The following is a 72,089-nucleotide window of genomic DNA, read 5'->3' on the forward strand; positions in this document are numbered from 1 at the left end:
ACATATTACTATTTAACTATTTATGGTTTTATTACTATTTATTATTTATGGTGCAACTGTAATGAAAACCAATTTCCCCTGGGATCAATAAAGTATGACTATGACTATGTTAGAGGCTAAGCAACATGAGAAGGCCAGGAGTTGGACTTGGTTGTCAGAGGCTATTTGAGTCGCATGCTGTGAGGAGTACTTCTTAGGTAGTGAGCTTGTCCGCATCACCACTCCTCGGCTTGACAATCTTGCAACCGTAGAAGCTTCCATAGGATTTGCCTAACCTGCTGAGTTCCTCCAGTTTTTTGTGTGCATTGTTCTGGATTTCCAGCATCTGCAGGATCTCTTGTGTTTGCAATTTAAACAATGCTAGCTGGAAGTATCTTCTCCTTGGCAGGGAGAGGGGAACCAGCTAACAAATAGTGGGTATTGGCAACTAAACTCACTCTGGAGAAAAAATGGGAAAATGAACTTGTCTTTGAAGATTGGGTAGTTACAACAAAATCCCCCTTTAATGAGAGTGCTCATGGATATTTATATCACATAGGTCTTAATGTTTTCGTTTTAGTTTAGAACTTCACAGTCAGCAAACCCAATGCCATCACACATAGCATGCCTAAAACTTACAAACTCTAACCGCAGATCTTTGGAATGTGGGTGGAAACTGGTGCATGCAGAGGACCCACGTGGTTATAGGAGAACATACAAATTAACAGCTAACAGCTGCACTAGTATGCCAGCCAGTATGTGTTATACGTTTCAATTTCAAGTTTAAATATTACTCAGCTATACATGAACATAGTTAAATGAAACATCATTCCTCTGGGGCCAAGGTGGAAAACACAATACCAACTGCAGACAGCACACAGCACATATGACACAGTACAAATAGCCCATATGGTTAGGATTGTAGAAAAAAAGTGCAGTCACAAAGAGAAAAAATTATATAGCTCAAGTCGCTGAGATGTCATGGTCCTTCCAACTCGTTCTGTCACTGAACAGACAGTGGAGGGCAGCACCACGTGAGCACCAAAGGGTAGAAGTGACAGGAGGGGCCAGTCCCTAACATGGTATGAAATCCGGTGGCACAAAACCAGGCCACCGCAACAGTTACCTCTGAGACACGAGTGCCTTGTCCAAGCAGCAACATATTATAGCCGGGGGTTGCAAAGGGAATAAGCTCCCACTACCTATTAAATGCTCCTGATGGTGTGCACCTCAATTAACCCCTAACAGCCAAGTCCAGCTCCAGGCCTTCACGTGTGGCTTAGCTAGTAAGCACAGTGGAACTGTTTCTGCTGACAGGAGAAGGGGCAAATGCAGGTTACTGGCATCTTAAATCCAGTTGCTTTGGTCAGATGGGTTTTGCAGCCATAGCTAGTAGCTCATCTTGGAGAAGGAAAACTCTGATCCCAAATGTTGTGGCTATACACACTCATGGGGAAGAATACTCTCTGAAGCAGGAGTCCCTAAGGCAGTCCCACATTGAGTTCAACGTTGACTGGCCACTCCAGCGAAGACACTGGTGCCAATTATATCAATCTCTGCCATTCCTTTGGATTCATCAGCTGTGTGGAGAGGAGAAGCCTGTTACATGAGCTTTGGCTTGGGTATCATGTGGATACCTGGCACACAACATTCATTGTCCACCCCGACCAATGGAGGGCTTCAAAAATGAGGGAAAGTGAAAATCCACTTCCTTGAATCAAAGGGAGGGGCAAAACCCAGGACTGTCTGACTTCAGGGAGAACGTTACTGTTACGAGAATACACATAAAATTAAGATGTTTGCTGGCCTGGGCTAGCATCAGTGGCATCAGCAGTTGGTCTGCCACCTGCCCTCAGGGGAAGGAGAGATAAGGAACAATGGAGCAGCGTCTGGAGATGTGTAATGAAGGAATGTGGGAGAGAGAGCTGTCTGGAGCGGCTCCCCCCCTTTGAACCCTGAACTGTTTGAAGTGATGGACAGGCGATACCCCAGCAGGGGGATAAAAAGGGACAGGTTTGCTAAGACAGGGACACACGCCACCCGAGGTAACGAGACCCTGGAAGCGGTGCGCCTCTCACGAGTGGGTGAGAAGTATCAGACAACGACAAGGGTGGAAAGGTACGATCAGCGGGAACCCGGTGTGTGTCCGCTCTTGCCTGGGTGCCGGGTTCGCTGCAGAGGATCGACCGCATCTGGAGGAGGGGTCACAGTCGGTGACCTCAGGTGACATCACCAAGGACCCGCCCAAAAGTTGCTCGTGAGCATCTCGCCGGTCTGTGAGTGAAGCTGTGCTGAATGATGAGTTGTTCCTGTTCTCTCTGTCTCTCTTCCCGCACGTTGTCCATCGCCATGGCAACGATTACTGCGAACTGAACTACTAACTGGACTGAACTTCGAGTCATTTTGAAATTTGGTCATTTACACCTAGACAACGATAGAGCTTGATTGATGCTGTTATCTTAATGCTGTGCACATGTGTGTTTATCATCACTGAACTGTTGCATTTATTATCCTTTCGATTACTGTGTTGCTTGTCTCTTTAATAAAACTTTCTTAGTTCTAGTACTCCAGACTCCAACTGAGTGATCCATTTCTGCTGGTTTGGCAACCCAGTTACGGGGTACGTAACAGTTACTGAGCCAAATTCAACTTTACCTCATAAGCCCAGGTATTATCTTTAGCCACTGGTGCCATTTCCTATGGATATGTGGAGAAATGAGACCACAGATGTAGAAGTGTGCCTTTAAACAAGTAAGCTTGACTGGACAGAGTAGCAATGTGTGCAACAATCTTGGCTGACCAGGGGTTATTTCCTGACACCTTCTATAGACAGATGACACCATGAAATAGACATTATTGATTCCACATAGTCTGAAATTAATGTCAGATATGAATTTTCATCCTGTTGTTTTCCTTTTGGAATGAGAAAGCACAACACAGGTAGCACATTGTATAATATGTCAGCATTCATAGAAGAGTGATGGATGGGTCTGTCATAAAGAGAATATATATTTATTTTCTAAAATCCCAGCAGCAATAGCTATGATATCTTTGAATTTTTAAGTTGAATGCTAATTTTCTTTGACTTATTGTTGACAGTGCAATTGTGTAAACTGGTCTCCACTACACCCCTAATCTTGGTGTCATCCAGTGTTTTTTTTCCTTAGAAGATGGTACCCACCAACTTTCCTTCGTCAACCAACCCTGTAACCTCCTCAAAAACATATAAAATTGATTATCCTTAATCTACCATACTCAAAGTCATTTTGACAATCTCTAATCAGCTCCTAGTTATTCAAATACTTATATATTCCGTCCCTTCCAAAACCTTCCTATAATTTACCCTTAACTGACGTTAGGCTCACTGGCTTAAAATTTTCTGTCTTACTCTTAAAGCATTTCTTTAACAATGAAACATATTACCTATCCTCCAATCGTCTGGCACCTCACCTGGCTATGGACATTTCATATATATCTCTGCATTATTCCATGCAGTCACCTTACCATAATTTTATGCCTTTTATGAAGTGACTTTGTGATCTTTCTCAGTTGAAAGGACAATCCTGTGATGATTTATTATCCTTTCTTTAGATTTGCAGCTCCTGTTCAGTAACAAAGTAGCTGCCTCATTTTCAATGTGGATTAGTGTCACTGGACCCAGAATACATTCTGGCCTGCAGTGAGATGCATCAATCTTGCCATTGTAATTTAATAACAGGTGAACCCGAAGATCAGGTACCACTCTGTACAGCCATCACAGCTACATGTCACTTTGTATTAAGTCAGAACACTTGAATTACCCCAGCAATATTCAGAAGCATATTTCCTTGAATACGGGCTTAAATTTCAGCTAAAATATGCCCCTAAAAAGTACTGATAAAAACCATAGGATATGGATTTCCTTTTCTTATGGCATACATTTCGGTCATATCAGAGAGAAGTTGAAAGTAAATTGATATTAATATACATTTTTACATTGAATTTAATATTCCTCAATTATCATGGCCAGTTTCAAATACTTTGTCTTTTGATAACAATCCATGTTTCAGTATAAGAGTGTAGTATTTAAACCATCTTATAATGGAATAAGTGAATGTACTGGAAACCCTCTGTGACTTGAGACACAGATTTGACTGATGCAGTTCATAGATTGATGTCCTGGATTTATGGATTTTTAATCAAGATTTCAGGCCATCGAAACATAATTCCTGTCAGCAGAAACAGCTGCCAGAATGATGGTATTTTATTGAGCATCCAAGAAGTAATAGAATAGAGTTCATACTCACAGTGATCTCAACTACAAAGGCAACAGTGCTCATTGGCTGAACATCCTTTGCAAGTGGAAATATAGTTCTACCGAACTTCCCTGTAGAAAATTGCTTTGAAAACTGAAGTCAATTTATATCAATGTCATTTTATTCGTGAAAACTGTCAATATGCACTAATGCAGTCCAAACCCAAATCAAATGGTCACATTTTTTTCAACCCAGTGAATATATTCCAGCAAATACTGTCTGCGGGGCTCTTCTGGTTAATTTAAAAAGCTGAAAACCACAGAGCGAAGTAAATGATCTGAAAAGCAAGAATATTGTCTTGACTTTCTGTGAAATTGTTTAGAAATAATTCAAGAAAATCTTTCATCAATATGCTCATTATTAAGGCTTTGGAACTAATATCTAGATGTGTTTACACAAATGTCAAGGTCAAAGTAAAATGTATTATCAAAATATGTGTATGTTACCATATATTACTTTGAGATTCGTTTTATTGTAGGCATTTACAGGAAAATACAGAAATGCAACAGAATTTATAAAGAACTATATATAAGCAAAGACTGACAAATAACCAGTGTGCAAAAGAAGACAAATTGTGCAATAAAAACTAAATAATATTGAGAACAGAAGTTGTAGAGATGCGAATGTTATCTATTCTGGTATCCAAGATGATATAAGACATATTGCCCTTATTCTGCTGATCATTATATCAATTTTAGGTCTGGTGTAGCTCCATACCTGGAGCAAACATGTAAAATAGTAAGTCTACGACTTGTTAAGGTCTGTTAAAAAGCACAATTGATCTCAATATGGGTTATTCACAGTCAGTCACTTTCTTTAGGCACTAAGCAGTTGTTATTTTGACCTGGATGTTACCTTATTTTGAAGTTAGGGAGCAGATTCTATGCGGCCACATGTTGTCTTTGGTTATCGTCTGCCACCAGTTGACATTTTATTGCTCCATATTTTGATTCACCATCCCTCAGTCCTTTCTGAGCCCTCTAGATTATACTGAGGACATTATGAATATGGTGAAGTTAAACTTGTTCTTGCTTCGACACCTGTGAACAGCTAATGAAGCTACAACAATAACCCAAAACAATTAAAGTTCAATGCATATTTTGTCATGCTTCATCCATTGAACCTTTTTAGAGAAGTGTACACCGCCAGCACTGGAATAGTGTTCAACTTTGGAAATGATACAATTTGTGAACTGGACACAAAACAAACTGTTGGAGGAAGTCAAATCATTTTATTCTTACATTTATTAAAGGGGGATAAAGAAGGAGTGCGTAGGTCCACTCAAGGATAAAGCAGGGAATTTGTGCTTGGAGTCGGAACAAGTCACTGTGGTACGAATGAGTACGTTGCATCAACATTTACTAAAAAGAAGGATTTGGAGGATAGTGAAAACAGAAATGGCATACTAATGTGCTGAGATTCTTTGAGATTAAGGAAGAGGTAGTTCTGGGTCTTCTGAAAAGTGTTAATGCGGATGGGTGCCTTGGGTCTGATGCAATACAGAGTCAGAGAGTCAGAGAACAGAACAGCACAGAAGTAGGCCCTTCTGCCCAACTAGTCCATGCTGAACTATTAATTTGCCTTGCCCCTTCGACCGGCACTTAGACTACCCTCAATACCCCTCCCATTCATGTACCTATCAAAATTTCTTTTAACTTTTGAAATCAAACCTGAATCTACAACTTCCGCTGGCAGCTCGTTGCAAACTCTCACCATCCTCTCAGTTAAAAAGTTCCCCCTCATGTTCCCCCTAAACATTTCACCTTACACCTTTAACCCTGACCTCTAGTTCTAGTCGCACCCAACCTCAGTGGCAAAAGCCTGCTTGCATTTACCCTACCTATACCCGTCACGATTCTGTATATCTCTATTAAATCTTCCCTCATTCTTCTACACTCTAGGGGAATAAGGTCCTAACCTATTCAACCCTTCCCTATAACTCAGGTCCTAAAGTCCTGGCAACATCCTTGTAAATTTTCTCTGCACTCTTTCAATCTGATTGACGTATTTCCTGTAGGTAGCTGATCAAAACTGCACACAGTACTCCAATTAAGGTATCAATTTTATTTGAATGCTTGTAACGGTTTGGCTAATAAAGCCTGTTGGTGGCAGGTCTGGAAACATGATGATTATAGTGCTATTGGATTTCAGTGCAGTCTATATGAACACTTTCACTTTCACATGTCCAATAACAAAACAAAATGTTTAAATGAACTGGGGTACTTTAGAGACCCGTCGTAAATTGGAGGACTGCTTTATTGAGTACCTCATATCCACCCGCAAAAGTGGAACTTCCTGGTGGCCAAAAATTTAAATTCTGATTCCCATTCCCATTCTGACATGTCAGTCCAAGTTCTCTTCTTGTGCCAATATGAAGCCACCTTTAGGGTGGAGAAGTAACACCTTATGTCCGTTTGGGTAGCCCACAACCTGATAACATGAATATTGATGTCTCCTTCTAGTTAAAAAAAATTCCCTCTCCTTCCCCTGTTTTTCTATTCTCTACTCTGGCCTCTTACCTCTTCTCACCTACCTATCACTTCTCCCTAGGTTCCACCCTCCACTTCTCTTTCTCCTATGTCCACTCTCCTCTTCTATCAAGTTCCTTTCTCTCCAGCCCCTTAACTTCCCTATCCAGCGTGCTTCACCTATCACTTTCTAGCTATCCTCCTTCCCCTCCCCCTATCTTCATATTCCTTGCCTTCCCCATTCGTTTCCAGTCCTGAAGATGGGTCTCAACCTGAAGCATCAACTGTTTATTCATTTTCAAAGATGTTGCCTGACTTGCTGAATTCCTCCAGCATTTTGTGTGTTGTTTTGGGGTACTTGATGCCCAGCATGGAAAGGTTGGATTAAAGGGTTTGTTTCAGTGCTCCATCATTCCTTTCTTAGTTTTTGGAAGATGTCTTCAACTAGTAACTCCACATATATAGGAATATTTACTAGATTATGGAAATGTATTTAAGGATCTTTTGAACTGCATTACTTCTCATTAACAGGAGATTTCACTTTACGTAAGACAGAAAGTTTTCTGCAATCAAAGTATGTAACATTCATCCATGTTGTAGAAAAAATAGAGGATCTAAAATCCATCATATAGAATTGATTTTCTATCACCATTTGATACTCCACTTTATAAGCAAACTCAGATCTGCAAACAACTAAGCAGAAGATATATTTTCTCACAAAAATCTTGGAAGGGTGCCTTGACTATGTTTATTTTTGAATGACATGGTCATTCTGTCTGAAAGCATATGACATTGATACAAGTCAAGCTTTTAAGTTAATAGCAATTTTATGTTGAACTTTAAAATTTTCTTTTTAACAGGAGAGGAAATGTCAATTGAAATAAATGACCACTAAATCATTATTAAATATACTCTTGTTTTGTTGCAAATGGGCAGTGACAATATAAAATAAAATCAGATGTTCTTTCCTGTTAAGATTAAGGAGACCTATGGAAGTTCAATTATGGGTGAGACCAGACATCTGAATTTTTATATGAGGAGTCTTTGTGTTGTAGATTGAGAGGAGAGCTCCAGAAGGTCATTGGGTAATTGGATTTGATAACCCTATCAATTGGCTGAGGTGAGATGGAGATGGATAATAAAAATTGGTGATATGTGCAATGAAACAAAGGATTAGGGAAGGAAGTAAAAGAAAGTCTATCAAGATTGCAGTATGTCTGATTCCAGTTCTTACAATTAATAGGAAGGAAAATTGAGCCATTATGGAGAGTGAAGAGTTTGTAGCACAGACTAAAGATAATGGATTCAGTTTTGTCTCTGTTCAGGTAGAAGCTGTTATTGGTAATCAAGACTGAAACCAGATGAAGAGGTCATGGATAGTGCGAAGGTTATTGTTGTAAATCAATTCATTACAATAGTGCATTGTGGTAGTCCAAAGTAAAATAATAACAGAGAGCAGAATAAAGTGCTGCAGTGAGGTTAAGAGTCCATTTTATCATATTAAGGAACCCTTCAATAGTCTTACAACAGCAGAACAGAAGCTGTCCTTGAGCCTAGTGGTATGTTCTTTCAGGCATTTGTATCTTCTGCCTGATGAAGAAGCGAAGAGGGAATGTCTGGTGTGGGCAGTACCTTTGATTATGCTGACTGCAGCAAGAAGTGTAAATAGAGGCCATGGAGGGGAGGCTGGTTTACAAAATGTGCTGAGCTGTGTCCACAACTCTCTGCAAGTTTTCTGTGTCCACAGACATAGCAGTTGCCATGATGCATCCAGATCGAATGCTTTCCATGGTACATCAAAAAAAAATGATGAGGGACCAAGGGAAAATGCAAATTTCTTTAGCCTCCTGAAGAAAGAGAGGTACTGGTGAACTTTCTTAGTTGTGATATTAACAATCTGTTCAATTCTAGGAGTTTGAAACTCGATGCTTTTGACTTCAGCACCAATTATGTAACCAGGAGCATGCCTGCATCCCCTTTTTGAAATTAGGGACCAGCTCTTTCGTTTTACTGACATCGAGGGAAAGTTTTTTGTAAAGACATCCTATCTCCATCCTGTACTTTGATTCATCATTAATTGAAAAACGACTGACTACAGTAGTATTATCTACAAACTTATAGATGCAGGTAGAGCAGAATCTCACCATGCGGTCATGAGTGGAAGGGGATAGAGTAGGGAGCTGTGGATTCAACCTTTGGGGATGTCAATGTTGAGAATAATCATGATGGATGTGTAGCTGCCTATCCTTACTGATTGCTGCCTGCTGATCAGGATTGAAGGATCCAGTTGCAACTATACAAAATAATGTCAAGCTAATTTTCAAGGTTTTGTGGCAATTTGTTTCCAAGTGGTTTTTGGGAGAGGAAGGTCATTTTAACTTTTCTCACTGAGTATACTTGGTTAGCTAGCATCCTCTTTTACAAGCAACATACATCAAAGTTGCTGGTGAACGCAGCAGGCCAGGCAGCATCTATAGGAAGAAGCGCAGTCGACGTTTCAGGCCGAGACCCTTCGTCAGGACTAACTGAAGGAAGAGTGAGTAAGGGATTTGAAAGCTGGAGGGGGAGGGGGAGATGCAAAATGATAGGAGAAGACAGGAGGGGGAGGGATGGAGCCGAGAGCTGGACAGGTGATAGGCAGAAGGGGATACGAGAGGATCATGGGACAGGAGGTCCGGGAAGAAAGACGGGGGGGGGGGTGACCCAGAGGATGGGCAAGAGGTATATTCAGAGGGACAGAGGGAGAAAAAGGAGAGTGAGAGAAAGAATGTGTGCATTAAAAAGAGTAATAGATGGGGTACGAGGGGGAGGTGCGTTTAAGAGCAGAGTTGATAGTGGAGGAAGGGAAGCCCCTTTCTTTAATCCTTTTCTAGGACGAGGGAGATGTCTTCATTTTTTAAAGAAAGGGGCTTCCCTTCCTCCACTATCAACTCTGCTCTTAAACGCATCTCCCCCATTTCACGTACATCTGCTCTCACTCCATCCTCCCACCACCCCACTAGGAATAGGGTTCCCCTGGTCCTCACCTACCACCCCACCAGCCTCCGGGTCCAACATATTATTCTCCGTAACTTCCGCCACCTCCAACGGGATCCCACCACTAAGCATATCTTTCCCTCCCCCCCCTCTCTGCATTCCGCAGGGATCGCTCCCTACACAACTCCCTTGTCCATTCGTCCCCCCCATCCCTCCCCACTGATCTCCCTCCTGGCACTTATCCGTGTAAGCGGAACAAGTGCTACACATGCCCTTACACTTCCTCCCTTACCACCATTCAGGGCCCCAAACAGTCCTTCCAGGTGAGGCATCACTTCACCTGTGAGTCGACTGGGGTGATATACTGCGTCCGGTGCTCCCGATGTGGCCTTTTATATATTGGTGAGACCCGACGCAGACTGGGAGACCGCTTTGCTGAACATCTACGCTCTGTCCGCCAGAGAAAGCAGGATCTCCCAGTGGCCACACATTTTAATTCCACATCCCATTCCCATTCTGACATGTCTATCCACGGCCTCCTCTACTGTAAAGATGAAGCCACACTCAGGTTGGAGGAACAACACCTTATATTCCGTATGGGTAGCCTCCAACCTGATGGCATGAACATTGACTTCTCTAACTTCCGCTAGGCCCCATCTCCCCCTCGTACCCCATCTGTTACTCTTTTTAATGCACACATTCTTTCTCTCACTCTCCTTTTTCTCCCTCTGTCCCTCTGAATATACCTCTTGCCCATCCTCTGGGTCACCCCCCCCCCGTCTTTCTTCCCGGACCTCCTGTCCCATGATCCTCTCGTATCCCCTTCTGCCTATCACCTGTCCAGCTCTCGGCTCCATCCCTCCCCCTCCTGTCTTCTCCTATCATTTTGCATCTCCCCCTCCCCCTCCAGCTTTCAAATCCCTTACTCACTCTTCCTTCAGTTAGTCCTGACGAAGGGTCTCGGCCTGAAACGTCGACTGCGCTTCTTCCTATAGATGCTGCCTGGCCTGCTGCGTTCACCAGCAACTTTGATGTATGTTGCTTGAATTTCCAGCATCTGCAGAATTCCTGTTGTTTGCGTTTAAAAATCCTCTTTTACACTTGGTTTAAGTAAATAGGATAAGAATTGTTGACTTGTAACTTCAGTATTTTGTCTGGTAATTAAAGTTAAACTTTTAAGTTTATTGCTGATACAGCCGAAAAATGGAAACAAGATGAGGAGGAAATTGAAAACAAATAAAATTCAACATTGTTCAAAGTGTTGGTATTTTCAAGAAAGCACCGAGAGAAGGATCAGAAAGTGCATTGAGAGCTATCGTTGTTACCGAAAAAAGATCTACTGATTTCCCGGCATATACAGTTGAAGTCAGAAGTTTACATACACCTTAACCAAATACATTTAAACTCAGTTTTTCACAATTCCTGACATTTAATCCTAGAAAGCATTCCCTGTCTTAGGTCAGTTAGGATCACTACTTTATTTTAAGAATGTGAAATGTCAGAATATAATAGAGAGAATGATTTATTTCAGTTTTATTTCTTTCACCACTTTCCCAGAGGGTCAGAAGTTTACATACAGTTTGTTAATATTTGATAGCATTGCCTTTAAATTGTTTAACTTGGGTCAAACATTTTGGTTAGTCTTCCACATGCTTCTCACAGTAAGTTGCTGGAAATTTGTTCCATTCCTCCAGACAGAATTGGTGTAACTGAGTCAGGTTTGTAGGCCTCCTTGCTCGCACACGCTTTTTCAGTTCTGCCCACAAATTTTCTATTGGATTGAGGTCAGAAAATGATGTCAAGTTTGGTTCATCCTTGGAAGCAATTTCCAAATGCCTGAAGGTACCATGTACAAACAATAGTACACAAGTATAAACACCATGGGACCACGCAGTCGTCCTACCGCTCAGGAAGGAGACACATTCTGTCTCCTAGAGATGAACGTACTTTGGCGCAAAAAGTGCAAATCAATCCCAGAGCAACAGCAAAGAACCATGTGAAGATGCTGGAGGAAACAGGTAGACAGATATCTATATCCACAGTAAAACGAGTCCTATATCGACATAACCTGAAAGGCTGCTCAGCAAGGAAGAAGCCACTGCTCCAAAACTGCCATAAAAAAGCTAGACTACAGTTTGCAAGTGCACATAGGGACAAAGATCTTACCTTTTGGAGAAACGTCCTCTGGTCTGATGAAACAAAAATTGAACTGTTTGGCCATAATAACCATCGTTATGTTTGGAGGAAAAAGGGTGAGGCTTGCAAGCCGAAGAACACCATCCCAACCGTGAAGCATAGGGGTGGCAGCATCATATTGTGGGGGTGCTTTGCTGCAGGAGGGACTGGTGCACTGCACAAAATAGATGGCATCTTGAGGAAGGAAAATTATGTGGATATATTGAAGCAACATCTCAAGACATCAGCCATACAGTTAAAGCTCGGTCACAACTGGGACTTCCAAATGGACAATGACCCCAAGCATACCTCCAAAGTTGTGGCAAAATTGCATAACGACAACAAGCTCAAGGTATTGGAGTGGCCATCACAAAGCCATGAGCTCAATCCGATAGAAAATTTGTGGGCAGAACTGAAAAAGCGTGTGCGAGCAAGGCGGCCTACAAACCTGACTCAGTTACACCAGCTCTTTCTGGAGGAATGGAAAAAAATTCCAGCAACTTACTGTGAGAATCTTGTGGAAGGGTACCCAAAACACTTGACCTAAGTTAAACAATTTACAGGCAATGCTACCAAATACTAACAAAGTATATGTAAAGTTCTGACCCACTGGGAAAGTGATGAAAGAAAATAAAAAATAAATAAATAAATCATTCTGTCTACTATTATTCTGACATTTCACATTCTAAAAATAAGGTAGTGATCCTAACTGACCTAAGATAGGGAATGTTTTCTCGGATTAAATATCAGGAATTGTGAAGAACTGAGTTTAAATGTATTTGGCTAAGGCGTATGTAAACTTCTCACTTCAAATGTATGACAAAGATACTCTTCTCCAGCTTCCAGCTATATACTGGTATCAATTATAACTGACATTTTGATGACAAACTTCGTCATCTTCATCAGGAATGAAGTGTTTAGCATATTTAGTCTGGTGGTATTTATACCCCCGTAATCCTTTCCTCCTGATTGGTTAATCCTCATCCAATCAGGTTTCCGCTCTCCCAATCTTGTTTTCAATTGAACACCAATTCTTACTTGGAGTGAGTCCTTCGTCTCAGTTAAAATTCTTTTCCTCTAGTTTTATTTCAATGGTTTCTTTACCTGGCAGTCCCAAAATCCATTGGTGCAGCACAGTAGTTCCATGTGATTGAAGTCAATCCTATCACCATTGCGAATACAATGTTCTGCTACTGCCGATTTGTCCGGGTAACCTAAACGGATACATCTCCTATGCTCCTTGATGCAGGTTTCCACCATGCATCCCATCTGGTTAATATACTTTGCTCCGCATTCACAGGGAATCCTGTAAACACCAGCCAATTTGAATCCCAAGTCATTTTTGAACCACATAAGCTGTGATTTGAGCTTCTTTATGGGTTTGTGGATGATATTAATCCAGTATTTCTTCAGGATCTTGGTGATCCTTCCAGAAACCGTGGAAATATTGGCATAGTTACCACCAAGACTTCAAGGGGTCCCTCAGAAACACAAGGAGGGACTCCCCCCCCCCCGATGCCTAGATTCTCCAACTTACTACCTTGCTCAGCATTTAACAGCCATGCTGTCCACCTTTGTTGGAGGCTATGAGCATCACATCACAAATTCAACCAAATTTGTTAAAATGATAACCAAAATCCAGCTGAACCTGGAGTACATAATGGTTATTTCTGATGTACTGTCCCTGTGAGTCCCCATTTAGAACAGCTTGATCCTCCTGCGGTGAAGGTTTGATATGGGTACCAATGACCTTTTGAATATATCCTTACATCGACATACTTCCTCTATGAGTGGAGCTACTATGAATAAACGGACAGAGTGGCCATGGGATCACCCTTGACACCAGCTATTGATAATTTCTACATTGAGGACTTTGAGGAGAGGGTTCTGCATTCATCGCCCTTACGTTCCAAAACCTTCTTCAGATATGTCGATGACGCCTTTGTAGTGTGGCCTCATGGACTCCAAGAAATAAGACTTCAGGCACTCCAGCTTCCAAGACCATCTGAACAGTATACATCCAAACATTCATTTTACAATGGAGATCGAGAAGAGTTGCTGCCTTCTGTTCCTAGATATTGTAATATGATGGTAGCCTCTGACATGATGTCTATTGGAAATCCACTCACATGACTTATACTTCAACAATAACAGCCGCCATCACATCTCCCAACGTAGAGCAGTTCTTTCTACTTTGAGAAAACGTGTGAAAACTATTTCAGAGCTGAAGAGTCTCCCCGAGGAAATAAGATGATTCAGCACAACCTTCCTACAGAATGGCTAAAAGGTGAAGGAAATCAATCAGGCCCTTAAAAAGGCCGACAGAAAAAAACAGGAAACCTAACAGTGAGGAGGAACACGTTGCTACCACCTGTCCTCCCCATATTTCCTTGGTTTCTGGAAGGATCTCCAGGATCTTGAAGAAATACCAGATTAATACCATCCACAAACCCGTAAGGAAGCTCACAGCTTATGAGTGTCAAAGATGACCCGGGACTCAGGTCAGCTGGCGTTTACCAGATTCCCTGTGAATTCGGAGCAGCGTATATTGGCCAGACGAGATACACGTTATAAACTCGCATCGAGGAGCACAAGAGGTTATATACGTTTGGTTTACCCAGAGAAATCTGTGGTAGCAGAACACTGTGTTTGCAATGGTCATAGGATTGACTTTGATGGCACAAAACTAATGTGCTGTGCCAGTGGCTTTTCAGACCACCTGGTAAAGGAAACCATTGAAATAAAATGGGAAGAAAAGAATTTTAACAATGACAAAGGTGTCGGTCTAAGTAAGAACTGGAATTTGATTGTAAACATGGTGGGAGAGCGGAAATCTGATTGGATGAGGACTAACCAATCAGGAAGGATGGGCTATGGGGGAATAAATACCACCGGACTAGGCAAACCCAGCAATCATCCCTGATGAAGACGGTGGATTCTGTCATCAAAACATCAGTTTTAATTGATACCTGTACCCAGCTGGAAACACAAGAAGAGTTTATCTTTGTTATCCTCTATTTCAGGAGCATTAAAAATGTTATGTTCAGCTGTGGAATTTCAAAAGTTATTGTTTGAGAATAAACATTCTGGTTGTTTCAAAAATATTGGGAATAATTTGGCAGATAACGTGAAGATTACAGTTTGTTACAAGCCTTGAAAATGAGAGTTTATGCATATTTCTTTGTCTAAAATAATCAATTTATGTGGAGTAGACTAGGCTCATATGTCCATATGTCCAAAAAGACTTTGAGAGACATGACTAGGGTAATTTCATGACAAGAATGATTCTAATATAGAATAAGTTAGTGAATGCACTGCTAGGACTGCCTTACCAAATAGAGGAGATGATAGAAACAGTTCACAAGCATCAGTAGAGCATTAGCTCTAACCTGGGTATGATGTGTTCTCCCTTACAACAGAATAATGTAATGCTGAGACTTTATAAGGCATTGATCATATCGCATTTGGAGTATTATTGGGCCCCATATCTAACAAAAGTTGTGCTAGCATTGGAGCAGACACAACAGGCTGAATGGCTAAATTCTCCTCCAGTGTCTTATGGTCTTATGGGTGAAGTTCAATGGTGTCAAAGTAGATTATGAATAGAAATTTGTGGCCCAGTTTTATGATGGTTGTCATTTATTCTAGAATTTATCTGCTATATACAAAATTGAATTTTCTGTGATTAGCACCTAAAGAATAGGTGCTATTCAATCCAAGATTAAACTTAAGCTTGCGTTGTTTGATATGTCAGAGAATACTAACCACATATCACTCAAGAGTTCATTCCAGCAGACCTTTGGGGAATATAAAGAAAGAGAAAAGAAAATCTTTAATACTCCCAAGATTAGCCTTGATCTGGTTACTAGGATGGGCAGAGGCCAGACTGTTAGCCAGCATCAGATCTGTTACATTTCTTAGTCAGTCAATACAGTACATTTTTTATAACAGATTCTGAAAATGTTTTAACTAGTACCAGCCACAAAGGTATTCTCTGATAAGTGAATAAATTGTACAGTGGAATCATTCAGAAATAAATGAATGATGAAGAAATGAAAATGATCATTTGTTTAAATTAGGGTTGAGGTCTTTGAGACAGTACGCAGATTGTCTGCAAATGGCCACTGAAAGTGCACATTTTGACTGGAATAATGACACTCCTGACCTCCAACCACAGTTTATTGCATGGGAGCCAAGCTCCCTGGCATTGATTAATTATTTCTGAACCAAAAAGTCATTTCTTTCAAATTTCACTTTTCACATCCAATTATTTCAAATAGCTAACCAGCTGTAGAAAATATAGTCCACTTCAGGATAAAAGATGTAGAATGGGATATATTCAGTTTGTCACTGACATATGGACTAATCGTGCCTAATGAATACTCATTCTTAACTGTGCACAGGGTCACCTTCAGATCATGGTCCATTGGGCACTACGGTGATGAATATCATTTCTCTATAGTGTTGAAAGTTACCCTGTTATAGGGTAAGAATAAAACTGTGAACATCCATCATTATTTTACAGCCTTGTTGGATAAGTGGAATGATCCTATTAACAACTAGATTGACTATTATAGACAATGAGCATAGCACGTTGAAAGTCACAGAGAAAGATGGTTACAATAACAGGCATTGCTTTATACATTCGCTAACTCTTGTGATAAAACAACTCAAGACAATCAGTCATCTACAGCAGAAACATTATTTTAAGCTACAGTTCAGGCGGAAGTATTCTAATAAAAGTACAATAAAAAGATTCTGTAACCCATCTTCTGGGCAGCATAGAAGTTAGCACTAAGATTTACAGCAGCCAGCTATAAGATCGGAGTTTGATTCCCACCACTGTATGGAGTTTGTAAATTCTCTACGTGATCACGTGGGTCTCCTCTGGGTGCTTCAGTTTCCTCCTACGTTCCAAAGACATACAGGTTGGGGTTAGTGAGTTGCAGGCATGCTATATTGGTGCAAAAATGTGGAAACACTTGTGGACTGCCCAGCACAATGCTCACTGATTTGATTTGACACAAACAATGCTTTTCACCCCACCCCTTTATTTTTCTCCTTACTGGTTTTTCACCTGGAACCTACCAGCCTTCTCCTTCCCACCCCCTCCACCTTCTTTATAGGGCCTCTGCCCCTTCCCTCTTCAGTCCTGTTGAAGGGTTCTGGCCCGAAACGTTGACTGATTATTTCCACGGATGCGGCCCGACCTGCTGGTTCCTCTAACGTGTTGTGAGTAATGCTTTTCACTGCATGCTTTGATGTACATGTGACAAACTAAGACAAGCTTTATCTGTCTTCCATGAATGATAAAAGATATTAACATGAGGTGAATTTCTATTAATCCTATGATAAAGCAGTCATCATGATAAAATAAATTACAGGCTGCAGAGTGAATTGTTAACATAGAACATAGAACATAGAAATCTACAGCACATTACAGGCCTTTCAGCCCACTATGTTGTGCCGACCATGTAACCTACTCTAGAAACTGCCTAGAATTTCCCTAATGCATAGCCCTCGATTTGTCTAAGTTCCATGTCTCTTAAAAGAACCTTTTGTATCCACCTCTACCACTGTCGTTGGCAGTGCAATCCATGAGCCCACCACTCTCTATGTAAAAAAACTTAGCTTTGACATCCCCTCTGTACCTACTTCCAAGCAACTTAAAACCATGCCCCCTGGTTGTTAGCCATTTCAGACCTGGGAAAAAGCCTCTGGCTATCCACACGATCAATGCCTTTCTTCATCTTTTACACCATTATCAGGTCACCTCTCATCGTCCATCTCTCCAAGGAGAAAAAGCCAAGTTCACTCAAGCTATTCTCATAAGGCACGCTTTCCAATTCAGGTAACAGCCTTCTAAATCTCCTCTGCACTCTCTTTATAGTATTCATATCCTTCCTGTAGTGAGGGGACCAGAAATGAACACAGTACTCCAAGTGTTAAGTGTTGGGAAAACAGGCAGTAAACTCAAAAGAACTCTCTCAGGAAAAAGTCAGGAGGAAAATTATAATCACACCACAGCAAAGATGATGCTGGTGAGACACAACAATATTTTACTGACAGGAAACAAAACTACTAACTACTCCATTACACATTTCTGTACTATGATCACTGCAACCAATAGCCTGCGACTTCCCTTTGGGGTTTGTGCTTTTGAACTGCCTGTAGGGCCTGGCATTTTTGTGATTCGGCAAACTGGAGTCTCAGAGGTGAAGTATGTTTGTGGCAGTGCAGCGGGTATGCACCGGATCACGGCAGCAGTGCCCGGACGCAAGAACAAGGAACCAGCCAATGATTGGCCATTGCTGAAGTGGACATGGTACTGGATCGAAGCGGCAGGGCTCGGGCCCGAGAGTGAGGGACAAGTCAATGTTTGGCCAATTTTAAGTGCTTGAAGAGTTCGCGGTGTCAGGACTGGAGGTGAGGGATGGGCCAGTGTTCATTTCACTGCTCCACAAGATTGCTGTGTCTTGCAACCAACCAGCTGCAGCGATGAACTGGCTTTGTGACCGTGGACTTGTGGACTCTGCGGTTTACATTATTGTGTCTGTGCACAACTGCCTAACAATTAAATAAAACCACGCACATGGGAGATGGCTTTAACAGGTGTATTCATATTGCAGCGAGAGGGAGGGCAATGTACATGCGTAGACAGCAGTGCACATGCAGACAACAGATCAATATGTAGAGGAAAGGGGGGGTCATTGCTCTAAAAGAAATATATCCATACATTACATTTCCTCCATCTTTAGATTAATGCAACATTAAACTGTATATGTACAAAACATTTAATTTATCTTTCAAGTTATGGTATTGTTACACTGTTTGTAACTATATTTATAATTATGTGGTTTTGTCAGTTTTTTCAGTCTTGGTTTGTCCTGTGTTTTGTGATATCACACCGGAGGAAACAATGTATCATTTCTTAATGCATGCATTACTAAATGACAATAAAAGGGGACTACGTGTCTTCATAATCTAATAAACCCATTCCAAAAAAACATGCTTTCACAATAACAGTCCATAACTAATTTCACATTTCTAAAGGCTCAGTCTTTTGGGTGGTGTTCTGTTTCATTCAGGATAGTGCCCCTGGTCCTGTGGAGTGGCATCAGATTTGGCAGGTGCCTTGTCAACAACAACGTTCTCGTCACCACTCTAGACCTGTGGACTGGCATTAGATTTGGTAGGCGTGTTGTTGAATACAGTGCTTTCAGTTTCCCGTGTCACATTGCTGTCAGTGACATGATTATCACCGAGAGGTAATCCAGTGACTGTAATGTGTCTGTCTTGTTGATGCAATCCACTCAGGTGTGTTCTTCAGTCGAGCATCCTGTATCTGGTCCACATAACGCTAGCCCTCGAGCTGCCCCATCCACACCATCCCACTACCATCCTCTCTCAGTTCTCTGTGTGACCTTTTCTTTGTCTCTTACTTCTCCCATTCTGTGAATATCGATGGTTCTGCAAATCTGCTGCAGGACCTTTCCTCAGTTGGACCCTTCACGTAGTCCCATGAGGTCCATGGGTATTCATTGGGAACTTCTGATAGAAGACCTTCATTTTTTGTTGTTTATAAAGCTACTTCTGAGAACTAAGTTGATAAATATTTCTACTGGAATGCATGGAATGCACTTGGGATATTGTGTTTGGTTCTGGTCACCTCGTTATAGGAAGGAGGTGAAAGGTTTAGAGAGGATTCAGAGGAGATATACCAGGATGCAGCCTGGATTAGACAGCATGTCCTGGATAGATAAGTTAGGTGAGCTGGGGCTTATCTCTTTGGAGCGGAGAAGGATGAGAGGTGACTTGATAGAGGTGTACAAGATGATAAGAGGCATGAAGTGAACAGCCAGAGACTTTTTCCAAGGGTGGAAATGGCGAATATAAGGGGCACTGTTTAAGATGATTAGTGGAAAGTATAGCGGTGGGGGAGGGGGAGGGGGCGATGTCAGAGGTAAGTTCTTTATGTGTTCGTCCATCGTCAACGTCGATGAGGACCTTGACACCATTATGATGGTGTCGAGACTAGCGTGTGATTTGGATTTAAGTGAGGGAGAGTTGCACAGCGTCAGCCTCACTCTCTCTTCCCAATTCCCATCTGGATCCAGTGGCAAGACAAGAGTCGAGACAGCTAGAGATGGAAATCGGTGCACTGGATAACCAGGATGTCTTCTGTGTCTTGTCTTGCTCTGCACATTCCACGACGCTTGCAGGGACCGCCACTTGACCATTGGGCCTTCCATTGGTCTCGTCCGCTCAGTCCACCGGAGTCTGTCTTCACATGCTGGCATAGACAACTTCCTATCTCATCGAGGGTTTGAGACCCATCAGCTACCCTCATCTGATTTAGCTGGCTTGTCGAAGCCGTTGCCCGGGGTGTGGCCGCTGTCTCATGCAAACAGCTACGGGGAGCCACAGATGAGAGCTGAGTGCCAGGTGGGGACCAAAGGTAGACTAACCGCCTTGAAAAGGATGTGACATGTTTCCACTCCAGAGGTGCTACCCCTCCCTGACATCCCATACACCCTTTTATACAGAGAGTGGAAGATATGTGGATCACCCTGCCAGGGCTAGTAGTAGAGGCTGATACATTAGAGACATTTAAGAGATTCTTAGATGGGCACATGGATGATAGAAAAATTGAGTTTTTTAAATTCATTTATGGGATGTGGGTGTTGCCAGCTAAGCCAGCATTTATTGACCATCCCTAGTTGACCTTGAGAAGGTGGTGATGATCTATCTTCTTGAACTGCTGCAGTCCCTGAGGTGTAGTTATGGAGGGAATTCCATGATTTTGACCCAGCAACAATGAAGGAATGGCAATATGTTTCCAAGTTTGGATAATGAGTGACTTGGAGGGGGATTTCCAAGTGGTGGTGTTCCCAGGTATCTGCTGCTCTTGTTCTTCTAGATGGTAGTGGTCATGGGTTTGGAAGATGCTGCCTTAGGAACTTTGGTGTATTGTTCCAGTGCGTCTTGTAGATAGTACAGACTGCTGCAAATGTTCATTGATAATGGAGGAATTGGATGCTTGTGGAAGGGGTACCAATCAAGTGGGTTGCCTTTTACTGGATGGTATCAAGCTTCTTGAGTGTTGTTGGAGCTGCACTCATCCAGGTGAATGGCGAGTATTCCATTACATTCCTGACCTGTGCCTTGTAGAAAGTCAGCAGGTGAGTTAGACACTGCAGGATTCCTAGCCTTTGACCTGCTCTGGTAGCCATGGTGTTTATATGGCTAGACCAGTTCAGTTTCCTGTCAATGGTAACTCTCAGGATGTTGATAGTAGGGGATTCATGATGATGATGCCACTGAATGTCAAGGGACGATGGTTAGAGCTTCTCTTCTAAGAAATGGTCAATACCTGGCACTTGAGTTCAAATGTTACTTGCCATTTGCCAGCCCCAGCCTGGATATTGTCCAGGTCCTGCTGCATTTGGGTATGAACTGCTTCACTAGCTGAGGATTCACGGATGGTGCAGAACATCGTGCAGTCATCTTCGAACATCCCCACTTCTGACCTCATGACGGAAGGAAGGTCTTTGATGAAGCAGCTGAAGATGCTGGGTCCTAGGATATTTCCCTGAGGAACTCCTGCAGTGATGTCCTGAGGATGAGATGATTGACCTCCAACCATCACAACTATCTTCCTTTGTGCCAGGTATGATTCCAGCCAGCAGAGGATTTCCCCCTAATTCCCATTGACTCCATTTTAACTAGTGCACCTTGATGCCATACTTGGTCAAATGCTGCCTTGATGTCAAGAGCTATCACTCTCACCTCACCTCACCTCTGGCATTTAGCTCTTTTGTCCATGGTTGGACCAAGGAGGTGATGAGGTCAGGATCTGAGTAGCCTTGATGGAACACAAGCTGGGCATCTGTAAGCAGGTTATTGCAGGTAGGTGCTGCATGATATCACTGTTGATAACCCCTTCCATTACTTTGCTGCTGATTGAAAGTAAGCTGACAAGGCCGTAATTCGCTGGATTGGAAAATTTTCCACATCGTCAGGTAGATGCCGGTGCTGTAGCTGTACTGGAACGACCGGCTAGTGGTGCGGCAAGTTCTGGAGCACAAGTCTTCAGGAATATTGCCAGGATTTTGTCTGGACCCATAGCCTTCACAGTATCCTGTGCTTTCAGCCGTTTCTTGATATCACAGGGAGTGAATCAGATTGACTGCATACTGACACCTGGGGTGCTGGGAACTTCTGGAGGAGGCCGAGCTGGAACATCGACTTGGCACTTCTAACTGAAGATTGTCGCAGATGCCTCAGCCTTATCTTTTGCACTGAGGTTGGGGATATTAGTGGAACCACCTCCTCCAGTGAATTGTTTGATTGTCCATCACCATTCATGGCTGGATGTGGCAGGACTACAGAGCTTAGATCTGATCTGTTGGTTATGAGACCACCTAGCTCGGTCTATTGCTTGCTGTTTATGGTGTCTGGCATGCAAGTAGTCCAGTGCTGTGACTTCATCAGGGTGACACCTCATATTGAAGTACGCCTGGTTTTGTTCTCGGCGTGCCCTCCTGTGATTTTCATTGAACCAGGGTTAATGCCTGACATGGTGGTAATGTTAGAGTGGGGGATTTGTTGGGCCATGAGGTTGCAGATTGTAGTTGAGCACAATTCTGCTGCTGCTGATGGCCCACAGCACCTCATGGATGCGAGTTCTGTAGGAAGGAAAATCAAGATTGTTAGAGTAGGTTAAAAGGCCAGCACAACATTGTGGGCCAAAAGGCCTGTACTGTGCTGCAATGTTCTATGTTCTTTGTATTGGGAAATAACATCTCCACATCTGATCTCCAACATCCATTGTGTACATCAGTTGTCCAGTTCTAGTAGCTATCCTATGGTATGTCCATCTGTCTTCTCGGTAATTCAGTAACTCCGTTACTATTGATGGTGAGGACATGGATGAGGTGAGAACCTACAAGTACCTGGGGGTGCACCTGGATTAGAAATTTGAGTGCAGTACCAGCACAGCGGCTGTGAGTACGAGAAGGGCCAGAGTCGCCTCTACTGTCTGAGGAGACTGAGGTCCTTTGGAGTATGCTGGCCTCTCCTTCACATATTCTGCCAGTCTGTTGTCACCAATACATTCTACTATGTGGTGGTGTGCTGGGACAACAGCATCAACATGGGTGATGCTAACAGGCTCAATAAACTGATTAGGAAGGCTGGCTCTGTTATAGGAGTCAAACTAGACATGCTGGAGATTGTGGTAGAACAAAGGACCCTATGGAAAACCCTGGCAATTTTGGATAATGTTTCTCACTTTCTGCATTTCACCTTGGCTGAACACAGTAGCACTTTCAGTAATAGGCTAAGACAACTGTGCTGCTCCAAAGAGCACTATATGAGGTCATTCTTACCCTTGACTATTTGGGTCTATAATGAATCAACCTATAGCCAGGGAAGTGATGACACCCTCCTGTTATGGACATTGAACCCATGAACACTACCTTACTTTTTAAATTTGTATTATTTCCATTTTTGCATGATTTTAATCCATTATATATTCATATACTGTAATTGATTTACTTATTATTTAAATGTATTTATTTATTTATCTTTCTTCTATGTTATGTATTGCATTGAGCTGCTGCTGCTAAGTTAACAAATTTCATAGCACATGCTGGTGATAATAAACCTGGTTCTGATTCTGTTAGTGTGTTTGAGGTGACATTTTTTTTGTTCTTTCTTACTACTCATATTTGTATATCTGTATATTTGTAATGCTAATGTGACACTGTAATTTCCTTTGTGATCAATAAAGTATCTATCTGACTATCTTATCACGTGCTAGGTGTCCTGTCCAATCTCGAAGCTCCTTGTTGCTTCGCTTGGCAAATGGCTGAACTATTTATTCTGCACTTCCCACCGTTCATCGGGTTTCAGGAGGTCTATGTGAGATCTCAAATTGCTGTTCATGAGCTTTGCAGGCGTTTGATTTGTCATCGCAATGTCAGAGTTCCAATACACAAAAAGGAAGCTGTCCATCTTGTGCCACACAGAAATGTTCTCCTCGTCCATTGTTTTAAAGGATTTCTTGAAGGTTTTGGATAAACTTTTCAGCTAACCCATTCAGTTCTGGGTGGTGAGGAGCTGACTTGAAATGTGTGATGCCATTTCTCTTCATGAACAGTTGAAAGTCTTCTGATGTGTATTGTGGTCTGTTGTCACTCATGATTTATTCTGGTAAACTGTTTCTGGACAAGATAGACCTCAGGGCAGAGATGGTCTTTGCAGAGGTGGTTGAGATCATTGGTATGACTTCTGGCCACTTTGAATGAACATCCACAGCCATCAGAAACATGACGTCCATGGAGCCCAGCAAAGTCAATATGTATTATTTGCCATGGTGATGATGGCTACTCCCCTTGGTATAATATGGCCTGTGGGGGTGCATTTTGAACTTTTTTGGCATCACAAACTGCTTTTGGCCAAGCCTTCAATCGGTTTATCTATTCCTGGCCACCACACATAGCCCCAGGCAAGACTCTTCATCTTGACTGTACACGGGTGTCCTTCATGCAGATTTTCTAACACTCTGGTGCACAGTTTAGATGGGAACCACAACATGAGATCCTCACATCAGTGTTCTTTGACATACCAACAATTGGTCTCATCTTGCTGAGAACTCTGGAAACATAGGGTGACCATGACGTGGCCATCCTTGCATGGTTATTTCAAACACTTTTAACAATGTTGGGTTATTTCCTTGCTTCCTTTTGTATTTCAGAATTTGTTCCCTGCAACAGGTTCACCAATGCAATGTGGAACACATCCACTAGGTCACAATATGAAGACTTTTCTTCTTCAGTTGCCAATAGTGGAAGACATGACAAGCCACCAGTTTTGCTGTGTTGCTTGGTAACCTCGGACTCTATGTCATTAGAGTTGGCTGCTAGGAAAATGGACCAATGTTGTAACCGGGTAGCAGTCATCACTGGAATTCCCTTCCTGGGATTGAAAATGGATACAAAGGCTGGTGATCTGTCACCAGCATAAACCTTTGTCCATAGAGGTAGTGGTGAAACTTCTTTATTCTCTATACTAAGCTAAGGGCCTCTTAGTCAATCTGTGTGTAGTCCCGTTCTGTTCTCACCAATGATCCTGAAGTAAGCGCATTCAAACTTTCAGAGCCATCTTTCATAATGTGTTGGAAAATGGCTCCAATAAAGATATTTTCTGACATACGGGTTTGTACTCATCACCAATCTGTTAAGTCTGTGCATAATTACATACCAACTAAATGAAAGCATGCACGTGGGAGATGGCTTTATCTGGTGTATTCACATTGCATTGAGAGAGAGAGAACAATGCACTGCACAGACAGCAGATCAATACCGAGTGCTAAGTGTGTGGGGCGGAGGGAGGGTGGTCATTACACTAAAATAAATAGGTCTATACATTATACATATTCTATGAACTACTTGTTTACTTTTATTGTTTGCACAAATTGTTTTTTTTTCCACACGTTTGGAAGCCTGTCTTCCATGTGTGTTAATTTAAGCAGTATTTCGCAGTGGCTGCAACAATACTAGTGGAAGTCAGATACCCTTTGAAGATGACCTTGAATAGGTTGGCTATGAGCTGCTGATTTTCTCATGAATCACAGCAGTCTGGGCTGACTACCCACCAGGCTACTCAACACCACAGGCCAGGCAGCAAAGTTCAAAGCAGACTTATTATCAAAATATGCACGGCGTGAAGGTGTGGGGTGCTTACTGATCTGGCTAACAACGGATGGTGCAATCCGGGGTACATCACGATCGAGGAACGTGTTTGCAGACTGGATATTGAACTTTTTACTGTTGGACTTTGGCCACATTCCACCGTGATACAACACTGGGCGGCCAGGAGGTCGTTCCTGCCTGTGGCCATTGAACGTGCAGCTCCTCCCATGGAGGGTCAGACATCCTGAGCCAATAGACTGGTCCTGGACTTATTTTCCATCTGGCATAGTTTTGCATTTTGTTGTTTGATTGTTGGGGTTTTTTGTACTGCTATATTTACGCTCTATTCTTGGTTGGTGCGGCTGTAACGAAACCAAATTTCCCTCGGGATTAATAAAGTATATCTATCTATCTATCTATCTATCTATCTATCCATCTATCTTCATGGTCTTTGTTGTGTGAGTTTTTTTTAATGAGTTCTATGGTGTTTCTTTTTTTGTGGCTGCCTGTGAAAAGACAAATCTCAAGGTTGTATATAGTGTGCATATTTTGATAATAAATCTGCTTTGAACTTTGCTGCCTGGCCTGTGGTGTTGAGTAGCCTGGTGGATAGTCAGCCCAGACTGCTGTGATTCATGAGAAAATCAGCAGCTCGTAGCCAACCTATTCAAGGTCATCTTCAAAGGGTATCTGACTTCCACTAGTAGTGTTGCAACCACTGCGAAATACTGCTTAAATTAACACACATGGAAGACAGGCTTAAGAAGATGCATGTAGTTATTTAGTGAATACAGAATGTTTAAAGCGATGGTTGAGTGTATAAATATAATTTGCTGAAGGTTTGTTTTCTGTTATGTTGCTCAACCGAACACAGTGATGAACAATAATGGAGGAAAGAATATTGGGACTGTTGCCTAATGGGGAGAGATTATCATCAAAATACGACAGTCTGGTTACTCAGCTATGTGCACACAATGATCTCCCGTTTTCTGGTTCCTCTTCCTCCCACTTCTCCTTTGTCCCTACCAGTGAGTCCAGAGCCAAAATGATTGCCAAGTTATTGAGCAACGGAATCATGATTTTGGAAATCCACATTGCTGAGAACTTTCATGATCAAGATATGCAATGCATTCCTTCATGCACTCTGTTATTTATTTAATATTTCAGTGGTATTTAAGTAATATTACTTGATAGAGCATTCTTTGTTAGTTACATACAATACTGTGCAAAAGTCCTAGGCACATGTAAAAGAATTCTATAAAGCAAAGATGCTTACAAAAATAATGAAAAGAAAAGTTTCTAAATTTCAAAAAAAATACTACAAAGAGCAGTGAACGGTAAAAATCTGAATCAAATCAATATTTAGTGAGACCACCTTTTGTCTTAAAAGTGAATCAGTTGTTTTGGGTACACTGTCATGCAGTTTTACAAGAAAATCAGCTGGTGGGTTGTTCCAAGCACCTTAAAGAAGTTGCCACAGTTCTTCTACAGACTTTGGCTGTCTTGCTTCTTTCTGTCTCTACAGGTAGAAGACAGCCTCAATGCTATTGAGATCGGGGCTTTGTGAAGGCCACACCATCTAATGCAAAACACCTTACTCCTCTTTTTGTTGAAAATAGTTCCTTATGACCCTAACCGTGTGTTTGGGGTCATTGTCCTACTGCAGAATGAAATCTGGACTGATCAGACACCTCCTTGTTGGTTCAAGGTTCAAAGTAAATTTATTATCAAGGTACATATATGCCACCATAGAAAACTCTGGGATTATATTTTCTTGTAGGTTTACTCAATAAATCTACAGAATAATAACAATAACAGAATCAATGAAAGACCATGTCAAGTTGGGCTTTCAACCAGTGTGCAAAAGACAACATACTATGCAAATACAAAAAGAAGGAAATAATAATAATAAATAAATAAGCATTAAATATCGAGAACATAAGAACATAAGAAATAGGAGCTGGAGTAGGCCTGCCCCGCCATTCAATAAGGTCAAGGCTGATCTGTCCGTAAACTCAGCTCCATCTACCTGCCTTATCCCCATAACCCTTAATTCTCCTACTATGTAAAAACCTATCCAACTCTTTCTTAAATATATTTAGTGAAGAAGCCTCAACTGCTTCCCTGGGCAGAGAATTCCACAGATTCACCACTCTCTGAGAAAAATAGTTTCTCCTCATCTCCATCCTAAATCTTCTCCCCTGAATCTTGAGGCAATGTCCCCTAGTTCTAGTCTCACCTACCAATGGAAACAACTTTCCTACTTCTATCTTATCTATCCTTTTCAAAATTTTGTATGTTTCTATAAGATCCCCTCTCATTCTGCTGAACTCCAGAGAGTCCCAGGCGACTCAATCTCTCCTCGTAGGTTAACCCCTTCATCCCTGGAATCAGCCTGGTGAACCTCCTCTGCACTGCCTCCAAAGCCAGTATGCCCTTCCTCAAGTATGGAGACCAGAACTGCACACAGTACTCCAGGTGCGGCCTTACCAGTACCCTGTATAGTTGCAGCATGACCTCCCTGCTCTTGAATTCAATCCCTCTAGCAATGAAGGCCAAAATGCTGTTTGCCTTCTTAATAACCTGTTGTTCCTGCAAGCCAACTTTTTGCGATTCATGAACAAGCACTCCCAAGTCCCTCTGCACAACAGCATGCTGTAATCTTTCGCCATTTAAATAATAATCTGCTCTTCTATTATTCCTTCAAAAGTGGATGATCTTGAATTTACCAACATTGTATCCCATCTGCCAGACCTTGGCCCACTCACTTAACCTATCTATATCCCTCTGCAGACACTCCACATCCTCTGTACAATTTGCTTTTCCACTCAGTTTAGTGTCATCAACAAATTTTGCTACGCTACACTCAGTCCCCTCTTCCAAATCACCAATGTAAATGGTAAAAAGCTGCGGGCCCAGCACCGGCCCCTGCAGCACCCCACTCACCGCTGACTGCCAGCTGGAGAAACACCCATTTATACCAACTCTCTGCCTTCTATCGGTTAACCAATCCACTATCTATGCCAATATACTTCCTCTGACTCCATGCATCCGTATCTTATTTATAAGTCTCTCGTGCGGCACCTTATCAAACGCCTTCTGGAAATCCAAGTATACAACATCCACCTGTTCCCCTCTATCCACTGCACTCATTATGTCCTCAAAGAACTCCAGTAAGTTTGTCAAACGGGACCTGCCCTTTCTGAATCCATGCTGTGTCTGTCTAATGGAAGCACTCCTTTCTAAATGTTTTGTTATTTCTTCCTTAATGACAACTGCAAGCATTTTCCCGACTACAGATGTTAAGCTAACTGGCCTATAGTTGCCCATCTTTTGCCTACATCCTTTTTAAAAAAGTGGCGTGACGTTTGCTGTCTTCCAATCTGCCGGGACCTGCCCGGAGTCTAGAGAGTTTTTTCATAAATGATTACCAAAGCGTCTACTATAATGTCGCCAATTCCTTCAGCACCCTGGGATGCATCCCATCAGGACCAGGGGGATTTACCTACCTTCAGGCCCTCTAGTTTGTTCATCACTATCTCTTTAGTGACAGTGATTTTATCAAGGTCCTCACCTCTCATTTCGTCCAAAACCTCCTTCTTTAGCATATTAGACATGTCCTCCACCGTGAAGTCTGACACAAAATAGTTGTACAATGCCTCAGTCATTTCCTTATCACCCAGAATCAATTTCCTCTTCTCATCTTCCAGGGGACCTATGTTGACTTTAGCCACCCTCTTCCGCTTTATATATTTGAATCTTTGAATGCGAGTCTTTGGTTGTGGGAATATTTCAATGATTGAGCAAGTGATGTTATCTCCTTTGGTTCAAGAGCAAATGGTTGAAGGATAATAAATGTTCCTGAACCTGATGGTGTGGATCCTGAGGCTCCTGTACATTCTTCTTGATAGCAGCAGTGAGAAAAGTGGGAGTCCCTGATGGCGGATGTTGCTTTCCTGTGATAGATGTAGATATGTTCAAAAGTGGGGAAGGCTTTACCTATGTGAGAAGTTTGTTGAAGTTTCAGGTGTCATATTGATTTTTTGGCACTGCCGTGCTTTCTTTGTAATTACACTTACACATTGGGCCCAGGACAGGCCCTCCAAAATAATAGAACCAAGGAATTTAAAGTTGCTGACTTTAAATCTGATGAGAACTAGCACATGGACCTCAGGTTTCCTTCTCCTGAAGTCAATAATCTGCTCCTTGGTCTTGCTGACATTGAGTATGAGGTTGTTGGTATGGTACCACTTGGCCAGATTTTCAATCTCCCTCCTATATGCTGATTCATCAACCTGCAACAGTGGTATCACCAGCAAATTTGTATATGGCATTGGAGCTGTGCTTAGCCACACAGTTGTAAGTGTAAAGCAAGTAGAGCAGGGGCTAAACACACAGCCATGTGGTGTGCTTGTGTGGATGGAGATCATGAAGGAGATATTGTTGCCAAACTGAACTGACTGGAGTTTGCAAGTGAGGGAGTATCACATAACGGATGTGAATCTACTTGTACTTCTCAGCTTTGAGGATTCCATTAATTCTGACCAGATTACCAACTGCTTTTGCCCCAAACCTGCAGTGTTTCAATCATAGCACAATATGAGTTTGAACAGTATTTCGAAGCCTGCAGGTATACAACCAAGAAAGGATAACTCCTATGGGAATGACATTCATAACAGTGAAATACAACAACCAACAAGCCACATTGGGCTTCTCTGTGGTACAAACAATAGGGCCAGCATTATGTGAGTGTGACTGACTGAGACAATTACAACTTGATTGAAGATCCAGCCACCGCATGCATTCCACAAAACCCTGCAACAGAGTCAACTGAACGCGAAATAAGAAAGTTACTAGATAATAACACAGCAATGTTTAAAGATGGTATTGGAAAACTCAATCAAAGGTAAAATAGTATTACATAAAAATGCCACTCCCAAGATTTACAAAGCACATCTGTTCTTTATACCATCTGTGAATTATGGGCTCAGAGTATGATGAGGCAAGCGTGAATTTCTTAAACGAAGAATCACTTACTGTTGTCACACCATTGATGCACAAGCTTTACAAATGTGCTGAGAAAATTCAAGCAGTGGTGGATGACTCAAGTCCAAAAATTGTGTCACAGTTACCACTGCAGATGAAAATTGCACGCAGATTGACAGAGAAGCCTAGAGGTTGATTTGGTGTGTAAAACTTTTCAACAGCAGCAACAGAAATGCAGAGATGGGTTCTGTTGCTAGAAGGGTACAATTGAATTCAACAGCACAACTAATCATGCAAATGCTGATGGTGTGTCCCATTTATCTTTAGTAAAGGAAAAACCAGAACAATTTACAATAGAGGATGCTCCTCTTGACATATACTCATTTATACAAATGGATAATCTTGCTATTACAGCAAAGATGATCCAGAAAAGCTACTCTGTCTCAGGTCTACATGGAAACCCAAAATGGCTAGATTGTGCAGCAGAAACTTAAGTTCCCCCGTTTTTTTACCAGTGCCAGAATGAATTGCACTTGACAGAGATTGTCTTATGTGGGGATTGAGAGTTGTTGTACCATACAAGCTAAGAGCTGAAGTGTTGGAGGAAATACATGCCTCCAACACTTTATCATCCATGCATAGACAAAGTGAAAGCTTTGACTCAAAGCTTTGTCTGCTGGTCTGGGAGAGATCAGCAGATTGAGTGCGTTGCCATGCACTGTTTGGGATGCCAACACGTCCAGAAGATGCCATGTGCAGCACCTCTACCTTCCCGGGAATAGCCTGCATTGTCCTGGCCAAGTTTCTATGTGAATTTTACTGGATCTTTCACAGGCACAAATGTCTTCGTAGTAGTGGATGCAGCTAACTCCCACCACAGCCTCGCACACTGCTGATGTATTGAGAAGCTCTTCTCAAGGACTGGCATTCCAGAACACTTAGTCAGTGACAATAGATCACGGTTTGTTGCAGAACAGTTTCTGTCATTGGAATGGAATAAGACATAATACATCAACACTGAACCACTCAGCTACAAATAGCTTGGCAGAAAGAGCTGTCCAGAGTCTAAAGAACGCACTGCAAGCAATGTCAGCAGAACACACTTCACTAATACTGAAACAGAAACTCCCCATTTTTCTCTTTGCATATTGCAAAGCAGCACACTCCACAACCAACAACTCACCGCGATGCTGTTCCTGGGTCGTCCCTTGCGATCGTGCTTGGATCTCCTCTAACCCAATCTCAGAAGGACAAACAGCTGAGACAAATTGAAGGCTCCTCAAACAAGGAGGTTTGATGATTCACTGCTGGACAAGGAGTCCTGGTGAGGGACTATGGAGGTGATCAAAAGTGGAAAGGTTAAGGACAGAACCCTCCTACACAGTGGAAATTGTATTTGATGTCATCTGGATATGACACATTGACTAAATGAGGAGAGTACAGTCAATTGGTAGAGAAGAAAGGTGGCCCTGAGCTGTCAGAACCACTTCCAATAGTCTCAGAGTCGACTCCTGCAACCACTATGGAGGAGGCCAAAGAACTTGAGATTGTTTTACAGCCACACGTCTCAGATGCAAAGCACAGTGACCCCTCTTGTCAAGAAAGATTGAATAATATTGTAAACATATTGTTTGATTAATTGGCCAGGCAGCATCTCTAGGAAGAGGTGCAGTCGACGTTTCAGGCCGAGACCCTTCGTCCTGACGAAGGGTCTCGGCCTGAAACGTCGACTGTACCTCTTCCTAGAGATGCTGCCTGGCCTGCTGCATTCACCAGCAACTTTGACGTGCGTTGCTTGAATTTCCAGCATCTGCAGAATTCCTGTTGTTTTTGTTTGATTAATTGTTGTTTACATAATTCATTTTGGGTTATATGTAAAAGTACATGAATGCCATATGTTATTAAGCCATCACATAACATGTGTGCACCTCACTAAAGTAAAAACAAAACTAAGACATGTCCACCATTGAGAACATCTACCATAAATGCTGCCTGGGCAGAGCAAAAAGCACTATAAGGGATGCATCTCACCCTAACCATGGGCTTTTTACTCTCCTTTCATCCAGTAGGCGCTACAGGAGCCTCCGCTCTCGCACCAGCAGGCACAGGAAGAGCTTCTTCCCTGAGGCTGTGACACTGCTGAACCTCTCAGCACAGCGCTAAGCAATATTGCATCTGTACTGTACTGTCTCAGTTTTTTATATTTGTGTGCTGTAGCGCTTTTTTAAATTTGCAGTTATTTTGTAAATAACACTATTCTTTGCATTTCTGGTCAGATGCTAAATGCATTTCATTGGCTTTGTATCTGTACTCGGCACAATGACAATAAAGTTGAATCTAATCTAATCTAACCTAATCTCCCGACTCTGTGTTTTTCTATCAATTAGTTTTATGTTTTTGGAGTTACTAAACATAACACGACAGCTGTCTGATCACCGAAGCAGAATCTTCACTGTAGGTACCTTCAGGTCCTCTGCTTGAGTTTTAGACTGTAGTTAAGTGCCAAGAAGTGAGATGAAGTCCAAGTCTCCAAGGGGTTATCCACTGACCTGCCTAGTTGGCTGAGAGATAGACGGGATTGAAGATGGTTACAAAATAAATGGGCTGTGACAGCTGCTCAATATTGTGTGCCACTTGAGGTTCTATGTTGCTCGAAGTCAACCATGGATGTCACATCCTAGCTGTCTATTGTGATACTCAAGCAAGGGCAGTATGATATAGAGAGCGAAGTGTTGCCCATGTAACAGGCTCCACCTCTCCATGCAGCTGATTAATCCAAGGGAACAGTAGAGACCGATACAGAGACTAGCACCAGAGGTGTCACAGGAGTTGCTGGTCAGCATTGAACTCAATGTAGGACTATCATAGGGACTTCAGCTCTATATGTTCCCTCTGTGTTTATTCTCGAAGCCTTCCCCATGAGAGGGTATAGCCGCAAGGCAGTGAAGGTTTGCGATCAGAGTTTTCCTTCTCCTACATGAGTTGCCAACCAGTGCTGATGAACCCTATCTGCCCAAAGCAATTGGTTTTATGGTGTCAGTAGCATACCTTTGCCACTTCTCCTATCAGTAGAAACAATTCCGCCATGCTTAGTAGCTAAGTCACACATGACAATCAGAGACTATTTGAGATGCATGCCATTGGAAGCGCTTAATAGGCAGTGGGATCTTATCTCCCTTACCTCCCCCAGCTATGACAATCTTAAGGAAATATGTGTGTCAATGCACCAGAATTATTGTCCGCAATAACTCTGCTACAGTCGTATACAAGTTATATATTCAGAAAGAACCTTAAAACATTGCCAAAGAACGCACAAAAAACAGGAAGCTAGTCAATGTTATCTTTTATCATCGGGGGATCCTCAGACTGAGAAAATCCATGTTCTTTCTCTGCCTGCTGTTCTGTGTGAAGGGAGTAAGAGGTGAAATCGGTTCTGCCTTATCTGTTATCTACCATGCCTCCATGTGCTCTATTAACTGCTAAACATTGCTGATTGCCTTAACTACAAAAGGAATTGAAGGATGAGGGGTTAGTGCCAGACAGTGGAACTGAGGTTAAAAAAAGATGAAATATCCATTTTATTGATTGATGGAGCAGGTATGAGGCCTCCAATTAACTATTCCACCCTCCCCTACCTGGAAATATCTGAAACTGTACAAATCAATCACAATTCTGAATGTCATAGCCTGTAGCATGTGGCATATCTCCTTTACTACTTGCTTAGAAAGACATTGATCCTTCCTGAGTTGTAGTACATAGAAGTATTGGTATTGATTTGTTAATGTTGCATAGATCACGATTCAGTGAAAAGCTTTTGTTTCTACGTCATCCATTTAGTTAGATCATGCCATATGTAGTCACATCATTCTGCACTATAAGCAAATCATGCTAAGGAAGGTATGCTTTCCCAACTGAAATTACTGGGAAGATTCTGTGCTCTGAGTGCCTACTTATTTTTCTGCTATGCAATCTTGCTAGTGAATTGCCCACCATCCCACCTGGGTTTAGAAGCAGTATATTGATGAAGCTCAGTGTAAATGAACACTCACTTCATTGCACAAAACCAGTTAATATAAGGATATTCCCTGAGAAGAGAAATGAAGAGGAATTTCTTTAGCCAGATGGTGGTGAATCTGTGGAATTCATTGCCAGAGATGCTGTGGAGGCCAAGTCATTGGGTATTCTTATGACAGAGGTTGATATGTTCTTGATTAGTAAAGGCTTTAAAGCTTAGAAAGACGTGTGCCTTGCAAGGCAGATGTCAAAGAGGAGAAGACAGGGGAATGGGACTGAGATGGATAATAAATCAGCCATAGGAATGACAGAGCAGACTCAAGGAGCTGAATGGCCAGATTCTGCTTCTATATCTTATGGTCTTATAATCTAATATAGACCACCAAGATATATTTGAACCAAAACTTTGTGAAGCAATCAGCAAAAAATCTACAAGTAGTTTGTAGTCACTCTAGATTAGATACTTTGATGGTTGAGATAGTCCAAGATGCTGATGGCCAGGGAGTTCAGGATCCAGCAACAAATATTTCTAGGTTTATTTTTAGGTCACTGTATTGTGTGACATGGAGAGGAATTTGAAAGTGGTAACTTTCTTCCTCAGCTGTTGTCCGTGTTTTTCTAAATGACAAAGGTCATTCATTTCAAAGAAGTCTTACTATGCTACTGCAGTGCATTTTGAAAATCCTGCTGGCTGCAGCCAATAGGTGCCTATGGTGCAGGGACTGAATATTTATGACAATCACATCCATGATATGCGACTGCAAGAATTCCATAGCCTGTGTAAGTTCACTTTTAACAAAATATTCTCTCATATTTTTGCTGCACATTAAGCCATTCAAATCAGCTATTCTATTTTAAGTCTTGGTATTTTGAAGGAAAAAATGTCAATGCAGTCTATGGAATAATATATGCCATTTTGCCTATATGAATAATGATTTCTTTATTGAAATAAAATAAGACTTGTCAAAGCATCTTTTAAACCTACAATTTCTACCACTGAAAGAGGAGGGGAGGTAATTGCATGGGAATGTCACTACTTGTCAAGTCCTACAAGTCACACCATTTATCTTTCGTTCCTAGATGATAAGAACAGAATAGACCAGAACAGTATTCCCTGCTCTAAGGTTGCTGGTGCCTACCACTAGATCATGATATGGCCCCCAACATGGCAGCCTGGCTTGCTGCACGTCATTTTGGATTCATGCAGCATAGTCCAAGTAACTGGCTGTCCGTGGTGACAGAATAACTCAGTCAGCTGATGAACTGCTGCCTCCACCACCACCCCCTGGCTTAACAATTGTCAAAGCTATTAATGTTATAGAACAAACCATTATCCCCTGTGATTTCATAAAAACATCCATTTTTAAGAAATTATTCATTTTTTTAATATTAAAAATCATACAAACACAGGATTAAATGGCATTATTTAAATTAACATCTTGCCTTTCTCACAGAGGCCAGTTTCTCCTGTCCATCATAAGAAAACTGCTATACTTGTGCATGGGTTGTTTCAGAGTGTGCTAAGCAGGCAGATTCCCTACACTGTGCTGATGGATTCCTTAACGAAGTAGCCAAGTTACAGATTTATTTGTTTGCAGATATGACTAGATCTCAGTGGAAAATATGCAAGTATATATTTGGTGTATAGTATTATGTTGGTACCAATACATCCTAATTGGTTTGTATCTTTGATTATGTGCATGTCGTCTACCTTCAAAATGAAGAGATGTGAAGTGATGATTTGGTGTACAGTTGTTTTGTCACATTCCTGCTCTGTTCAGTTTTGGTCATGAAAATCCAGGAAGGCTAAATTAGACCTTAAGAAATGCATTGTGAAAATAGAGTAGAATCTTAACATGATTTAATAATCAGGACAAGAGTTACATAATAAGTATCCGTTAGTCTCATGAGACCATGGATTTGCATCTTGGAAGATTTCCAGGGCGCAGGCCTGGGCAAGGTTGTATGAAAGACCAGCAGTAGCCCATGCTGCAAGTCTCCCCTCTCCATGCCACCGATGTTGTCCAAGGGAAGGGCATTAGGACCCATCCAGCTTGGCACCGGTGTCGTCGCAGAGCAATGTGTGGTTAAGTGCCTTGCTCAAGGACACACACGCTGCCACAGCCAAGGCTCGAACTAGCGACCTTCAAATCACCTTAACCACTTGGCCACGTGCCAACATAAGAGTTACATACACATGAGAAAATCGCAAGATGCTGGAAATCTAGAGTAACACACACAAAATGTTGTAGGAACTCAGCAGGTCAGGCAGCATATGGAAAGGAATAAACAGTCAACATTTCGGGATGAGACCTTTTTTCAGAACTGGAAAGGAAGGGGGAAGCCACCAGAATAAAAAGGTTGAATGAGTGGAAGGAGGACTTCCAGGTGATAGGTGAGGCCAGGTGGTTAGGTAAGATAAAGGGCTGGAGAGGAAGGAAGCATTACATAAACTTGGTTTGTACTCCATTAGGTCTAGAAAATCGATATTAATTGATTATACTCCTAAAGTGTTAAATGTTGGGAGAGACACCAAAAATTACTTCAAAGATGGGGGATATAAAACTAGGGAAGATCACCTCAAAGCTAGAAATAGAGCCATAAGTAGATTCAGCATGGAAACAAATGCTTCGACTCATACATTCCACACTGACAATCAACCACCCATTTTAAATAAACATATTATTCCTAGTTTTTTTTAATTTTCCCCCTGTTCTCTTTAACTTCTCCCAGATTCCACCAGTCACCTACAGATGATGGCCAAATTATAGAGGCCAATTAACCTAGGAAGGCACATGTCTTTAAAGAAATTGAAGCACCTGGAGGAAATTCACTCAGTCACAGGAAATAGATGCCGACCCTACACAGACAGCACCCAAGATCAGAATTCAACCCATTTCTATGGAACCGTAAGAAAGCACCTCTGCTAGCTGCATCAGTGTGGTGCCCAAATAGAATAAAGTCAGGAAATAGTTTTGCTTTAAAAGGACAGTGGAAGTATGAAAATATCTCATCCAAAAGTTATAGTTGCTGCTTAACCGAAAATTTTCAGAACAGCATTACTTTTATTGGGTAAAAATATTCAGAGAAATGAAACGAAGTCAGGTAACTTGAGTTGGAACACAAACCAGCCACATTCTAATTTGAAAGTACAATGAGCTCAAGGCCTGAACAACCTTGCTCTCAAAGCCAGTAAATAAATCCAACTGTCATTCAGACATTAATATGATTATTCAAATCTGATAAGATCAAATTTCGTCAGCTCCAGATGAGGTTTGAAGCAGTGTCTACTTTATTCTATGGAATATTAAATGGATAGAGCAGTAATTACGATCATATTCATTTAGTTTAATCAATAGAACTCATCTCGTGTAATAATATGAAAGATAATGATGATATGCTATGTCAGTCTTGTAGGTCACTTTGCCTGAATCGCAATCAGAATCAGAATCAGGTTTAATACCATTGGCATATTTTTGTGAGATTTGTTGTCTGCACAGCAGTACAATGCAATTCATTATAATAAAAAAAACGTGAATTACAGTGAGGATATATATATAACTTTCGATCCACACCCTGGTGTAGTGGCAAATTACGTATGCAGTATAAAAATACATAAAGCAAACCGCACAAAACTAATACAGAACTAATACGGTAGTGGCAATTCTGAAGGAATACCATACAAACAACATTAGAATCCCCCCAACCCTGTATCTTATACACAGATGCACAAATGTAAGCGAATACATCTCATCTAAGATGTCTACTACTTTTTAGTACACACGTGCTGAACAGAGACTAACCATTCATGTTATACTGTTACATGCACAATCAGTCATGATACAATAAAGTTAGACAACAGGTACACTTTGACACAACTTTTACAAGATTTTGCCTGGTAGTTATATTACAGGAAGACTGACCTACTTGGCCAGTAAGGAACTTTGCACAAGCCACGCTGTCCAGCGCCGATGCCTTCACTCGTGAAAATCTAAAGCATCCACGTGTAAAGCATCTCAAATTACCGATGTTCTCGATTCGCCAACAAGCATAAACGAATTCACATGGATATCGTCAATTAGTGCTCACCTTTCCTCACCATGCCCAACATCTCTGCGAAGAACTCAATTCCAAAGCCCCACCAGCGTCTTCAACAGAAGACAGAATGTTCTCCCCACTATCCCGCTCATGCATAATGACATCACTGTTTCCCTTAAAAGGCACAGACAACTATTTTAGCATTACCAGGATGGATGCTTGGGTATGCTTTTAAAGATAATGAATAAGATTCGACGGTCACCCGGTTACATATTTATTTATTGAAGTACAGCACAGAGTATGCCCTTCCACCCCTTTGAGCCACACTGCCCAGCGGTCCCTCAATTCAATCCTAGCCTTATCACTGGAAAAGTTACAATGACCAATTAACCTTCCAACCGGTACATCTTTGCACTGTGGGAAGAAACCACAGCACCCAGAGAAAACCCACGCAGTCATGGGGAGAACATGCAAACTCCTTACAGGTAGTGGCGGGAATCAAATTAAATTATAGTGAAAAAATAGAAAATAAATAATCAGTGAGGTAGTGTTCATGGGCTCAAAGTGCATTTAGGGAATCAGATGGCAGAGGGGAAGAGGCTGTTCCTGAATCGCTGAGTGTGTGCCTTCAGGCTTCTGTCCCTCCATCCTGATCATAGCAATGAGAATAGGGCATGTTCTGGTTGACGGGGATCCTTAATGATGAATTCTGCCTTTATGAGGCATCGTTCCTTGAAGATGTCCTGGAGACTACACAAGCTAGTGCCCATGATGGAGCTAAATTTACGACTCTCTGCAGCTTTTTTGATCTTGTGCAGCAGCTTCTCCATACCAATTGGTGCTGGACCCAGTTAGAATGCTCTGGACATTACATATGTAGAAATTTGTGAGTGTCCGCCTTCCCTATTTTTAGCTGCATCAATATGTTGGGTCCAGGTTAGATTCTCAGAGATATTGACACCCAGCAACTTGAAATTTCTCACTCTTTCCACTTCTAATCCCTCTGTGAGGATTGGTATGTGTTCTCTCATCTTACTCTTTCTGAAGGCCACAAACAGACAAATATCTATGTATCCTGATTCTTTTGATTTTACCTTTTCAAGATCCATTTCAAATCATTTTCACTCTATGCTACAAATCTACAAGATATATAGTTTTATTCTTGATTGTTCACAGAATAGATCAGAACCTTTTAACATGATGGATTTGAGGTGTTTATCACTTCTGGGCATCTTACCAGTTCACCTGTTCATTATGTTCTGTGAGAAAAATCCTTCAAGACTGACTCAGTAGCATCTTATCTAGGAACAATCTCTTACCTCTCCATTGTTTATTCCCTGTTTGGAGCAGAGCTTTAGGACTCCTACCTACTGGTAACAGAATTATCTTGGTTTAAGAATGATGTCTAGTCACATGATCTCAGTTAGGGTCTTGTGATGATGGATGGCCAAAATAACTGCCTGAAATAAATCAGACTTCCTCAAAGATCTTATATAAAAATACTAATCAAGCAATGTTAAAAAGTTGCAGTCTTTTCTGCAGGGAAACTAAAATATCTATGAACAGACAGAGGCACAATGTAGTCAAACGGAAAAATCTTCAGTAAGCAGTCCTGAGTCTGACACATGAGTTAGTATAATTAATATAATGTCATAATTGGTAACAATAGGGAAGTTCAGTCAATTGAGATAAATTTTGAATCTCAGGAAAGACAAATAACAAAAAAAGAAAAACTAAGTTCGCTAGCCACCATGAAAACCTGAAGGATTGAGACTCAGTATGTTTGATTTGCAGAGCCTTATTTGGCATTAATTATAAGACTTACTTCATCATTAGGAAATGTACGTTGAAATTAACAGAACCAAATTTTGCCTGGCAACTTTAGCATCCACATGACAGATATGTTCAGACACTTCAACTGTTCGATGAATTTCACTATTAGTCAAACATTGCAATAAAATTCACCCAAAATCTTTAGGTGAGGATAGAAATTTGGAAATCCACATTTAGTAATGGATATCTTTTGTCCTTAATGTAGGTTATCTGTCCTTTTGATTATCAACAACAGAAATGTTGCTTACTGCTGTGTATGAGGATAAAAAGATATAGATAAATTTAGTAAGTGAGCAAAAAGTTGGATAACGTACTTTTATGAGGAAAAGTGTGAAGTCAGGTATCTTAGTAGGAACAACTGAAAGGAGAGAGACTGCAAATCAGTGTAGTTCAGAGGGATTTTGATGCCCTTGTGCATGAAGCATAGGAACAAGTAATTAACAAGGTTGCAAATGGTACAATAAGTTTTATTGCAAAGAGATTGAAGTTTTGAAAAGAATAGTGTTGTTCCAATTGTACAGGGTGTTGGAAAGGCCAGACCAGGAGTATTGTGTACAGTTTCAATTGCATTTTTTTAGTAAAGTAAAAAAATATACTGGCATTAAAGGTAGTCTAGAAGAAATTCACCAGACTAATTCCTGGGATGAGAAGGTTGCCCATCATGAAGAGCTAAAAAAAAGTTATACCTGAGTTGGACAATCCATGTCAGGGGTGCGAAAAGAACTACTTTTTAATTAGGACGGTGATTGTGAAGGCAGAGTGTTGTGCCGTTGCTCTAAGTTGAGGAGAAGCCAATCAGCAAGAGGGATTCATTAGAAAGGGCCAATAAAAATAACTCAAATGCAAGCAGAGCAGCCATTTTTTCAGAGAGTATCAGTCTTATGAGTGGGTTTGGATGAGGTAAAGTATCTTGCAAGTTATTCTCTTTCAGTCCTTACCTGTTCATTCCTCTTCTGTTAGGGTGTAGTAGTTTAAGGAGACTGGCTCCAGGGACAGTGTTTTGTGCTGTGTATGGGACGTAGGAACTCAGTCTGACAGGTGCACCAAATTGCAGCTCCTGAGAGAACATATCATGGAACTGGAGCTGCAGCTTAGTGACCTTTGACTCCTACAAGAGAATGAGAAGGTGATAGACAGGAACTACAGAGAGGTTGATTGCAGAAGATGGGTAACTGGGTGACCGTCAGGAGAAGAAGGGGGAATGCACAGCCAGTGCAGAGTGCACTTGTGGCTGACTCCTCAATAATAAGTATACAACCTTAGGTACTATTGAGGGGAATGATATACCATGGGGGGAGCCACAGTGATCGGGTCTCTGGCACTGAGCTTGGTGTTGTGGTTCAGAAGAGCAGAGGGGTGAAGAGGACTGCAGTGTTGATAGGAGATTCCCCAGCTGGAAGAACAGAGATGAGGTTCTGTGTGCGCACTAGAGACACCTGGATGTTATGTTGCCTCTCTGGTGCCAGGATCAGGGATGTCTAGAATCATGTCCATGGCATTCTCAAGGGTGAGGGTGAGCAGCCAGAAGTCTTGGTGCCAGAAGCCATGGTAGAGCAGCAATGGCTGGAATTTCTAGAAGTAACTTGGAAGGCACAGGATATATATGTCCCAACAAGGAAGATGTTTTCCAAAGGCAAGAGAACACAACCAAGGCTAACAAGCCAAGTCAAAGCAATATAAAAGCCAAAGAGAAGGCATATAATAGAGCAAAAAATTGTGGGGTTTTAGGGAACTGGGATGTTTTTAAATACCAACAGAAGGCAACTGAAAATCAATAAAGAAGGAATACAAAAGTAAACTAGCCAATTATATTAAAGAGCATGCCAAAAGTTTCTTTAGATACATAAAGTGTAAAAGAGAGGTGAGAGTAGCTATTAGACCACTGTAAAATGATGCTGGAGAGGTAGTAATAGGGGGAAAGGAAATGGCAGATGACCTAATAAGTATTTTGCACCAGTCTTCACTGTGGAAGACACTAGTGCTGTGGTAGATGTTTGAGAGTGTAAAGGGGCAGAGGTGTATGAAGTAGCCATTACGAGGGAGAAAGTACTTGGGAACTGGAAGGTCTAATGTTAGATAAGTCACCTGGACCAGATAGTGTACAAGGTTCTGAACGAGGTGGCTGAAGAGATTGTGGAGGCATTCAAAATGATCTTTCAAGAATCACTGGAATGCCTCCAGAAGAATGGAAAGTCACTCCACTCTTCAAGAAGGGAGAGAGGCAGAAGAAGGAAAACTACAGGCCAGTTAGTCAGTGGCTGGGAAGATGTTGGAGTCGATTCTTAAGGATGTGGTTTCAGGGTACTTGGGGGCACATGATAAAATGGGCTGCAGTCAGCATGGTTTACTCAAGGGAAAAACTTGCCTGACAAATCTGCAGGAATTCTTTGAAGAAAGTACAAGCAGGATAGAGAAAGGAGAATCGCTGAATTTTGTGTACTTGGACTTTCAGAAGGCCTTTGACAAGGTGCCAGACATAACAAGCCATAAACTCATGGAATTCTATCATAGGTATTCTATCATAAAGCTTCTAGCATAGATAAAGCAGTGTTTGGTTGGCAGGAGGCTTTTCTGGTAGGTATTGTTCCAAAGGGTCCTGTATTGGGACTGATACTTTTTACGTTATATGTTAATGATTTGGATGATGGAATTGGTGGTTTTGTTGCAAAGTTTGTAGATGATTAGATTAGATTAGATTAGATTATGAGGACACGCAGTCCTCTTTTATTGTCATTTAGTAATGCATACATTAAGAAATGATACAATGTTCCTCCGGTGTGATATCACAGAAACACAAGACAGACCAAGACTGAAAAACTGACAAAAACCTCATAATTATAACATATAGTTACAATAGTGCAAGCGATACTGTAACTTGATGAAGAACAGACCATGGGCACGGTAAAAAATGTTCAAATCTCTCGAAAGTCCCATCACCTCACGCAGACTGGAGAAGGAAGAAAACTCTCTTCCTGCTATGAGCTTCCAGCACCGCAAACTTGCCAATGCAGCATCCTGGAAGCACACAACCACAGTCCGACTCTGAATCGTCTGAAAACTTTGAGCCTCCGACCAGCCCTCTGACACCAAGCACTTAGCACCATCTCTGCCATGCGCTTTGACCCCAGCCCCGGCCACCAGCAACAGGCAAAACCAAGGATTTGGGGCCTTCCCTCTGGAGATTCTCGATCGCACAGTAGCAGCGGCAGCGAACCGGGCATTTCAGAAGTTTCTCCAGATGTTCCTCTGTGCTTCTCACGTCTGTCTCCATCAAATCAGAATTGTGCATGGCCCCTATTTAACAAATACGATATCATTTCACTGGAGAGGCTGCGCGTGCTACATTGTGTCGCCATCTTCTCCTCCCGATATGAAGGTAGGTGGAGGGGTAGGTAGCTTTGAGGAATTAGAAAGGCTACATTGAAACCTATCGAATGGTGAAAGGTCTTGATAGAGTGGATGTGGAGAGGATGTTTCTTGTGATGGGAGTGTCTAAGACCTGAGGACACAGTCTCAGGATAGAGGGGCATTCCTTTATAACAGATCTGAGGAGGAATTTCTTTAGCAAGAGTGTGGTGAATCTGGAACTTTTTTGCCACAGGTAGTTGAGGAGACCAGGTCTTTATGTATATTTAAGGCAGAGGTTGGTCAGGTCATGAAGAGATATGGAGGAGTGGCAGGAGATTGGGGCGGAAAGGAAAATGGATCAGTCATGCTGAAATTACAGAGCAGACTCAATTGGCCAATGGCCTAATTCTGCTACATTTTATGGTCTTGTCGTTTTCTTTAAAGTTAAAAAAAAAATGGCTAATTATTTTGAAATATATAAGATCCTCAGGGGTCATGATGGAACAGTGGCTGAGATTTTTTCATTAGTGGGAGAGTCTCACATGAGTACAAAGTTCAATGTAAATTTATTATCAAAATACATATGTCACAATATTCTACCCTGAGACTCATTTTCTTGCCAGTATTCAGAGCAGAACAAAGAAATATAATATTATAAATGAAAACCTTCACAAAATAAAGGTTGACAAACAGCCAATGTACAAAGCAAACTGTAGAAATACCAACTAACTAAATAAATAATTCAAACTGAGAGCATGAGATGCAGTGCATTGTTTGTGGAGTGAGTTGAGGTTATTCACACTGGTTCAGGAGCCTGATGGTTGAAAGGTATTACTGCTCGTGAACCTGGTGTGAATTTTTTTCTCACAGAAGGTAGCCCTCACATTTTTTCAGAATGTTGTGGTATTTAACAGGAAGTAGATACATTGTTTTCAAGATCAGGGAATGTGGGCTATGTGGAACTGGCACAGAAGATGAGTGAGGCCTATGACAGATCAAGCATGATCATATTGAATGGAGGGTCAGTCTAAAGAAACCAGGTGGCCTACAACAGCTTCTATTTTCTTCTGTTCTGTTCTCAGTGTCTGCACTGAGCAGAAGCTTAAATTGACCAAGCATAATAACATTATATTTAAAAGATCAGATGAAAGGCACAGTTAACTGGCATTAATGTCTCATTTCCTAACTGCTCCAGTAGCCATAGGGTTCATTTACAGGTACAACAGAATATGAACCATATAAGTGTGGATGGATATAGAAAAAACACCATTTGGAACAAAGCATTTCAATTAATCAATGCCACTGCCATGGGAATCAGGATTCACTCCATTCATCATAAGACCAGTGTAGCTGTAACATTTTATAACCCAGAGCATGCATTATAGCAATTTATCGAGGTAATTCTGACAGAATTCGCGCTGATTTGACCTGACACCACTGCAAGAGCATTAGTATCAACACTTGCTGGTCAAGCCTCACCACCACATTCACCACAATACAGCAACTGGCAATGCATGCAAACTTCCACCCATGTGTCATGAACAAAACAGCGACTGAAGATGATGCATAATAAATACTTAGAGTTAATGATTGCTAGAGATAGAAAGGACTCACCTAGGGAATGGCTGAAGCAGAGGATAAAATAACAGTAAGATAAATATTCAAAGCAGAAAGAACAAGTAGGAAATGTTAGATAGGAACTGAAATAGTGTAACTCTTTAATGCTAGTGATCGGGGCTCAATTTCTACTGCCGACTGTAAGAAATTTATACATTCTCCCAGTGACCATTTGTGTATCCTCTAGCTGCCTCAGTTTTCTCCAATATTTTAAATATTTACAGGGTAGTAAGTTCTGAGCACGTTGGCAAAGGCAGCATGGCGATACTTGGGGGCTGCCCCTAGCACATTCTCAAATTGTGTCGCAACTGACACATCTGTTTCAATGTACATGCATCAAATAAAGCTAATCTTTATCTTTAACACGGGCAAGTAAGGAGGAGTCTCTGTCCCAGGATGTTTCTATTTGCAGAGAAACCAATGCTTAAATCTGTAAACACAAAATATCCAACTATAAATCCAGGAGGAGATTAAAGTGAAACTTCTGCGACTGAGGAATGGTGGAAATGCTTTAATCATTATCACAAAGAATGGCTGAGATGATCTGCAAAGGTGATTTGAGTCAGTGCGTGAGAAAACAAAGGGCAGAAAAATATACTGAGAGCGTGAGATGGAAAGTGGTTGGAGAATGATTGCTTGAAGCATAAATGCTGCTCTTGATCGATTGAACGTATGAGCCTTTACTGTGTTGGAGACACTGCAGAAATTTCTGTAAAAATTGGATAGAATCTCTGAGTAGTGATAAAGATAAAACCTACACACTAGGTTTATGATGAAATAAGTCAATGGTGCATCATGACATTGCTAGGAATTATACCAGTCACAGATTCAATTCCACATGAAAGCATTAATGATAATAATGAAAACCAAAGGAACAGAAGTTGTTTTGTGTCTCAAGACATGTGTTAAACTGTGAGTGTACAAAGTCCAACATGAGCTTAGTACCAGGGTTCACACACTGCAATATTATATTGCACTTCTGAAACTGTCATAGGCTGGGGCTCAGAGAACATTTGCAGAAAGATATGGGGAGCAGGAGATGTAGCCTGAGGAAGATTCATTTACTGGGCTCCAAGGAGAGGGATCAAATCGGAATGACTGATCATTGCAAAAGCCACTCTTTCCTGAACGTAGTTTCTATGGGTTTCTTTGTGTTACTGCAAGCATAGATGATTAGATCAGAGTGAGTCAGAAAAGTCCTTTATCGAAGCAATAAATCTAAGCTGTACACCACATTATGAAACAATACTATACTAAGGTCATACCAAGGGAGAATTTCTTTAGTCACAAGATGTTGACTCTGTGGAATACCTTGCCACGTCACTGGCTATATTTAAAGCAGAGGATGGTAGGTTCTTGGCTAGTATGAGTGTCAAAGCTTACAGAGAGAAGGCAGATAAATGGGGTTGAGAAGGATAATAAATCAGCCATGATGGAATATTGGAGCAGAGTCAATGGGCCAAATAGCTTAATTCTGCTTCCATATCTTATGATCTTATGGTCTTTTGAAAGGAATTAGATCAAATAAGTCCCAAATTATTTATGTAGACTAAGTTATAAAATTGTAAAAATCTAACTGATCCACTGACCTTCATAATCCCTGCAATCACCCCAACACAACTAATTTAGTGCTTTTCCAGTGCATTCTGTTGATGTTACACCACAGGACCAGGACTTCCCTTTGTGCATTAACTCGTGCAGGGAATAAGGGGATAGTGGTGGCCAAATTTAGTAGAAGCTTTCAGTAGTAATAACGCATTTCAAAGAAGGAGCAAAGTTCAGAATCATTAATTGGATATCTCATAGTAAACAACATCATTAGCCTTTCCTGGACAATGCTCTAACAATCCTTAATGACTTGGAATCCCAAATGAACAACTTTGGACTGTGTACAAGGATGCCTGGTCATTTTAGCCAGATATTTTGTATCTGTTGTGATAAACAAAATGTTGGAAGAATTCAATGTGTTGGGCAGCATTTGTGCAGGAATATGGATGGTCAACCTGATGGTTTATGACACTTCATCTTTCATGGAAAGCATGCAGAAGAGACAGCTGTGTAAGGCAAGGTAGGTGGGACAAGACCTGGCAACCAAAAAGTGGGTCCATGTGTGGAGAGGTTGACTGGAGGCAGATGTCACGGGAATAGTTGGTGACAGGATCTGGACACTTCTGAAGGATAGAGGAAGGGAGACTGGGAGAGCAGTTTATCTGAAATTGGAGAATTCAGTGTTTGTGCTGCAGGGCTGTTGACTATCTAGGCTGCATATCAGGTGCTATTCTTCTGGTTTGAATTTGGCCTTATCCTAGCAGTGGAGAAGGCTTGGTTTGGGAATAGGGAGGGGAAAGGAGTACAATATTATATCTGTAATGCTGAGGATCTCCTACAGCACTTTCTGTCTGCCTCTGTGGTAATGATTAAATTGCACTGATTCAAAATCAAAGCTAAAGTAAAGTTTATTGTCATCTATACACGTGCAAGTATGCACGTCAGCAATAGGAATCTTGCGGCAGCATAACAAGCACATACTGTAGCATCATTTTTCTCGGCGGTTGAATGGGGCAGGACTGCACAAGCGCGTGTAAGTCAGCCCGTGAGGCAGCGGGAGTATTTAAAAGAGAGCAGTTTGACGGAGCAGGCAACGTTATAGCAGGCGACGGAGTAGAGGGAGACAGAGTAGGAAGGCTTTGGCTCCTGAGGCTTCAGCGAGCAGAGGCTGAGGACGAGCTTCACTCCAAGTGAGGTAAGGCCTGGTAAGTTCCTTTAAAAGGAGAACGGTCTGCAGCGGTATTTTATTTGAAGCAAGGAAGGCGGCGAGGCTTTAGCGTATTGGGTAGGTCATGACAGCTGAGATTGGCCCCGTGGTTTGTTCCTCCTGCGGCATGTGGGAAATCAGGGATACTTCCAGTGTCCCTGATGACTATGTGTGGACGAAATGTGTCCAGCTGCAGCTTCTGGCAGACCGCATTGAGCGGCTGGAGCTGCGATGGATTCATACTGGAGCATCCACGATGCTGAGGGAGTCGTGAATAGCACGTTCAGTGAGTTGGCCACACAGCAGGTAAAGGCTACACAGGCAGAAAGGGAATGGGTGGCCACTAGACAGCGTAGCAGTAGGCAGGTAGTGCAGGAGTCCCCTGAGGTCATCTCCCTCCTAAACTGGTATACTGTTTTGGATACTGTTGGGGAGATGTCTCATCAGGGGAAGGCAGCAGCAGCCAATTTCATGGCACTGTGGGTGGCTCTGCAGCACAGGAGGGAAGGAAAAGGAGTGGGAGAGCTATAGTGATAGGGGATTCGATTGTAAGGGGAATAGATAAGCGTTTCTGCGGCCGCAAACAAGACTCCAGGAGGGTATGTTGCCTCCCTGGTGCAAAGGTCAAGGATGTCTCTGAGTGGCTGCAGGACATTCTGGAGTGGGGGAGTGAACAGCCAGTGGTCGTGGTGCACATAGGTATCAACGATATAGGTAAAAAACAGGATGAGGTCCTCCAAGGTGAATTTAGGGAGTTAGGAGATAAACTAAAAAATAGGACCACAAAGATAATAATCTCTGGATTACTACTAGTGCCACATGCTAGTCAGAGTAGAAATAGGAGGATATATCAGATGAATACGTGGCTTGAAAAATGGTGCAAGGGGGAGGGATTCAAATTTCTGGGGCATTGGAACCAGTTCTGGAGGAGGTGGGACCAGTATAAACAGGATGGTCTGCACCTGGGCTGGACTGGAATCAATGTCCTAGGGGGAGCGTTTGCTACTGTTGTTCAGGAGGATTTAAACTAATGTGGCAGGGGGATGGGAACAAGTGCAGAGAGACAGCGGAGTGTAAAATGAGGGTAGAAGCAAAAAGTAGTAAGGTGAAAAGTAAAAGTGGCAGGCAGGCAAATCCAGGGCAAAAATCAAAAAGGGCTACTTTTCAACATAATTGTACAATGGCTAAGAGTGTTGTAAAAGGAAGCCTGAAGGCTTTGTGTGTCAATGCAAGGAGCATTCGTAACAAGGTGGATGAATTGAATGTGCAGATAGTTATTAATGAATATGATATAGTTGGGATCACAGAGATATGGCTCCAGGGTGACCAAGGATGGGAGCTCAACATTCAGGGATATTCAATATTCAGGAGGGATAGACATGAAAGAAAAGGAGGTGGGGTGGCATTGCTGGTTAGAGAGGAGATTAACGCAATAGAAAGGAAGGACATTAGCCTGGAGGATGTGGAATCGATATGGGTAAAGCTGCATAACACTAAGGGGCAGAAAACATTGGTGAGAGTTGTGTACAGGCCACCTAACAGTAGTGGTGAGGTTGGGGATGGCATTAAACAGGAAATTAGAAATGCGTGCCATAAAGGAACAGCAGTTATAATGAGTGACTTCAATCTACATATAGATTGGGTGAACCAAATTGGTAAGGGTGCTGAGGAAGAGGATTTCTTGGAATGTACGCGGGATGGTTTTCTGAACCAACATGTCGAGGAACCAACTAGAGAGCAGGCCATTCTGGACTGGGTATTGAGCAATGAGGAAGGGTTAGTTAGAAATCTTGTCGTGCGAGGCCCCTTGGGTAAGAGTGACCATAATATGGTGGAATTCTTCATTAAGATGGAGAGTGACATAGTTAATTCAGAAACAAAGGTTCTGAACTTAAAGAAGGGTAACTTTGAATGTATGAGACGTGAATTAGCTGAGATAGACTGGCAAATGACACATAAAGGGTTGACAAGGGATATGCAATGGCAAGCATTTAAAGACCGTATGGATGAACTACAACAAATGTTCATCCCAGCTTGGCAAAAGAATAAACCAGGGAAGGTAGTGCACCCGTGGCTGACAAAGGAAATTAGGGATAGTATCAATTCCAAAGAAGAAGCATACAAATTAGCCAGAAAAAGGGTCACACCTGAGGACTGGGAGAAATTCAGATTCCAGCAGAGGAGGACAAAGGGCTTAATTAGGAAAGGGAAAAAAGATTATGAGAGAAAGCTGGCAGAGAACATAAAAACTGACTGTAAAAGCTTTTATAGATATGTGAAAAGAGAAAGATTGGTTAAGACAAATGTAGGTCCCTTACAGTCAGAAGCAGGTGAATTGATCATGGGGAGCAAGGACATGGCAGACCAATTGAATAACTACTTTGGTTCTGTCTTCACGAAGGAGGACATAAATAATCTTCCAGAAATAGTAGGGGACCGAGGGTCTAGTGAGATGGAGGAACTGAGTGAAATACATGTTAGTAGGGAAGTGGTGTTAGGTAAATTGAAGGGATTAAAGGCAGATAAATCCCCAGGGCCAGATGGTCTGCATCCCAGAGTGCTTAAGGAAGTAGCCCAAGAAATAGTGGATGCATTAGTGATAATTTTTCAAATCTGTTTAGATTCTGGACTAGTTCCTTAGGTTTGGAGGGTGGCTAATGTAACCCCGCTTTTTAAAAAAGGAGGGAGAGAGAAACCAGGGAATTATAGACCGGTTAGCCTGACATTGGTGGTGGGGAAACTGCTGGAGTCAGTTATCAAGGATGTGATAACAGCACATTTGGAAAGCGGTGAAATCATCGGACAAAGTCAGCATGGATTTGTGAAAGGAAAATCATGTCTGACGAATCTCATAGAATAATTTTTTGAGCATGTAACCAGTAGAGTGGATAGGGGAGAACCAGTGGATGTGGTATATTTGGATTTTCGAAGAGCTTTTGACAAGGTCCCACACAGGAGATTAGTGTGCAAACTTAAAGCACACAGTATTGGGGGTAAGGTATTGATGTGGAGAGAGAATTGGTTGGCAAACAGGAAGCAAAGGGTGGGAATAAACGGGACCTTTTCAGAATGCCAGGCAGTGACTAGTGGGGTACCACATGGCTTAGTGCTGGGACCCCAGTTGTTTACAACATATATTAATGACTTAGACGAGGGAATTAAATGCTGCATCTCCAAGTTTGCGAATGACAAACTGGGAAGCTGGGCAGCAGTGTTAACTGTGAGGAGGATGCTAAGAGGATGCAGGGTGACTTGGATAGGTTTGGTGAGTGGGCAAATTCATGGCAGATGCAATTTATTGTGGATAGATGTGAGGTTATCCACTTTAGTGGCAAGAACAGGAAAACAGATTATTATCTGAATGGTGGCCGATTAGGAAAAGGGGAGGTGCAACGAGACCTGGGTATCATTATACACCAGTCATTGAAAGTGGGCATGCCGGTACAGCAGGTGGTGAAAAAGGCGAGTGGTATGCTGGCATTCATAGCAAGAGGATTCGAGTACAGGAGCAGGGAGGTACTACCACAGTTGTACAAGGCATTGGTGAGACCACACCTAGAGTATTGTGTGCAGTTTTGGTCCCCTAATCTGAGGAAAGACATTCTTGCCATAGAGGGAGTACAAACATACAGAGAAGGTTCACTAGATTGATTCCTGGGATGGCAGGACTTTCATATAATGAAAGACTGGATCAACTAGGCTTATACTTGCTGGAATTTAGAAGATTGAGGGGGGATCTTATTAAAACGTATAAAATTCTAAAGGGATTGGACAGGCTAGATGTAGGAAGATTGTTCCCGATGTTGGGGAAGTCCAGAACAAGGGGTCACACTTTGAGGATAAAGGGGAAGCCTTTTTGGACTGAGATGAGGAAAAACTTCTTCATACAGAGACTGGTGAATCTGTGGAATTCTCTGCCACAGGAAACAGTTGAGGCCAAATCACTGGCTATATTTAAGAGGGATTTAGATATGGCCCTTGTGGCTAAAGGGATCAGTGGGTATGGAGAGAAGGCAGGTACAGTGTTCTGAGTTGAATGATCATCCATGATCATACTGAATGGTGGTGCAGGCTCGAAGGGCCGAATGGCCTACTCCTGCACCTATTTTCTATGTTTCTATGTTTCTGTCAGATAAGCAACAAAACAAAACATAAATTCTTCTAATCACAAACAAGAAAAAATCTAGAGATGCTGGAAATCTGAGCAATAGACAAAATGCTGGAGGAGCTCAGTTGGCCAGGCCAGCATCTAGGAAAAGGGTACAGTCAATGTTTCAGCCCAAATTAAAATGACCATTCTGGTTTTCACCACATCCTTTACCATCCACCTTTATCCACCTCTACGGTGAGCATAATATCACTTTCCTCTTCTCATCTGGCATTCTTTTTCTCTTATATGCATCTTCCCCTTATTCTCAGGTGATATGGTTTGCCTTCGGGAATATTTTTGCTCATTCCACATACGGAACAAATGTTTGAGTAGGTTTGAATCTATTAATTTCCTCATTGAGTCTGATATATTAACTGTCTCACAATGGATCACTGACACCTAAAATTCAAAGAGCTTACTTTCAACTAAATGGTGCTGTATTGTACAAAAATGTGCCAAGGTCATATCATATATCATGCCTAGTTCTTAACAGAGTACTTACACTTAGATAACAGCACGGAGGACTCTTACCGCATGAGAACCTGAAACATCCCGGTACATCTACATCATTCATTTGAAGAACTACATACAAAACTGGGACTCCAAGAGAATTGAACAGTTAGTACCACATTTAGCAAGTTCCTCTGAGTGGTGCAAAACCATAGGCAAAATAATTTCTTTTGATTATATTGTGGGAGAATTCAAGGACATCTTCAATCTCTGACTGTTATAATCAGAGGTTCCCACCTGCTTCAAAAGGGCGGCCAACACGCCAGTGCCTAAGAAGAGTAGGGTGAGCTGCCTCAATGCCTTTCACCCAGTTGCACTCACATTTACTGTGATGAAGTGCTTTCAGAATTCGGTCATGGCCAGAATCATCCCCTGCCTAGGCAAAGACCTGGACCAACTGCAATTTGCCAATCACCACAATTGGTGCACAGCGATGCAATCTCATTGGCTCTCTGCTCGCTATCAGGACACCTGGGCAATAGTAATAGCAATAGTCTGGGTGCTGTTTATTGATTACAGATCAGTACTCAACCATCATACCCTCAGGACTAATGAACAAGCTCCAAACCCTGGGCCTCGGTACCTCCCTCTGTGTTATTATTACTAAGGACCTGTCTGGGGCCAGCATGAAAATGCAATTGTGAAGAAAGCACAGCAGCGCCTCTACTTCCTTAGAAGTTTGTGAGGATTCAGCATGACATCTAAAACTTTGACGAACTTGTATAAATGTGTGGTAAGGAGTATATTAACTGGTTGCATCACAGTCTGGTATGGAGACACCAATGTCCTTGAAGGAAAAATCTTACAAGTAATGGATATGGACCATTCCATCACAAGTAAAGCCCTCTCCGCCACTGAGCACACCTATACGGAGTGTTGTTTCCGGAAAGAGGTGTCCATCATCAGTGACCGGCTGCCACCCAGGGCATGCTCTCTTCTTGCTGCTGCCTTCAAGAAGAAGGTGCAGGACCCTCAGGACACTCACCACCTGGTTCAGAAACAGTTTTTTATCTCTCAAACATTGGGCTCTTGAACCGGAGGGGACAAATTCACTCAACTTCACTTGCCCCATCGCCGGATTGTTCCCGCAACCTATGGACTCGCGTTCAAGGATTCTTCATCTCATATTCTCAATATTTATTGCTTACTTATCATTATGTTTTTTAAAAAATTCTCAGCTCACATTGGTAAAATATGAGTTGCAGTTATAGCCAAACGTGCTAATTTCTCAATTGCTAGGAATTTTAGGTCTATCTTAGTGTTGTGGCTTTCTGAAGATTTACAAAAATATTGCTGTGCAGGCCTAATTGTTTAATGCTATTGTGTAGTGACTTTGGGATGATACCAGTTGTTGATATTACCATTGGGACAATGTAGACACTGTTCATATTTCACAGCTGTTCGATTTCCTCTTTTAATTCAGCATATTTGCAATGTTTTCTGGTGACTTATGTATGTTTTGTGTGTTTGGAATAGCTATGTATATTAAGTAAGTTGTTCTTGGTTGTTTATTCTGTAATATTATATCCGGATGGTTATTATGGATTGTCCTATCTGTAATAATGGATTGGTTGTAATACAATTTGTAGGACTCTAATTCTAAAACTGGATCAGGCCTGTAAAGTATGGTGTCTTTTATGAGTTTATATTTTAAAGCAAGATTTTGATGATTGATGTTTGCCATGTGATAGTGCCAGTGTAAGTACTCAAATTGAGTTAAATTGCTACAGGATCCTGTAGTGTGTTGGATTGTTTCTGGTTTCTCTTGACATTTTCTGCATTTATCATCTTGAATTTGTTGGTCTTTTATTATGTATTTTGATAGCTTTTTTGTATTAACCACCTGGTTCCGTGATGCCACAAGGAATCTTTCTTTTTCTGGGAAGAAGACTCCGACTCTGAGCCAGCCATTTGACATTTCCTTATCAACATCAATCTGCTCAGATTGTGGGTGTGTCTTCTATGGAGCGTCATGCTCTTCCATTGGTTAACTTTTTCTTCAATAGTGATAATTTCTTCATTTTTTCTGGATTGTGCTTTCACTTAAGTTTTATGGTGTAAACTTATCAGAATTGCATATGCTGGCATGGAATGCTGAATCCTGTTTTCATTGATGAAAATATATCCTGAGAAGTTTTATCTGACAGTTGTGTAGATTTTTAGCATCTATTATTCCTCTTCCCCTTCTGCCCTAAGTAGTGTGAACCTAAATGAATTCGATTGTTCATAATGTTTTCTGAAATTTGTTATTTCAGTTCTTATTTTTCTTTGTAAATTTTCCAGATCGGTTTCAGACCAAGATATTATATCAAAAGAATAAGTTAATATACTCAGAGTGAAAGTCTTTATTGCCTTTGATATGTTTTTACTGTTGAGCTCTGTTTGGCAAATTTTCTTACACCTTGAAGTAAATTCTGTCAAAAGTTCTTTCCTTTATTGCACTATGTTCTATGTTTTCGCTTGTTTCATATTCATCTTTTGATTGTATTGTATCTGTTTTGTATTCTATCAGTTCTGTTGCTCCTTTCTTAATGTTTAATGTTTTGCATTTACTCAGTCCAAAGTTCATGTTTATATCTTTTGAAAATGATTCTACTATTTGAACTAATTGCTTTTGCATTACTGACGAAGGAACATAAATTTCAGATTATCCATATATACAAGGTGTATTAAGGTAAAGCTCATTTCATTCTTTCTGATTCGATATCCAATCTTCATCTAATTCTGTAAATTAGAGAGTGGGTTTAAAGCTAGACAGAACAATAATGGATTTTGAGAGTCACCTTGGAAATGTCTCGGATTATTTTGATGCTCGTGGTTGTTCTTTTTGGTTGTTAATCAATACTATTATTTTTTTCTTTTTGCCTTTGTTGTATTTTGCACATTGTTTGTTCTCCCTGTTAGTGTGGTCTTTCATTGATTCTATTATGATAACTGGATTTATAGAGTATACCCTCAAGAAAAATAATCTCAGGATCATATATTGTGATGTATATGTGCTTTGATAATAAATTTACTTTCAATTTTGAACTTTGAACTAGATCCTTGACTTCCTCAATGGCAAACCAGAGTCAGTGCAGATCGGCAATATCATCTCCTCCTTGTTGACAATCAACACTGGCACACATCAGGGATATGCACTTTGCCCACTGCTCTACTTTCTCTACACCCATGTCTGTGTGGTTGGCACAGCTAAAACACCATCTATAAATTTGCTGATGACACAACTATTATTGGCAGAATTCTCAATGGTGACAAAGAGGCATACAGGAGTGAGATAGATCAGCTGGTTGAGTGGTGTTGCCAGAAGAACTTTGCACTCAATGTCAATAAGACCAAGGAACTGATTGTGGACTTCAAGAAGGGAAAGTCGAGGCTAAACACACCAGTCCTCATTGAGGGATCGGCAATGGAAAGGACAAACAGTTTCAAGTTCCCGGATATCAACATCTCTGAAGATCTATCCTGGACCCAACATATTGATCCAATTACAAAGAAGGCACAACAATGGCTATATTTTATCAGGAGCTTGAGGATACTTGGAATGTCAACAAATTTTTACAGATTGTGGAGAGCATTCTAACTGGTTGCATCACCATCTGGCATGCAGGGACCACTGCAAAAATTTGTAAACTCAGCCAGTTCCATTGTGAGCATGAGCATCCCCAGCATTGAGGACACCTTCAAAAGGCAATGCCTCAAGAAGGTTGCATCTATTATTAATCATCCCATTACCCAGGACATGTGCCCTCTTCTCATTGCCATTATCAAAGAGGAGGTACATGAGTTTGAAGACACACAATGTTTCAGGAACAGCTTCTTCCTCTCTGCCATCAGATTTCTGAATGGACGATAAACCCATGTACACAGCCTCATTATTTTTTTGAGTTTTTACCATTTACTGCTCTTCATAGTATTTTTTCTGATATTTGTAAACTTTTCATTTCTTTATTTTTGAAAGCATCATTGGTTTACAGCATTATTTTGCATGTGCCTAATATTTTTGCACAGTACTGTATATTTATATTTTTCTAATTGTAATCTATAGGTTTTTATTGCTCTCTACCGCTGCTGAAAAGCAGAAAATTTCAAGCATATATCAGTGATATTAAACCTGATTCTGATTTGCAAATAAAGGAATGGCCAGACTTGATACCTTCATAGTAAGGAACCAGATAGAACTGATAATAAACTATCAATGTTTATTTCAAAACTGTAAGTACTGAATATCTCCAAAACATTTGTGGTGGTTCTGAATTACTGGCATGTCAAAAAAGAAAATACTTGCCAGTTGATCATTACCTTTTAAGCCATCCACATAAAGGATCTCCAATATGTTACCTATGCCTTCTTTAAAATAAAAAATCTAAGTCTTGTTTTTCAGAATGTAAATGTTCTGTATTTTTTCAAAATCTTCAGGTCTGTATTAAAAGTTTGAAATAAAAATCACCGCTGGTTGTCACAAAATAAATTCTGGCAGAAGTCAAAGTTCATTTGTTTTTACAGTTTATACATTTGATTCATACAAATGATAAATCGCTGCTATGTCACTTTCCTGATTGACAGAGGCTGCTGCAGAGCAAACAGTATCAGTTTTGAGTGACAGGATATTTTAGTGTCTGGCAATCGGTGAATCCCAATTGATTTGAGTTGTAAATTAAATGCTGTGATGGCTGTAATGCAGTGATTTATCACTGTTCTCAACCGAGGTTTGCTGTACGATTCATTAGAGCAGAACAGAAGAATCTCAGGGCTTGCCGACAAGTAACTTCTGTACCAAATTTTATATTCCATTAGAAATTTTACATTTTTGTGGCTTTCATATGAATAATTGAAAGATCTCAGATCAGGAAGAACATTGATAAATCAAATATTCTGTTAAGAGTATTTCAACAAATATACTTATAAATTAATTTGGATCATTGATCCTAGGTATGTTTATAACCCTTTAGTTCAGTGTTGTGGGAAGATTTATTCCAGAATTGAACATTTTTAATGAGCCACCGAGTTGCTTTGTCTTCCTCCAGTAGCTCTGCATTCATTTAGTCTCTGGAATTTATCTCTGTCATTTTCAATAAAATTTTCCCCATAAAATTGAAGAGTAAATCTATGGTGCCATAAATATGAACTGGAAACCTATTTAAGGTTCTGTAATTCTTACTTGCCTTCCAGCACTTTGTTAATGATTGGGAATAGCTTGATTTGGCCAATAAATAGTGGGATTGAGTTTGTCCTTTTTCAGAACAGGACATACATGAACAATACTCCACTTTGTTGGGTACATCTCATTGTTGTAACTGTATTTGAATAAAAATAGTAGGAGGAAAGGTAAGAAGCAAGCTTTCCATATCGACATGTGATTTGTTTTCATGTCCTATTGCTTTTCTCTTGCTCCTAACCATTTCTTGATATAGAACATAGAACATAGAACATAGAATAGTAAAGCACAGTACAGGCCCTTCGGCCCACAATGTTGTGCCAACCCTTAAACCCTGTCTCCCATATAAGCCTCCACCTTAAATTCCTCCATATACCTGTCTAGTAGTCTCTCAAACTTCACTAGTGTATCTGCCTCCACCACTGACTCAGGCAGTGCATTCCACGCACCAACCACTCTCTGAGTAAAAAACCTTCCTCTAATATCCCCCTTGAACTTCCCACCCCTTACCTTAAAGCCATGTCCTCTTGTATTGAGCAGTGGTGCCCTGGGAAAGATGCGCTGGCTATCCACTCTATCTATTCCTCTTATTATCTTGTACACCTCTATCATGTCTCCTCTCATCCTCCTTCTCTCCAAAGAGTAAAGCCCTAGCTCCCTTAATCTCTGATCATAATGCATACTTTCTAAACCAGGCAGCATCCTGGTAAATCTCCTCTGTACCCTTTCCAATGTTTCCATATCCTTCCTATAGTAAGGTGACCAGAACTGGACACAGTACTCCAAGTGTGGCCTAACCAGAGTTTTATAGAGCTGCATACATCAAAGTTGCTGGTGAACGCAGCAGGCCAAGCAGCATCTATAGGAAGAGGCGCAGTCGATATTTCAGGCCGAGTCCCTTCGTCAGGACTAACTGAAGGAAGAGTGAGTAAGGGATTTGAAAGTTGGAGGGGGAGGGGGAGATGCAAAATGATAGGAGAAGACAGGAGGGGGAGGGATAGAGCCGAGAGCTGGACAGGTGATAGGCAAAAGGGGATACGAGAGGATCATGGGACAGGAGGTCCGGGAAGAAAGACGGGGGGGGGGGGTGACCCAGAGGATGGGCAAGAGGTATATTCAGAGGGACAGAGGGAGAAAAAGGAGAGTGAGAGAAAGAATGTGTGCATAAAAAGGAGTAACAGCTGGGGTACGAGGGGGAGGTGGGGCCTAGCGGAAGTTAGAGAAGTCAATGTTCATGCCATCAGGTTGGAGGCTACCCAGACGGAATATAAGGTGTTGTTCCTCCAACCTGAGTGTGGCTTCATCTTTACAGTAGAGGAGGCCATGGATAGACATGTCAGAATGGGAATGGGATGTGGAATTAAAATGTGTGGCCACTGGGAGATCCTGCTTTCTCTGGCGGACAGAGCGTAGATGTTCAGCAAAGCGGTCTCCCAGTCTGCGTCGGGTCTCACCAATATATAAAAGGCCACATCGGGAGCACCGGACGCAGTATATCACCCCAGTCGACTCACAGGTGAAGTGATGCCTCACCTGGAAGGACTGTTTGGGGCCCTGAATGGTGGTAAGGGAGGAAGTGTAAGGGCATGTGTAGCACTTGTTCCGCTTACACGGATAAGTGCCAGGAGGGAGATCAGTGGGGAGGGATGGGGGGGACGAATGGACAAGGGAGTTGTGTAGGGAGCGATCCCTGCGGAATGCAGAGAGAGGCGGGGAGGGAAAGATGTGCTTAGTGGTGGGATCCCGTTGGAGGTGGCGGAAGTTACGGAGAATAATATGTTGGACCCGGAGGCTGGTGGGGTGGTAGGTGAGGACCAGGGGAACCCTATTCCTAGTGGGGTGGTGGGAGGATGGAGTGAGAGCAGATGTACATGAAATGGAGGAGATGCGTTTAAGAGCAGAGTTGATAGTGGAGGAAGGGAAGCCCCTTTCTTTAAAAAATGAAGGCATCTCCCTCGTCCTAGAATGAAAAGCCTCATCCTGAGAGCAGATGCGGCGGAGACGGAGGAATTGCGAGAAGGGGATGGCGTTTTTGCAAGAGACAGGGTGAGAAGAGGAATAGTCCAGATAGCTGTGAGAGTCAGTAGGCTTATAGTAGACATTAGTGGATAAGCTGTCTCCAGAGACAGAGACAGAAAGATCTAGAAAGGGGAGGGAGGTGTCGGAAATGGACCAGGTAAACTTGAGGGCAGGGTGAAAGTTGGAGGCAAAGTTAATAAAGTCAACGAGTTTTGCATGCGTGCAGGAAGCAGCGCCAATGCAGTCGTCGATATAGCGAAGGAAAAGTGGGGGACAGATACCAGAATAGGCATGGAACATAGATTGTTCCACAAACCCAACAAAAAGGCAGGCATAGCTAGGACCCATACGGGTGCCCATAGCTACACCTTTAGTTTGGAGGAAATGGGAGGAGCAAAAGGAGAAATTATTAAGAGTAAGGACTAATTCCGCTAGATGGAGCAGAGTGGTGGTAGGGGGGAACTGATGAGGTCTGGAATCCAAAAAGAAGCGTAGAGCTTTGAGACCTTCCTGATGGGGGATGGAAGTATATAAGGACTGGACATCCATGGTGAAAATAAAGCGGTGGGGGCCAGGGAACTTCAAATCATCGAAAAGTTTAAGAGCGTGAGAAGTGTCACGAACATAGGTCGGAAGGGATTGAACAAGGGCTATAGAGCGGCATCATTACATCGCGACTCTTAAACTCTATCCCTCGACTTATGAAAGCTAACACCCCATAAGCTTTCTTAACTACCCTATCCACCTGTGAGGCAACTTTCAGGGAACTGTGGACATGTACCCTGAGATCCCTCTGCTCCTCCACACTACCAAGTATCCTGCCATTTACTTGTACTCTGCCTTGGAGTTTGTCACTGAAGGTAGTCTTATGTGATAGTGGGATCTGAGAAGGAATCTGAGATGGATCTTTACCTGCCCAAATGTGCTTCCAAGTGCTTTGTTTTTAGCACTCACATACTGGAGATGAGATGATTTCTGAAAAACCTCTTTTCATTAGCTGCTTCCATCATTTACAACTAGATGCACCAAAACTGGAAAGTTTAGATGAGATCAGCTGTTTGTAGGGATGCATACCTCTGTTTGTTGCAAGTTGTTTATGCATTTTGTCCCATGTTTCACCTCATTTTTAGCTAAACTAAAAGTGAAACTCTTCATTTGCCAGGCTTATCCTCAACTTAATATAATGGCAGAGGGATGGAAATACCAGACAATTGTGTCATAGATTGTGAAGGCATGCTTTCTAAAGTGCTGATAGTCCATAGCATCAAATGAATATTCCAGTTTGAATCACTAGATATGATAAGAATCTATCCGATATAGCACAACTGTGCTGCTACAACAGCAAATAATCTGGGGATTTCACCATATCAGTTTTTTAAAACTTTTTTAATTAACTAAACTTAAGTTTCCCAGGTATTGTGAGAGAAATTCAACCATCTATATTCCAGACCTCAGAAATAATTGCAAACTGACAACTATTTCTTTCAAAAAGTCAGTAGTCATTTGAAAATTCACTTGTCTTCTGTTAAGCGTACAATCAGGAAGCAGAGTTTGTTCTGATAAGGCTATCATGTTGTCATTGACTTAGCAACGTTATCATGCCCCTTGCAAGATCAATAGATTCCATTGTGATTTGTTATTAATCTTAATATGTGGATCTACTTGACATGGTATCCTTAAAATAATGTATTGTAGCTTTAAGAAATTTTTTTTATGAATGAGAGTGATTGAGACATTTTAACAATCTTAAAACGACCTGTATAATGAAGAAATGACAAGGTTTTATCACTAAGTGATTGTTATAGTGTTTTGTGGCTTTTATTTTGCCTTTTATATCATAATTTCGTGTTTTATAAATATGCAAATATTTTTAGTTCTGTGTTGTCAATATCTTGACCAATCTAATTTATTTTAGACCACTTTTCATGGACACTATAAATATACTGTTGAACTTGACATACGTTTGTTCAGCAGTCACCAGTACTGCTTTAGTACATCTCTTTGTTTAGGTCTTGAAATAACAAATTGCTTCCAAGTCAATGAGATGAGCCATCCATGTTATTGGATAAATGGGATAATAAAATAAAAATAATATAAGATAGAAAGTAAAGTAATTTATGCTTGATTCATAAGTGAATATGTCGTCAGAACAATGATCTTGAAATTAGTCGTGGTCACCCTGCTGGATTTGTTTCACAGTAGAAGCACCTGTAGTAGGAAACAATTTTGAAAGCTTTGTGTCACATTTGAGATAAATGCAAAAGGTTTCAAAAGTAGAACAATTGAACATTCTTTCTCTGTTCCAAACTAATGTTAGAAATGTATGTTTCATTGGGCTTGATTAAATAATTTTTACTTTTAGTAGTATTTGTCTAGATGAAATTTATGTTCATTTTTATGCCTTTTGATCCATTTGAAATTTCCAGGTTGCAAAAATAAATGATACAGACTGAAGCCATTTATCACTGACAGTGTACCATTTAAAGGTTTGTATGCTCATGTCTAAACATAGAACCAATTAATTGAGTCGCCTCTTCCTAAATGCTGTATTATTCATTTCAAACAAATTTTAAGGTGGGAAGTTCCGCACTCTCACCACTCTCTGGATAAAAGCACTTATTCCAAGTTGGCATGATTTCTTATTGAGTATTTTATGTTGATGTCCCCTAGTTTCCTTTTTCCTCTGAAGAACGAAATAGCAGTTCTCTGCCTTTTCAAAACTTTTCAAAAATTTAACAACTTCTCTTTGATCAACGTTTAGCTTCTCCTTACAACTGAAAAAAGACACAGTTTACGTATTTTTTTAGATAGCTATAAAGTCAGTTTTTGAGCCATCCTCTTAAATCTCTTTTTTTCCCGTGTTGTCTAGTGCACCTAAATGCATTCTGTAATACATTGATTAGAATGAACACACCATCAATGTGTGATTTGACTAAAGTAAAAAAAAGCTCAGGAATTTGATCCAATAACCTTAGTACTTGCTTTACTTTTTCATGAACTTATAGACCCATGTACCTGGATTTATTGATTTATGTATCTCTGCTCTAGGATCTTTTTATTCCTCACTCCTATTTGTTTTTTCAAGTGATTTATCATCATCAGATCCATTTTCACTAAGTATAATACCAAATACTTCCCAATATTGAAATTATTCTGTGTATTGCGTACCTATTCTGCAAGTTACACACACACCGTGCTGGAGGAACTCAGCAAGACAGGCAGTATCTATGGAAAAAAAGTACAGTTGATGTTTCAGGCCGAGACCCTCCTTCAGAACCTTTCTCTTCCCCCGCTCTTAAGGATAATGTGAGGGGGCATAATTTTAAAGTGACTGGAGGAAAGTATAGGGGGGATGTCAGAGGTAGATCTTTTTCCAGAGAGTGGCAAGCGGGTGGTGGTAGAGGCAGATACATTAGGGACATTTAAGACCATAAGACACAGGAGCAGACTTAAGCCAATTGGCCTATTGAGCCTTTCATCAAATTAACAAGGATTGTGCTGGGGGCAGCCTGCATGAGTCGCCAACAGACCATGCCCACAAATTACTAACCCTAACCCTAACTGTACATGATCGGAATGTGGGAGGAAACCAGATGAAACTGGAAATTGAACCACAGTCGTTGATTGCTGGTGCTGTAAAGCGATTACACTAACCAGTACGCTACTGTGCAGCCATAAAGATCTCTTGGATAGGCACATGGATGATAGAAAAAATGGAGAGCTATGTGAGAGGAAAGGGTTAAATTGTTCTGAGAGTAGGTTAACAGATTGGCTCAGCATTGTGGGATGAAGAGACTGTATTGTGATCTGTTCTATTTTCAATGATCCCTCTCATATTCCAAGCCGAAGAGAAGGAACTTATTAGGTAAGTGCAGATCCATGGGAATTTTCTGAGGGGCTCTGAGGCAAACTTGATGTTGAATTGTGCCAAAGTCTGCTATCTCAAAAGAAAGTGGAAGTTACCAAAGCAAACGGGATGTTTAATTCATAGTGTTTGAACACATTTATCACTCACTCAACATTGCTAAAATAAAGTGGATTATCAATCAAGGTGGTTTTGCTGTCCGTGCAATCTTGTTATGAACCGAGTAGATATTGAGTTGCTCACGGTATGAATTGGAAAGGTACTGTGTTGGTTGTAGTGGGATTCAGGCTTCAGGAGGCTTTATAGAAATACAAGTGGCTCCACCAGAAAATCTGCAGATGACAGAAATCAAAGCAACACACACACACACACACACACACACACACACACACACACACACACACACACAGAGTATTGGAGGAACTCAGCAGAACAGGCAGCATCTATGATAAAGAGTACAGTCAATGCTTCGGGCCAAGACCCTTCATCAGGACTGGAGAAAAAAAGATGAGGAATCCAAGTAAAAAGTCGGGGGAGGAGAAGAAGAAACACAAAGTGAAAGGTGAATCTAGGAGGGGAGGAGGGTGGAAGGAAAGAGCTGGGAAGTTGATTGGTGAAACAGATACAGGGCTGGAGAAGGGAGAATTTGGTAGGAGAGGACAGATGGTCATGAAAGAAAGAAAAGGGGGAGGAGCCCCAGTGGGAGGTGATGGGCAGGTAAGGAGATAAGGTGAGAGTGGGATATGGGAATGGGGAACGGTGAAGAAGTCGGGGGAGGGGGGTCCATTACCAGAAGTTTGAGAAATCGACGTTCATACCATCTGGTTGGAGGCTATGCAGACTGAATATAAGGTGTTGCTCCTCCAATCTGAGTGTGGCCTCATCGCGACAGTAGAGGAAGCTGTGCACTGACATGTCAGAATAGGAATGGGAAGTGGAATTAAAATGGGTGGCCACTACTTCTAGCAGATGGAGCATAGGTGCTTGGTGAGCAATCTCCCAATCTATGAGACATCAGGTCTCACTGATATACGGAAGACCATACTGGGAGAACTGGATACAGTAGATGACCCCAATAGACCCACAGGTGAAGAATCGCCTCACCTAGAAGGACTGTTTTGGGCTTTGAATGGTAGTGAGGGAGTAGGTGTAAGGACAGGTGTAGCACTTGTTCTGCTTGCAAGAATAAGTGCCAGGAGGAAAGTCAGTGGGGAAGGGTAAATGGACAAGGGAGTCGCATAGGGAGAAATCCTGTGGAATGCAGAAGGAAAAATATTTTTGGAGGTGGGATCTCATTGGAAATGTCGGATGTTACGGAGAATAATGTGCTAGATGCAGAGGCTGGTGGGGTGGTAGGTGAGGACAAGGGACCGTATTCCTGGTAGGGTAGTGGGAGGATGGGGTGAGGCAGAGGTGTGTGAAATGAAAGAGATGCTGGTTGAGGGCAGGATTGTTGGTGGAGGAAGAGAAGTCCCTTTCTTTGAAGGAGGAGGACATTCCTTAGATCTGGCATGAGAAGCCTCACCCTGAGAGCAGATGCGGTGGAGACGGAGGAACTGAGAGAAGGAGATGGGATTTTTACAAATGACAGGGTGGGAAGAGGTATAGTCCAGGTAGCTCTGATAGTCAGTGAATTTATAATAGTCATCAGTAGATAAACTATCTGCAGAGATAGATACAGAGATATCGAGAAAGGGGAGGGAGGTGTCGAAAATGGACCTAGTAAATTTGAGGGCAGGGTGGAAGTTAGAGGCAAATTTGATGAAGTTGACGAATTCTGCATGGGTGCAAGAAGCAGGACTAATGCAGTTGGCGATGTGGCGTAGAAAAAGTTGGGGAGTGAAACCAGTGTAGGCTTGGAACATAGACTGTCCCATGTAGCAGACAAAAAGACAGGCATAGCTGGGACCCATGCGAGTGCCCATGGCTTCACCTTTGTTTTGAAGGAAGTCGGAGGAGCCAAGGGAGAGATTATTGAGAGTTCTGCCAGATGGAGGAGAGTGGTGGTGGATGGGATCTGGTTGAGTCTGGTGTCCAGAGAGAGATGGAGAGCTTTGAGGCCTTCCTGGTGGGGGATGGAGGTGCATAGGGACTGGACATCCAGAGTGAAATAAGCAGATCAGGGCCAGGGAACTTGAAATCATTAAAAAGATCAAGAACATGTGAAGTATCATAGATGTAGGTAGGAAGGGACTGAACCGGGGGGATAAAACTGAGTCGAGGTATGCAGATAAAAGATCAGTGGGCAGGAACATACAGAAACAATGGGTCTACCTGGACAGGCAGGTTTGTGGATCTTGGGAAGGAGGTAGAAATGTGAGGTGCAGGTTGAGGGAATTATGAGGTTGCTGCCAGTGGATTGGAAATCCCTAGAGTTAATAAGATCGTTGATGGTGCGGAACACAACGACCTGATGCTCTTTAGTGGGATTCAGTTTGAGGAGTAAGTAAGAGGAGGTGTCTGACAGTTATCACTGAGCCTCAGCAATGTGGAGGTCATTCCACCAAACTACTACAGCACCTCCCCATCTGCAGGTTTGCTGGTGATGTTAGGATTAATGCTGAGAAAATGGAGAACATTGCATTTGGAAGGAATGAGGTTGTAATTGGAGAAAGGAGTAGGGAAGCTAAGACGATTGATGTGGCATCGACGGTTATCAATGAAAAGATCCAGAGCAGGGTCTGAGTTGTTACTAGGCTTCTGCACAGTAGAGGTCAGCAAGTTCTGCAAGTCAGAAGTTTTCTAACAATCTGTTGCAGTCCCCATTATAAACTGAAGTCACACATTTAATTCCAATCCATGTCACAAAGTTATTTCCTATACATTAATTCTTCTGGAACCCATTGTTCACATTTTGTTACTTTGAATATTCCTCCAAACTTCTTGCTTGCTGTCTTGAAGCCTAGCCTTTCTGATACAGTACATGTTCCTTGTCTCTGTGAATTCCATTTAATTTATTATCCGTTAGAGTGAGTTTTTGGGTAGATGATTCATTTACACTTAAATGATTCTGCCCACCAGTCTTCTATTTGACAAAGTACTGTGGATTGAGTTCACAACAATGCATTGCCTAAAAGCTGTGACTATCGCGATACAAGCCAGACGCTGCAGATGGAAGTGTGAAGTTTACAGGTAGTTTCGAAGACAGTACTATCTATACTTTATACTATTAATTGTCGTCTATGTTAGCACGTAAAATGCCAAATAAATGTATTGTGGATTTAACTTTCATTCCTAAAGCCTGTGGATACCAACCCAGACATGTTGCCGTCGGAAGGAAAGGATGAAGTCAGAAGGTGTCATGTTTTGTATGTAGCTTCAAAAGGAAGCATTGTCTATGCATTGTCTATAACTTTTTAGGTAGCAATTGCCTTTGTGTTTAGCATATAAATATTGAGTTCACAATGGGCTAGCAGACCTTTCTACTGAAAGCGTCTCTGTCCGTATGATGCCTGCTGTACCTTTTTGTGTCAAATAAAGAAGCTGCTTTGTATCTACCAGTGACTCTGTCTCTCTGGCGATTTCATCCACGCCACAACATTTGGTGTCAAGAGTGGGATACTTCATGACCCGTCGTGTGGCCAGCGATCGCAGCAGTCTAAGTTGGTGAGTATTTTTCCAAAATAACACTCACACTTGGATCTATTTGGTCGGTGGTACACAGGATCACGAGGTGTCACGAACGCAGAGAGCTGAACTGGTAGATATAAAAGTAATGAGAGTGTGTGCATGTGTGTTTATGTAAGTGAGGAATCTTTGCATATTAACTTGGTTAACTTGGTGAGAGTTGAACCACCAATTGCAAAAGGTGGTAACTGATTCGAGACGTCAGAGTAGGGGCGTGTATACTCGTTTGGGGAGCTGCATTTTAGTGTATGCGTTTGCAAGTGTGATGCAAAGGAATACAGCAGGCATCATGAGTTCAGGTACTCAAAAGTGGCAGACTGTGGAATACATACTCTGCAGTTTTAAGTATGTACTGTTAACTGGTACCCGTCTTTTATATTTTGTGTAGTGTGGGAATTAGTATGGAGATATCTCAGGGAGAGGTTTTACCCAGAGAGATCTACCAGAATGGCACCTATTGAGGTCAGGCAACGTCAGGTTGAGAACCCTGATGATCCGAGCCAGCCCTTGACATTGATTATGACTATTCATAAGCCCTTCACCCCCAGGGAGAAACAGAGCATCTTGTCTCAGTTGCCCTCACTTAAAGTCGCCTGTGGGAACTCAGAATTCTGGCGCAAGCTCGATGAAATGGTTGAAATCCACCAGATGCACTCTAAAGATATACACGTGTTAGTGAAAGCAAAGTGCCTGAGGAATATGCGGGACAGGATGGCCCAGGGGGTGCGGGATGGTACACCGGAAGCGCCAGTGATGAAGGAAGATATCGCTCTTTTAAAGGGGAAGTGAGGCAGCAACAGGGGGGGGAGGCGAGAGTAGCTGGGGAACGGTAATGGCAGTAATTCAGAAAGCTGACGAGACAGCCATGGATTATGCAGAACGTAAATACCGAGAATATGAGTCTACAGGCTTGGATAATCCAGGGAGGGATGACCAAGTCTTCCTAAAAATGCCGAAGGAAGGCCTGAGTTCAGCACACCAGGAAGTTTTAGATTTAGGCATAACAGTGGGGTCTAACTACTCTGCAATAGTTTTGTGGGCCAGTGAGATAGACCAAAAAAATAGCAAGAGAAATTATCAAGTGAGTATAGTGGATGCAGCTGCTGTGATGTCCCAGAAAGCTTGTTTTGCTTGCCGGCAGCCAGCGCACCTAGCAAAGGACTGCCGAACCAGGTATAAGACAGTGTAGGAGTTGATATGCTACAGCTGTGGCCTATCAGGACATGGCTGGAGACAGTGTACAAAAGGGAGGGGGAAAACCCAGGTGAAGGTCACAGCAGACACCCAGCCACTCACCCCATCAGCAACCAGTCTGACTGTTGATCAGGTCAAAGAGTTAGTAACGGCGTCTCTTAGGGCAGAAAAGGATGTGGCAGTGGACTCCACTTCCAGTGCTGATGACCCGCGGATGTACACAACGGCATTGTTAGGGGGAAGGCAATGCAATATGTTAGTAAACACAGAGGCATCAGTATCGATAACAGACTTACCCTTACCAACAACAGGACAGGCCAGTTATATCAGGGGTGTAGGAGGGAAAACAGTAAAAGCAGAAAGAAACGAGTCACAAATACCAGAAATCGGGGGAGTGCAGCTTCCAGTGTATTTCTGGGTATGTCCAAATAATGAGGGCATGATCCTTGGAATAGACATCCTAAGGGAAGCAAGAGCTGTTATAGATTCCGGAGAGGGAGAAATAATATGAACGAGTCAGGGGCAGCGAACGCATACAATCAACAGAAAACACAACCTGCCTAGCATAGTCGCAGCCGCCCCGATCATCAGAGACTGCAGCCCGGGTGGTGTCTATGGGTTACTTTGTCAGCAGTTCCCAGCAGTGTGGGCTACACACAAGCAAGATCGTGGTCGAGTAAAGATAAACCCAGTTAAAATAAAGGAGGGTCTGTATAAACCCCCGAAGCAGGACCCTATACAAACTGACCCTGATCTCTGCTCAGGGTATAGCGAAGGAACAAAAACACCAGGGGATACTCAGAGAGACCGCGGCCATTCATGAACATAAGGTTTTCCCAGTTTCTCTGAGGGCAGACATTACTGCGAATACAGGTGAACAAGAGGCAATTGAAATTGCAAGTGTGCAGGAGGAAATGACAGAAGCCAGCTTAGTAAAATTATATGAAGAGGTAGAGGCAGAAGAGAAGGAAACATGGAGGAGAAAAGGAGCAAAGGAGGGACCAGATGGGTGCTGAACAGATGGGGAGGAAAGAGTCGCGGTGGCCCCACCCTCTATTAGACAGATACTACTAAAGTTATCATGGGGCAATGCATCAGGAAAGGCAGGGCATGATCACAACCCTCCGGCAGGACTAGTGGTGGCCAGGGATGGGCTGGGATGTGGAGAAATTCTGTCGCCATTGTATCATTTGTGCCCAGCATAACCCTGGTAAGGGCTGAAAGCTACAGCTGGCAAATCAGCCTCGGCCAAGGGGACCCTGGGAAAACATCCTGTCACAATGATGGGGGCACAGGGAGCAAGGGTGGACCCAAATGCAAGACACAGCTTGTGAGGTTACGTAGGTTTAGTTTATTGTACGATACCAGGAGAGCAAGACAGAAGCAGGAATAGCGAACGGGATAAGGACTCAGGACTACGACTAGGCTGGGACCAAGGGTCTGGGCTAGGACTCGGAATTGGCTCCCAGAACTAGAGGAGACATGAAGAGGCTAGGGTATGGACTCCGAGCCTGAGACTGGGCAAGGACCCAGTACCTGGGTCTTGCCTCGGGCTCGGACCCCAGAACCAGGCATGGACATGACATGGGCTAGGGAGAGGAGGAACATGGAAAACAGAGCCTCAGTCTCGGGAGAGCAGGTAAATGGAACCATGGACACATACACAGAACAGAGAGCAGGGACCCCTCCTTGGGTACAGGACATAGGGCTGGGACTCATGACCCTCTGCGGGGCAATGGCAAGACGGCCTGACTTACCCCACGGAGGCGAGGACAAGACAAGACAAAACATGACCCCCCGCGGGGCAACGGCAAGACAGCCTGACTTAGGCAAGGAGGCAAGGACAAGACAAGACCAACATGAATGGACACCAGACAGTACCTATCTAGCTCCGGTGATGGAACTAGACCGAAGTGCAGGCGGGAGCTGCAGACGAGGGCTAGAGGTGATAGGGGCAGAGAAGGGTTTCAGGCAAGGGGGTAGAACAGGAATCACAGACCGCCAGGGCCAGGACATGACTCAGAACTGGGAAGCTGCCGGGAACAGGACTTGACATGGTACTTGAATGCCGCCGGAGCCAGGACGTGGACGTGGAACTTGGATGCTGCCGGAGCCAGGACGTGGAACTTGGATGCTGCCAGAGCCAGGACGTGGAACTTGGATGCCGTCGGAGTCAGGACGTGGACGTGGTACTTGGATGCTGCTGGAGCCAGGACGTGGACGTGGTACTTGGATGCTGCCGGAGCCAGGATGTGGACGTGGTACTTGGATGCTGCTGGAGCCAGGACGTGGAACTTGGATGCTGCCAGAGCCAGGACGTGGAACTTGGATGCCGTCGGAGTCAGGACGTGGACGTGGTACTTGGATGCTGCTGGAGCCAGGACGTGGACGTGGTACTTGGATGCTGCTGGAGCCAGGACGTGGAACTTGGACGCCACCGGAGCCAGGACGTGGAACTTGGATGCCGCCGGAGCCAGGACGTGGAACTTGGACGCCACCAGAGCCAGGACGTGGAACTTGGATGCTGCCGGAGCCAGGACGTGGAACTTGGATGCCGCCAGAGCCAGGACGTGGAACTTGGATGCGGTCGGAGTCAGGACGTGGACGTGGTACTTGGATGCCGCCGGAGCCAGGACGTAGACGTGGAACTTGGATGCTGCCGGAGCCAGGACGTGGACGTGGTACTTGGATGCTGCCGGAGCCAGGACGTGGTACTTGGATGCTGCCGGAGCCAGGATGTGGACGTGGTACTTGGATGCTGCTGGAGCCAGGACGTGGACGTGGTACTTGGATGCTGCCGGAGCCAGGATGTGGACGTGGTACTTGGATGCTGCTGGAGCCAGGACGTGGAACTTGGACGCCACCGGAGCCAGGACGTGGAACTTGGATGCCGCCGGAGCCAGGACGTGGAACTTGGACGCCACCAGAGCCAGGACGTGGAACTTGGATGCTGCCGGAGCCAGGACGTGGAACTTGGATGCCGCCAGAGCCAGGACGTGGAACTTGGATGCCGTCGGAGTCAGGACGTGGACGTGGTACTTGGATGCCACCGGAGCCAGGACGTAGACGTGGAACTTGGATGCTGCCGGAGCCAGGACGTGGACGTGGTACTTGGATGCTGCCGGAGCCAGGACGTGGTACTTGGATGCTGCCGGAGCCAGGATGTGGACGTGGTACTTGGATGCCGCCGGAGCCAGGACATAGACGTGGAACTTGGATGCTGCCGGAGCCAGGACGTGGTACTTGGATGCTGCCGGAGCCAGGATGTGGACGTGGTACTTGGATGCCGCCGGAGCCAGGACATAGACGTGGAACTTGGATGCTGCCGGAGCCAGGACGTGGTGCTTGGAACCTCTGGGTAGTGCCGAGCTCTGGACTCAGCCCG

The sequence above is a fragment of the Mobula hypostoma genome, chromosome 11 (genome assembly GCF_963921235.1).
Source record: "Mobula hypostoma chromosome 11, sMobHyp1.1, whole genome shotgun sequence".
In the NCBI taxonomy this organism is placed as follows: Eukaryota; Metazoa; Chordata; class Chondrichthyes; order Myliobatiformes; family Myliobatidae; genus Mobula; species Mobula hypostoma.